General features: G+C 36.5%; 7 protein-coding genes and 2 non-coding genes across 17 annotated transcripts; 4 read left to right on the top strand and 5 right to left on the bottom strand.

Moving 5' to 3' along the window:
- Positions 1-5385: 5385 nt before the first annotated feature.
- Positions 5386-6920, top strand: LOC147543502 (uncharacterized). Its single transcript, XM_086638341.1, has 2 exons — positions 5386-5646; positions 6288-6920. The coding sequence occupies exons 1-2, from the start codon at positions 5437-5439 to the stop codon at positions 6696-6698; spliced, it is 621 nt and encodes a 206-aa protein (XP_086494467.1). The 5' UTR covers positions 5386-5436; the 3' UTR covers positions 6699-6920.
- A 6562-nt stretch (positions 6921-13482) lies between these two features.
- On the top strand, positions 13483-16283 carry LOC147543501 (uncharacterized). Its single transcript, XM_086635455.1, has 4 exons — positions 13483-13878; positions 14203-14325; positions 14479-14824; positions 14926-16283. Exons 1-4 carry the CDS (start codon positions 13483-13485, stop codon positions 16281-16283), a joined length of 2223 nt encoding a protein of 740 aa, XP_086491581.1.
- Positions 16284-20309: 4026 nt separating this feature from the next.
- On the top strand, positions 20310-32141 carry LOC147543500 (1-phosphatidylinositol-3-phosphate 5-kinase FAB1B-like). Of its 8 annotated transcripts, none has more exons than XM_086638609.1 (15): positions 20380-20738; positions 21199-21232; positions 21351-22006; positions 23048-23770; positions 24137-24290; positions 24960-25304; positions 25522-26436; positions 26537-26868; positions 27621-27744; positions 27829-27993; positions 28286-28796; positions 28899-29803; positions 30464-30721; positions 31458-31817; positions 31907-32141. In XM_086638609.1, the coding sequence occupies exons 3-14, from the start codon at positions 21402-21404 to the stop codon at positions 31785-31787; spliced, it is 5367 nt and encodes a 1788-aa protein (XP_086494735.1). In that variant the 5' UTR covers positions 20380-20738; positions 21199-21232; positions 21351-21401; the 3' UTR covers positions 31788-31817; positions 31907-32141. The 8 variants fall into 8 exon arrangements, with proteins under 8 accessions (XP_086494729.1, XP_086494735.1, XP_086494731.1 ...); XM_086638610.1 differs by having other exon boundaries at positions 20450-20738; positions 21182-21232; XM_086638605.1 differs by having other exon boundaries at positions 28286-29803.
- A 2816-nt stretch (positions 32142-34957) lies between these two features.
- LOC147543499 (uncharacterized) lies at positions 34958-35960 on the bottom strand. Of its 2 annotated transcripts, none has more exons than XM_086638602.1 (3): positions 35663-35960; positions 35444-35559; positions 34958-35333 (listed from the first exon to the last, which is right to left on the bottom strand). In XM_086638602.1, exons 1-3 carry the CDS (start codon positions 35810-35812, stop codon positions 35201-35203), a joined length of 399 nt encoding a protein of 132 aa, XP_086494728.1. In that variant the 5' UTR covers positions 35813-35960; the 3' UTR covers positions 34958-35200. The 2 variants fall into 2 exon arrangements, with proteins under 2 accessions (XP_086494728.1, XP_086494727.1); XM_086638601.1 differs by having other exon boundaries at positions 34958-35345; positions 35663-35948.
- A 6312-nt stretch (positions 35961-42272) lies between these two features.
- On the top strand, positions 42273-42344 carry TRNAC-GCA (transfer RNA cysteine (anticodon GCA)). The gene has a single exon. It is a non-coding gene; the product is annotated as a tRNA-Cys (tRNA).
- Positions 42345-43929: 1585 nt separating this feature from the next.
- Positions 43930-44001, bottom strand: TRNAH-GUG (transfer RNA histidin (anticodon GUG)). The gene has a single exon. It is a non-coding gene; the product is annotated as a tRNA-His (tRNA).
- A 1499-nt stretch (positions 44002-45500) lies between these two features.
- PME1 (pectin methylesterase 1) lies at positions 45501-49329 on the bottom strand. The gene is made up of 2 exons (XM_086637189.1): positions 48107-49329; positions 45501-46329 (listed from the first exon to the last, which is right to left on the bottom strand). Exons 1-2 carry the CDS (start codon positions 49173-49175, stop codon positions 45650-45652), a joined length of 1749 nt encoding a protein of 582 aa, XP_086493315.1. The 5' UTR covers positions 49176-49329; the 3' UTR covers positions 45501-45649.
- Positions 49330-65175: 15846 nt separating this feature from the next.
- On the bottom strand, positions 65176-65874 carry LOC147543495 (uncharacterized). Its single transcript, XM_086635454.1, has one exon. The coding sequence runs from the start codon at positions 65872-65874 to the stop codon at positions 65176-65178; it is 699 nt and encodes a 232-aa protein (XP_086491580.1).
- A 705-nt stretch (positions 65875-66579) lies between these two features.
- On the bottom strand, positions 66580-68174 carry LOC147543494 (PKS-NRPS hybrid synthetase cheA-like). The gene is made up of 2 exons (XM_086635453.1): positions 68088-68174; positions 66580-67674 (listed from the first exon to the last, which is right to left on the bottom strand). The coding sequence occupies exons 1-2, from the start codon at positions 68172-68174 to the stop codon at positions 66580-66582; spliced, it is 1182 nt and encodes a 393-aa protein (XP_086491579.1).
- Positions 68175-70319: the final 2145 nt, after the last annotated feature.

Here is a 70319-nt window from a genome sequence, read left to right as displayed (position 1 = left end):
ATACACGATAAAAATAGTCGAAATTTATACACAATTTTATCGGTATCTATATGCGATATATAAAAGTTTTAAGTATTTGAAATGTATATTCAAATGGGGGATTAGTTTATGATAAAATGTTAACTCTTACTATTACTACCTTTAAAGATAATTGGCCTCTCCATATAGGTCTAACTATGTTGAGGTCAAGGGGGGCCATTAGAGATGCTTTTAAAGTGTCCAGTAATGTATATTAGAGGAGTTCACATTGTGTTGCATTCTGTTGAGAACTTGAGATGTCACGCCAATGTATTGTGTTGGATCGTTGTGGCATGTGGCATGTGGCCTTGTGAGCTTGCTGGTAGATATATCTTGTCATATGGTTCTAGAAACCTAAATTGTTTCACATTCCACCGCCAGTTAGCACAACTTATTGCTTATTGTGGGTTGTCTTTGTCACTTTGTGTTTGTTTTCATGCACAGGGGTGATCTTTTTCTTGTACACAAGTTATTTTTATTTATTTGAATTGTCAGCGGGTTGAAGGGACCCTACCCTGAACAAAAAACTAAATCAAAAAATAACAAATGCTCTAAACAAAATAGAACAAAAATCGAACTATGACTGTCTAACTCTAATTACACCCCTTTTATCATCGTTTACGATCTTCTTAAGTTCCTCCGGTAATTCGATTTGTAACATTTCCAAATACCCTCCAGTTGGTCGCATCTTTGATAGGAAGTCCGCAGGCTGGTTAATCTCTCTAAACACATGTTTGATCGAGCATTCTTCAAACTGTCCCCATAAAGTCCGAATCTCTTTAACTAACCGTGCAGTCTGCTATGGAGGTGATTTCACGCTATTGGTCAGGATAGAAACAGTCAGTGCCGAGTCAGTTGCCAACTGGACTCGTTTCCTGCCAAATTTATGGGCTAGCTGGAGACCTAATCGGAAACCTTGAAGTTCATGAGTTAGCACCGATACCATGTTCGTCGTAAAGGCAGCAGCAGCAACTATTACGTCGCCTTGGGCATCTCTGATGATAACTCCAAACCCAGCAAAGGAGGAATCATAAGCTCCATCGGTGTTAATAATAATTTCATTGGCTTCTGGTCCCTGCCATTTACATGCTAGTAATTTCTTTTGAGCCAATGAAATTACTAGGTTAAACCGATCTAATATTTGTGTAGCATCACTCGTTGCGTCTAATTTGCGTTTCCAGGCCATGACCTTCATTTGCACATTTCTGATCACCTCTCTCAATAATACTGTTGTTGGTCTGTTCTCGCTTCTGAAAACTCGATTATTTCGTTTCTGCCAATTATGATAGACATAAGTTGTGAAGGTTAGACTCCCCAACAGACCAAGGATCAAGTTTCCTCGAAATTTATTCACACACCATTTGATTTCTTCGGCCCAAACTCCTGTGATTTCGGTTAATGCCCAACAATGATAGCCATTCAGTCCAGATTGTTATCGAATAAGTACACTGGAACAGTATGTGTTCATCGGTTTCTATACCCGACTGGCAAAGTGGACAGACCTCATCCACTTTGAGGTTCCATGTGCATAGTTTGGCCTTCGTTTTTAGTCCCCGTTAGAGTGCAGTCCATGTTACAAAAGAGTATTTAGGGACTCCCTTTGTACACCCTACCAATCTGGACCATGAAGTTTGAACCCTTTTCCGTGTTATTGAGTTATAAGTATCTTTAACTGTGTAGTCTCCCGATGGTGAAACTTTCAAGACTACCTTGTCCTTGTCTAAACCCCCCACTTCTACCTCTTGCAGCCCATAAGAATTTCATTTAGGTTATGTCTTAGGTAGTCAGGGAGTCCCATTACCCATTAATAAGGAAATCTGAAACTTTAGCGTTCTCGTTCAGTTGCATCAGAAATCTTCCGTTAAATCGAAAATACTCAGCTAAGGACCCTCTTGGGTGCCATATATCCTTCCAAAAGAGGGTATCTTGACCATCATGAATCTGATAGAGGATTAGTTGTTGTGCTGATTTCCTGCTGCCCAAAATTTGTCGCCAACACCAAGAACAATCTTTCGGAGCTTCCATAGACCAGAAATTCTTACCTCTGATCAAGTAGATCTTCACCCATTGGACCCATAACGTATTCTTCTCACTAATAATATCCCACACATGTCTTAGATTCATTGCCAGATTCATCGTTTCTATATCACGGAGTCCTAGGCCTCCCTCCTCCCTCGGAAGACATACATCAATCCACTTCACTGCCGGTCTATTGCTGCCTTCTTCCAGTCCCTTCCATAAAAAGCGACTGAAGATTTGGTTGATTTCTTTAAACACTCTTTTTGGAAGGACAAACACTGAGCACCAAAAAATAAGCATACTTTCGAGAACTGTCTTTATGAGTACTAGTCTCCCTGCATAAGATAGAAATCTCACCTTCCATGATTGTACTCTAATCTGGATTTGGTTTAAAAATGACAAGCAGTCTGCATACGATAATCGGGACGCTAGTAATGGTACTCCGAGGTATCTGATAGGCAGTTCTCCTATCTGAAACCCCAAAACTGATTTGATATCTTCCCTTTGGCCATTAGTCATACCAGCACAAAAAATAGAGCTCTTTCCCACATTCACTGCCAGTCCCGTACCTTTTGCTAACTTAAATAGAATACCATGTAAGGCTTGTGCCGACCCCACATCACCACGCATGAATACCATAAGGTCATCTGCAAAACAAAGATGGGTAACTATTGGGTTCTTGCACCTAGGGTGAAGTTTAAAATTCCGAGCATGTTGTTCCATCCGAATAAGTGATGAGAAGAGTTCCATGACCATGACAAATAGATACGGAGATAGAGGGCAGCCTTGTCTTAGTCCTTTCTTCCCCTCAAAGTAGCCATGTGCACCACCATTCACCATAATCAAGAACCGAGGAGTGGAGACACACTCTCGAATCCAGCCAATAAACCGACTCGGAAAGCCAAACTTGTGTAAAATTCTGAAAAGGGAAGACCATCGGAAAGTTTCATATGCCTTACGGAGATCTATCTTAACGGTACACCTGTCTAGTCCGGCTGCCCTGCCATAGTCACGAACTAGTTCATGAGCCAGCATTATATTGTCTTGAATTTGGCGTCCTGAGATAAATGCTGATTGGTTCTCACTTACAAGTGAAGAGACATACAATTTTAACCTGTTCGCCAATATTTTTGTGATACATTTATATATCACATTACAGCACGAGATGGGCCTGAAATCACTGAGTGACGCTGGGTTAGTAATTTTTGGGATCAAGGAGATGAGGGTGGAATTTACCTGACGTAGCAAACACCCCAAGCTAAAAAATCTTGTATTGCTTTGGTGAGATTCATCCCCACAATCTGCCAACAGGCTCTGAAAAACATAGATGAGAAACCATCCGGTCCAGGTGCTTTGTCTAAACCAATAGCCGAGAGTGCTTCCAATATTTCATCACCAGTTATCGTCCCTTCTAGAATTAGGGCAGCATCAGTATTCAGAGAATGATGGAAATCGAAACCGGACTGAATTGACTCTTCCTCATCATCAGGTGTGTCTGTACCGAGAAGACCAGTGTAATAATCAACAAATAAGCTAGGGATTACATCTGGATCCGTGAGTGTTGGACTAAGTTTGACTTCCACCAAACGTAACAGACTAAGAGCTCAGGATTCAAAATCGTCAATAGCATATTCAAGGAAAAAAAATAGAACTAGTGTTAAGTGTCAATTGAGATTCTCTTTCCTAAATAACAGAGTAGAGATTCTCTAATCTTTTGTATAGAAATCTTTAAAGCAATTTTACAAAATTAACAAAAAAAACTTTAGTTGGAGAAGAATATTTTCTATTGGTTTAGACTAAGCATTGATGGATAAACAACTAAATATCCTTTAGAAGACTCTTAAATTTGCAAAATGAAAAACAAAAAAGAAGACTCTTAAAATAAAGGGAAATTCTAAAGGGGCCTCCCGTTTTTGTTAAAAGGCCCCTCCTTGTGAATTCGGTGCGAGCCCACCGAATTCGCAAGAGACTATTTTGTGCGAGCACACCGAATTCATAAGAGACTATTCGGTGTGAGCCCACCGAAATTCACTACAGTAGCCTACTTTTATGAATTCGGTGGTCTCGTACCGAATTATGATGGGCCTTTTAACAAAAACGAAGGGCCCTTTAAAACTTCCCAAAATTAATTACATCTATGTCATGGTAAAAATCCAAATCTAGTGTGCCAATGAAGAATTTTTAGCGAAATTCTAGAAATGACATGTACCACTCTAAATTTCAAAGATTGAGTATCCCAACAGGGGTGCTCTAGACTTCTTAAACCTTCATTTCTTCTTCTTGTTGTTGTTTTTGATGTGAGTGAGTGGAGTAGTTTGGATCTACATAAAAGTTTGGGAGGATATCTTTTGTGGGGCCCACAGAATTGGGGGTTCTCCGATTGACATATGGAGGAACGCCTTTAGAATCACTACCCCTAAGGGCAACTCCAATGTAGGAGCTCGGGCTCCGAATTTTGGGAGCCCCGAGGCTTTTCTCAATTCCAACGTTGGGCTCCCAAATTCAAAAAAAAAAAAAAAATCAATTATTATAAATAAAATTCATTAAAATTAATATTAATTAAGATTTAACAAATAACTAAAATTCATACATAATGAAAACAACTAAAATTCATACATAAACAAAACAACTAAAATTCATTTTCCTTTTTCCACTTTGAGATCAATATCCTATAAAAAGCAAGTTGTTCGGGATCCATGTTTGAAGTATCTTTGTCCACCAAGTCTATCCCTATTTGCATCCGTTGCACGTCTAGTTTTTTTTCTTCCAAGACTAATTCTTTATGTTTGACGTCTATTTGTTTCTCTTGAAGGAGTATACTTTCATTGATAAGTTTATCTCTACTATCCCGTTTTTCCATTCTCTCTTTCCAAAAATCAAGCGCCGCAGAACTTTCACTACTTTTGGATTTATCTCTAGCCTCCTTGCTTGCTTTTCTTCCAAGTGGTCTTTGTTGGATTGTTGAGGGAGATCCTTCGTCTTGATCTAAAGAAGTTTTTCTTTTGTGTGACGAAGATTGAGATAAATTAACTTCATCGACATAATTGAAATTGGAGTTCAAATTAACATTTAGATCCATTGAAAAAAAAATGAATGGAGGAAGAGAAATTGATATATAAAGAGAGAGAGGGAAATAATGCAAGAAATTGAGAGAAAGAAGTAGAGTTGTGAGGAATGGAGTATTGGGGTGGATCCCCTTAAATAAAGGGGATCCACCCCAATACTACCGTTGGGAGCTCCCAACGGTAGGAAATCTGGGGATGGGAGCCCGGGAGCCCAGCCCCGGGGCTCCCGGGTTGGACGCTGGGGGCTGGGGCTCCCAGGAGTCGCCCTAAAACTGCACAATACCGCATAAAATGATAAAGACGTTCCTAAACCAGCTTAAACCCTAGGTTAGCTATGGCGATACCAAATAGCGATGTGGAAGATTTCTCTGCATCAGCAACCCTAATTTTGTTCAATCCTCCGATTCCTTTACTAAGAAGACCTCTTCCAGCAGGCTTATCCGATGATCCGTCTAAAGGTCCATTTGTTCTCGCTTTCAAAGACGTTCCAAGTTGGAAATCCGCATTTCAAGCCACCGAATCCAAAATCATTGAACAATGCGAGGTGATTTCAGGTTCAACTCTCTTTTATATTCATAAATCTGTTAAATTTGTGCTAAATTATGCATAAAAACTTATTTTCTTCAAGTAATTTAGTGATTTCTGGTGTTCAAAGATGATCCCATTTTTCTCCATGGAAGTCTCAAATCAAGTCTAGGGTAAATGTTAATTTAGCTCCAATTTACTTATAGAATTGCATCTGGCCGAGCTGGTTGGGTATAGTAGTAGTACCAACACAGTAAGTTATATCAGCTGCAAAATTAATGGGAGCAAAAACCAGCTCTTGACTTCAGAAGTTTTAGCTGTTGAGATTGGTATAGCTCTATATTAACAAATTCGATATTTTCTTGATTCAATGTTTTAATGATTTGAACTGAAAATGGTTGGAGCCTGATAGACAATGTAGATTTTGAACAAACTTAGGATTATAATGTGCATTTGAGTCTAATGTTTATCGGGTCCAAGGTTCAATTTTCGATTACGTAATATATGTGTGAACTTCTGTTTTTTCGACGTTTTTGGGTATCTCGACTGTCTCTTATGTTCTAATAGTAAAATCATTATATAAAATTTGGAAAATAAATATAGTCTTTTCAAGCACGGATTTTCCGAATGCCCTAACTCGTGTCAGATTTTATTTGAAAGGGTGGAGCTCGGATAGGTTGCTCGATTAGTGCTTCTAGCAAGTGTAGACCGTCATGGTGGAGAACTATTTTAGGAGGTGCTCAAATGGATCCTTCAGAGAGGGAACAATGTGAAGAACGTGAAATGTCGGCTTGTCTCGTTGCTTCCAAAGAGTCTTGCCTTAAGTTTGCGAAAGATAAGTGTTTATCCCCATTTAGTGATGCACGAATCGCTTTGATTGATCAGAAGGATATTAGAAAGCTTATTGCGAAATCAGCAGCAGGAGGTATGAGTTCTGAAACCAGTTCTCTTTTGGATAACTCCAAGTTAGAATTAACAAATTGCCGAGGAAGTGATATATTATGTACTAACGAAAACTTAAAAAGTTTTCCGGGTGAAAGAACTTCTGATGAGGAAGTGTTTAAGCCTTAAAGCTGCAATTTTTAATTACTACAAGTTTGATAGTTATCCCTTGGAGCTCACCTTCTGTTGCTTTGTCTTTGTTGTATCGGTAGACATGATTAGTTGGAAGTTAGGGTAATGTCCTAATGTTCATTCTTGTACACTGGATCATTGTAAATTACCATCTTTGTAAGTTTGTAAAGGAAAATGGTAAACAAAAATATATGATTTTGGGCCCTTATTAAGTTTTTAGTTTTTTTTTTTTTTGATGGAAGGTATTAAGTTTTTAGTTGCCGTTGTTTATCCAATCATACAAGTTGGATTTTTTTTTACTAATATTATGAACTATAAAGGACTGGTTTGCAACTTTGCATGCAAGGGAAGTGTCAAAAGCCCCGGATCTCCTTCCATTATCTATCGCACCAGCCCTAAAATCATAAGCCTTATTTCTCTTTCTAAGTTCGATTCAACCATAAGCCTTATTTCTCTTTCTAAGTTCAATTTTCTGCACTCTAAAGCATATGAAGTTGAGATAAACTATGAAACTTCCCTTTCTCTCACTTAACTCATCAAGGCAAATCAGAATTAGGTAATCTCAGTGGTTTTTATTTGGGTTCAATGTACTGCTGAGGCTTACGCTTCTGAAGCGCGCATTGAGTAAGGCTGTCACGAGGCGCCTAGAGGCATAAATAATTCAGAACATTATACAATTGAGAAGAACTCTTTAGAAGTTTTGGTTTTTCTTTTCACTATTAAATTTGAGTTATTTTGGCGGCATTAAAAACTTTATACAATGTTATTAAAGTAGAAAAACTTGTTATGCTACGTTTTTACATAATTATTGTTATTTTATTATCATATTTTTCGTATGTTACGCCCGAGACCAAACCGCCTCGAGGCGTAAAAATGTATTTTTAAACCTTGTTTAGGTTACGGTTAAAATCAATTTTTTGGTTAGGGCTAAATTCATTTTGGTGTTTTATTTGATTGATTCTTATTTGGAGTTGGAACTAAATTTGGTAACAAAACTTAACAGCCAGTTCAACAAAAAAAACAAAACTTAACAGCCAATAATTTCTTCCTTGGGTTTGCCCCTTGTTTTAAACTATTTCTCTTATGGCATCTCTCCATGTTCAGTCAGAATTAGCTATGGGAAGGGTCGTTGGCGAAGACTGACCTTTCATAGTTGCAGATCTTCGATAAAAAATATTTATATCTCTTCTTGTTCCTCTCCATCCCACCACCATCATCGTCCTCTTTGTTTCTCCCACTCATTCACTCACAATCTCTCCCTCTATCTATCTAGGAAATCCAGATTGGTGTCAAACCTCCCATTTACAACTGGATTTTTTTTCTTCGAAACTTCGAATTTAAGCATGGTTTTTTCAAAATATGGATTTCTTAGAGAGAGAGGGAAAGAGAAAAAAAAATTGGAGTGATGTGATGGTGGTTACGAGAGAAAGAAGAAAGGAAAATACAAAAATTGTTGAAAGGTCGTTGACGGTGGCCTGTCGATGATCGTCGGGCAACCAATTCCGACGAGTACGGAGAGAGAAATTAAGTGAGCAAAATAATTGAAAATGCTATGAGAGAAATAAATTAAAATAAAGGGTAAAAAGGAAAGAAATTATTGACTGTTAAGTATGACCTATAGATTCGAGGTGTTTTTTTTTTGTTGAAAGTTATAGATTCAAGGTGTTGGGGAGCTAAATTGAAACATTTAACAAACAAGGGAGTCATTTGGCTACTAAATACTCCCAAATTGGAAACAACTCTATAATTTATTTTAATTTGACTCATAATGTGTGACCAAATACAAATTTTGACCTTCGTATTTGTCCAACGTTCTAAAGTTGTACCCTCAAAACCATGATCCCAATAACCAAACTTTATTGTCATTAGTTTCTTCTCTTTGTAGCCCTTTAATATTAACCGCATTTCTTGGATGTACTTACATTGTCCATACTCAGTCCCCATAGGTCCTGAGGAAGGTTTTTGACAACAGGTGGCGTGCTATCGTCGACCACCTTAATGGATTTTTTTCCTCTCTTCTCCTTCATCCCGCCACCACCACCGCCACCATCACCAACTATTACAACCACTATCATCATTATCATTTATATCTTTCTTTTTTTTCTGTAGCTTTGATGAGAAACTCTGATGAATTAAATGATAAAAATATTGAAGAGATTTATGGGAACTCGAGGTAACCTTAGAATCAAACTTTTTAAGTTTAAATAGTCTTAATATTGTTCCTCTTTTAATATTGGAGTCTTTTTTTTAAAAAAAAATTGGCCTACCATATTATGTCCTTTACGTAATGAACCGAATGAATTATGGAGACGTTTTTTCTGTCGTTCCCTTTTACTAGAGTGTCATTTTTCTTTGAAAGGATGATTCAAAAAACTGGGAATGATAAATAGTGATGTTCAAGTAGATGATATATCTCTCACATCGAAAATTATGACCGCACTTCGGTTTTGTTGGAAGTAAAAATGCTCAAAGATCTTTTAAAACACCATCCCCTCTCGTCAAAAGAATCCTAAGCCAAGCTAAATGGTTGATTATACATATGATCAAGAATAAATCTCGAGATTATCCAAAAATGAATGAAATCCCACTGGCATAGATGTATGATATGTGTATGAGTATGAAGTTTGATGCTTCTTTTACACAGATCGCTGAAGATGCTAGACTAGTGGGGAAGCCAGAAACTTTTCTTTGTGGGGGCACTGTTAAACAGTAAAAACGGAATACCGTCATTTATGACGAATTGCAGGACTTCGTTACTAACCTCTATCGAAATTGGTTACAAGTCTAAATTGCTAAAAAAAAAAAAAATCATATGTTTTTCAAACCAATGACTTCTATATGTCATAGCAATACTATCAACTAATTAGGCTACAACTAACTGTAACTTGTTTTGACTAAAATCTAAACATAAATAAATAATATTTGCAGTTAAATTAAATAATGTTTGAATATATACATAAGACTGAAGAATTAATATGACCTAATGGTAATATGGGGATGCAAATAATTTTATCTGAAGTTGGATGAATTTACAAAGGAATAGGAACAAAAGAAATTTGATAAAAAAAAGTAGGAGTTAAAAAGAAAATTTGAGGAACCAATTAGATAGGCAAAAATAAATTGAAATTTTTAGAAAACCCCCTTAAAAGTATTAATGGCGTCTCCCTCAAGACAAACTTGAGAGAGGCGCCTTAAACACTAAAAATAGGCACCTTTAAAAGGTCTCACAATAAAACACCCAAAAACTTAAAAATAATTTGGCAATTACATGTATTTTACCTAAATCTGACCCTGGGATTTTCACACTTAAACACATTTTATCTCGGAGCTGTGGGGTCCCGCGCCCCCACGGGCCGCTACGTCGCTTCGCCCTTGCTAGACTTGCTTTTGTTGTATTTGACAATACATATAAAAGTCTCGCTGGATAATCAAGGTCCGTCTCACGCCAGCCAATAGATATAGGAGAAGCAATGACACTTTTGTGGGCAGTTAGATGTGCCATGGATAAAGGACAACATAACGTGCTATTTTGCGGAGACTCCAACAATGTTATAAATACGATCAACCTAAAAGACCGAAAAAATACCACCCACACTAGACAACATTTCATGTTTTAGAAAAGGGTCAGTGGGTATATAAACCAAAATAATATTCAAAAAAGGTTTATGATCCAATCTTTCCAAAACATGGATATTTAGTCCTTTTACATTATGGACATAATAACCCATTCTTTAGGAGAGAATTACCGTCCATGTCCCTCCTACAAAAATCACGGGATTTTTAATTTTTCAGGGTGAATTTGGAATGTTTCTAATGTGGGCGTGATTTAGGGGATTTAAAGCAACTAACGTATAAATCCGAAATTGATTTTTCTCTATCTTCTAACCGTTTTGGAAAGCAAATCTATTTCCAAATCAATTCAAAACAAAAATCGTAACCAAATCAATTTTCTCTCTCTTTACAGATTTGGAAACCAAATCAATTTTCTCTCTCTTACTATGTAATTTTTTTTCGATTCAAATCAATTTTTTCTCACTTAACTTTCAGATTTGGAAATAGTATATTTTCTAGGATCAATTTAGCGTGATTTGAGGGTTAATATACAAAACATATATATCACTTTCTCTCACTTAACTTTCAGTTTTGGAAATAGTATATTTTTCTGGGAACATTAAAGCAACATATGTTTTTGTTTTTACTCATACATAAATACACATAGAATACAAATTATGAAACAAATACGTAAATTATGTATTATTTATGACGAGGAAACCATCATTTGTCAAGTATACAACATAATTTATCAAATGTATGTGGGTCTTGTTCAATAAATTACACATAATTTCTTTTACATTACACATCCTTTACATTCTGTTACAAAAAAAAGTACAAAATCTTCTTTGGTTCAAAAATGGTGCCCATCCATGGACTCTCCATTAGTTTTGTTGACTCACTTTGATTTGATGATTCTCTTTGAAATTTCATCTGGTATATCAAATCTACACACATAAATACACATACATTAAAGAAAAGAAAAAAAATCATATATTGTACTATTATAAACTAAATGTACAGTTTCGTAAATTATATACAATTTGACAACATTTAAAGGTTTTGAGTAGTTTGGTAAACTTATCAAGGCTACTGTTTTGGGTGAAAAGTACACGTAATTGTAAATAAATAATACATAATTTATGTGCACTTATACGTAAATTATATACATAATGGTAAGAACATGAAGATATACGTAAATTATATATACTTTATTGCAAAGTACACGAGATTTGATAGTAAAGCGAAGTATTTCTACTAATGAAATGAGTACTGTTTTGGTGTTAAAGCACGGGTAATGTTCTATTAATTACCCATAATTTACTATAAGTTGTGGTAATTTACGATACAGTACATGTACTGTGAATTCTGTTATGAGTAACCGTACGAAAGAACAAATGTTTCATAAATCCGTACGGATTGAAAACCAGATCTGAAGAAAAAAAATGAGAATATCATTAAGCTTAAACTACAAATCTAAAGATATCTGCTATGATGATTGATTGCAATAATGTCAAACTCGAGTTGAAGGATTAAACATCAAGATCAAAAACATAAATGAAATTTTAAGAGAGAGAAAGAAAATAAACATCAAACATTCGATTGATGATTGATAATCTGATCTCACGAAATATCAGAAACAACATAAGATTAAACATAGATCTAAAGAAATATGATATTATCACTGGATGCAAACATAACATACTAACTTTGAAGGAATCATTGAATAAGGAATAAACATAAAGATCTTAAACAGTTATGAAAATTTTAGGGTTTTAGTTATGAATCACTGAATAAGGAATAAACATAAAGATCTTAGATAGCTATGAAAATTTTAGAGAGAGAAAATAACATCATACATTCGAAGTTAATGAATTAGTAAACATATCTTATAAATATGTATCATAAATCTGATACGTTTTATAATAGAGCAAAATAATTAGAGTTTTAGTTATAAGAAGAACTATTAGATATTAACAATGGTGTTTATAAAGATTTCGAAAGTATTAAACCTGATAAATGATGAATTTGGACAACAATATAATGTAGAAGAAAAAGATTTTCTGAGTTTAAGAGCATCTCCAATGCAAAACTCAAAAAAATCTCCATTCATCATATGTGTCAAGTTCCAATTGAGATTCTCACTCCTACATGGCGTTAATAGAGATCTTCAATTTTTTGTTGTCTCCAATGCAAAACTCTAAACTTATCTTATTTACTTATTTGGCATAGTTATTTTCGTAAATAAATAATTAGTTATTTTAGAAAATATAGAATACTTGATTTCTATTGGCTGAAAATCAAATATTGATGAGTTGGACAACTAGAGATATCTCAAGAGGACACTCTATTTCTAGAGTGTCCTCTTGAGATATCTCTATTCCACTCTCGACACGTCATCTTAGAGATCCAAATAGAGTGTTGCATTGGAGATGATTTTTAAGAAAAAACTCTAAAAGTCCTACATGGCACTCGGAGTTTCTAAGATTGAGTGTTGCATTGGAGATGCTCTAATGGAGGTTTGTCAACTAAATCGGTTTTAGAGAGATCAAATAAAGAGTTTCCGTTACTGAAAATAATGAAGATATCCTTACTTTGAATAGAAACATGATTTGAGAGAAATATGGGAGATAATAATGAAGATATCCTTACTTTGAATAGAAACATGATTGGAGAGAAATATGGGAGATAAATATGGAAAAAGATACGCATAGATTTCGAAGATAAATCAGTTATAAAATATGGAAAGGTTAGATTAGGGATTATGAAATAATATTTATTCTAGAGATTTGTGTTTTCTCTCTAGATGAGACCAAATGGACTGGATATCCATTTATATTATTTTTTTGGTTTTAAAACCCTTTATAGGATTAGAGAGGATTATATCTACTATTAAAACCCGTTTTTTGGACTATAAACTCAAAAATTCTTTAGAAAATATTAGGAATCTAATCAATACTTTTGTTAATGTAAAGTTTAAGTATGTAATTTTGTTAGTGGTCTATAACGAATAAAACATCTAGATGATGGTCTTTGAAACAAGACAACTCCAATTGCAACTGCAACAATGTAATTTTACCAATACTTAATGTTAATACAACTTTCCTTGAGAAAATATATATGGATAAGTAAGCAAAAATGACATTGATTGAATTGAGGCTGTTCAAAACAAGGATGATTTAGATGCTATTTTCGAAACAAGGATGATTTAGATGCTATTTTCGAAAGTATGGGGAAGATCATTCAGATTAGGCCTAGAAATCTCGGTTATATTAACAATCTAGTGATTAGAGTCCATTTCTTATACGATGTTCGATCCCCTTTGCTAGCAGTGATCAACCCTATTTTTCAAGATACTGTAACCGAGATTAAGCTCAGTTATAAAAAGTTTCCTGGTGCTATCTGTCAGCACTGTCGTATTATCGAGCACCCGTTAAATCGTTGTCCATCCCCTCTTCAATATTATTATTCAGGTGAAGATGAACAAACAGATTCAGATCCCATGGATGACACCCTGGATGCTACTATTATTCTCTCCCCAGATCCAGTGGAACCTTTATTGTTAGCCCCACCATCCTCGCCGGTTCATCAACCAATACCCCCCATCTCCTTTTTAATCCTTCTGGTAAGAGGATTAGAGATCAGTCTAGCCATCAATCAATTAGCTCATCGGAGTTTTCAGAGGAAGATAACCAACCACAGGGTTTGTTTTCAGATAACCAGGAGACCCAATTACTTCTTGAAGAATCTATGTCACTATCTCGTAGTTTGAATATCCTTGTACAAGGGGAAGAAAGGGAAGGGGTTCACCCACCAGACCAGTCTTCTTAGGTCCTGGTTCCTATTGTTGTGTGTTTGTTTATTTCTTTTTCTAGTCTTTGTTTAGTCTGGTTTAGTGTTGCAGGTCAGTCTCTTCGTTTTGCTGGCTATTTCTTTTTGTTTTGATCAGGTACCAGTTGCCAAAGTGCTCAGCCTTGGGCTACTGTTTGATTCCACTATCTTTTGGGCTTTGGCCAGTTTTAGTGGAATCCCTTTTGGTTCGGTGGCAACTAGTACCAGACAGTGGGTTCTGGTTTTACTGTTTGGTTTAGTTTTTTGATGTACTGTATCTTCTTATGGTAGTAATCTAATGGTAGATGTTTAGTTAATTTAGTTTTCTGTTATCCTAGATTGTTTTCTTCTCTGGTTAGTAGTTTTCCTGTAGCTCTTAGTCCTGTTCTTGCAGTTGTGTGTGGTGCTCTTAGTTTTTGGTCCTGTGGTGCCTTTAGAGGCTAGTATGGACAAACCGAGACCTGATTTGTCCATCTTGGCTTGGAATATTAGAGGTTGTGGGCAATTTTTAAATCGAAAACACCTTTACAGGCTTATCACTGCGCATAAGCCTGAATTCATTCTCCTGACTGAAACCAAAAGTACCAATACCCAGCTCAATAAACTTCTTCCATTGCATGCCGATTACAACCATTTTAGTGTGGAACCAAAAAATAAAGCTGGTGGGATCGTTCTGTACTGGACTAATGAGTATACGGTGGAGATTTTATATGAGGACGATCATATAATTCACTCTAAGTGTACTCATAATAGTAATAGTAGCAGCTTTCTTCTTACGGGCTTCTACGGAAGCCCATATAGCAAGAATAGAATGGTCCCTTGGGATACTCTCACTAGTCAGACCACGGAGACGTCGGACCGTTGGGTGCTCATAGGCGACCTGAACACCATCCTTCACCCTTCGGAGAAGGAAGGGGCAAAGAGGAAATGCCTGCTTATGTTAATAAAATTAAAATGGTTATTAATCAACTTGGGCTTAGAGATGCGGGCTTTCGTGGTAATACTTTCACTTGGACCAATAAACAGTTTAGGGGCACCCTCATTAAGGAAAGATTGGACAGAGCTCTCACAAATCATAATTGGCTCATGGATTTCCCTTCAACCCTTGTTACTCACCTGCCAGGTGTAGGATCTGACCACATTCCCATCATCCTGACTACTGATACCACTTCTAATTTGGGTAAGCGACCTATTAAATTTATTCGGACTTGGATGTCTCACCCAGATTGTGGTAATTTCATTCGTGATCATTGGCCCTGCACTTCCATTCCTATCCAACCTAACCTCAACCAACTGGCGGTTAATCTGGCTAAGTGGAACAAAACTGTATTTGGTCATTTGGATCACAGGATTCGTCTTCTCACTGAGGCTCTCCAGAATATGGAAAATCCGGACTGTTACCATGATATTAATAATCAATTGGAGGAGGCTTATAATCAACAGGAAAGCCTCTGGAAAGAGAAATCCCGTAATGAGAACATCCAATTAGGTGACCGAAATACAAAATTTTTCCATGCTAAAGCCATTCATCGTAATCGGAAAAACAGAATCACTACCATTAAAGACAACCAAGGATCCTGGTTGCAAGAAGCCTCTGATATTGCTAATCTCTTCACTCTTAATCTTCAATCTATTTCCACATCCAATGGGTCTAACATCTCGGAGGAATTACTTGAGATCTTTGTTGGTCAAATTACCAATGAGCAGAATACTATTCTTATTAACAAACCTTCTGATATTGAGATCCACAATTCTGTCACGTCGCTCAAATCTGATTCGGCTCCGGGTCCTGATGGTTTCCCGCCTCACTTCTATAAGACTAATTGGGATACGGTCAAAGCTGATCTTTTTGCTTTAGTGTCTGATTTCTTTCTTCATGCTACGCTTCCTGAGCAGGTTAATCATACCCATATTTGCCTCATTCCCAAAACCAAATCTCCCCAGTCTACGTCGGATTATAGACCTATCAGCCTTATGAACACTACTTATAAAATCATTACTAAAATTCTGGCTAAGCGTCTCAAAACTATTCTTCCAGATATCATTTCTCCTTTTCAGTCGGCCTATGTTCCAGGTAGGCAGATTACTGATAATGTTATTATCAGTCAGGAAATTACTCACTCTTTTAAGCGTATTAAGGGATCTAAAAGTTATTTTTCTCTTAAACTCGATATGTCCAAAAGCCTTCGATCGCATTGAGTGGCATTTTCTTGATTCTATTATGAGTCGGCTGGGTTTTTCAACTCACTGGATCAATCATATTCACACCTGTATTTCTACCTCCACCATGGCGGTTCTCATAAACGGTCGTCCTGGTCCGACTTTCAACGTCAGCAGAGGCATTAGACAAGGTGATCCTCTTTCTCCCTTCTTGTTTACCCTAGTTATGGAAGGCCTTAGTCGCCTTCTAGAAACTCAGGATTTGTCTATTCCTTTCAAAGGCTTTCCTATACCGCGAACCAACATTAACCTTAAGCATCTTCTGTTTGCCGACGATTGCATCATCATTGGGCAAAATTCTCTGGAGAACATTTCTGCGCTTCAGCACATCCTGGATATTTTCTGTTCTTCTTCTGGCCAAATGATTAACTTTGAAAAATCTACTATATTCTTTTCGAAAAACACTCATCCGAAATTCAAGCGTATTATTATTCGGAATTTGAAAGTTCGTCAGTCCTCGAATCTTGATAAATATCTGGGTACTCATCTTTTCATAGGAGCTAATAAACAGAAAGTTTTTTCTTCCCTGGTTAACCAAATCCAGAATAAGTTGTCTAAATGGCAAACTTCTCTTCTCTCTCAGGCGGGTCGCTCTATTGTCATCAACACAATAGCAGCGGCTGTTCCCCGATACCCAGGGCCGTGCCTGACAAATTAGGGGCCCAGTGCCAAATTTCAATAAGGGCCCTTTTGTGAGAAAAACATTAGATTTAAATTTATTTTGAAGTAGAGCAATTAACTAAACATTGAAAAACTTCAATTATAAAAAATATATTAAATTTCGTATGGATGCAGCGATGTTGCTATATGCTTGACCTAACGTTTTTCAAAGTATAAAACACTTTTTATTGTAGATTTTCCTCGGAAGATATAATTTTTAGAATTTAAGAGAAGTAAAAATCTCGAAATAAAGAATGAAACTATTAAGTTATCTTGATCGCACTAAAAAAATGGATAGAAAAATCAATTTTCCATGAAAACAAAATTAAGTTTTGATGAGAAATCAAGTATCAACATATGAGAAAATACTGGAAAACTTAAACTCCCCTATGTAACAACAATTAAAATGTTAAGATGTTGACGTTTGTCCTTTCACACAATTCAAAGATAAAGTTTACCGATTTACATTTGGTATACACATATATAATGAAGAAAAATGAAGATATTAAAGAGACATGAAAAGGGGAAAAACACAAGACACGAGATTTACCATAATAACTTTTTTTTTTTTGTCGTAAACGTAATAACTAAGTTATTAGACGCTACCTTTCAACAATAACAAGACACGAGATTTACCATAATAACTATTTTTTTGTTGTAAACGTAATAACTAAGTTATTAGACGTTACCTTTCAACAATTTTTTTTTTTATTAGACAGTAAGAAGCTATTTCCAATTGAATGTAAAAGTAAAAAAAGGAGAATTAAAACGAATCCTAGGGGAAAGGTGAGTAATTTGCCCTCAATACAAAAAAATGCAAACAAGAGGAATTGAACCCACTACCTTAGGATTATAATGTATATACTTTTTCCACCAAGCTACTATGGATTTCCGATATTATTCCAACTTTTATAAATTAATAGTAAACATGGCTGAAGAGCTTATACAAAAAATGGGCCCTTTGTGGTGGGGGGCCCAGTGCGGGCGCACGGGCCGCACCCCCCACCACACGGGCCTGCCGATACCAAATGCAATGCTTTGCCATTCCTAAAGGTATAAGTAATCGCATTGAAGCTCTTCAAAGAGCCTTCTGGTGGGGAAAACCCAAATCTATCCACACTATTAACTGGTCTGCCATATGTCTTCCAAAAAAGTTGGGAGGTCATGGTTTCCGGTACCAAATTCTTGATAATCAAGCTTTTCTGTGTAAGCTTGTCTGGCGTCTCAATAAGAATCCTAGTTCTCCTTGGGCTTCGATTCTCACAGCCAAGTATTTCAACAAAGATCATAAACCTAAGTTGGCTAAAAACCATCACTCTTGGCTTTGGAAATCCATATCTAAGTATGTTGAGAGAGTGTCCAATTTGACCTTTTGGGATATTAATAAAGGTACGAATATTAATATTTGGCAGGACTATTGGATTCCTAATCACCCTCCCCCTCTGACCAACAGTCTTAATAGTAATCTTACGAAAGTTCATCAACTTATCAAGAATAATCAATGGGATACGAATACTTTATACCAATGCTTTAATCGTAATATTTGCAATGCAATTTTAAGCATTAATATACAGGATCAGCAGGATGACATTGCGAGATGGTCTCTTACGAAATCGGGTAAGTTCACAATTAAATCCATGTACTACTATTTACGTACAGAGCACTATCCTTATGAGATGAAAGAATGGGCTTTTATTTGGCATTTGCCAATTTTACCTAAAATCAAATTATTCCTCTGGAAATGTTGTACCAACAGTTTACCTGTGAGAGATAAAATTGGCAAATATATTGGGCATATTTATAATTGTGAATTCTGTCAAAATCAAGAAATTATGATTCATGTTCTTCTACATTGCGATTTAGCTAAGGTTATTTGGCTACACTTCAATGTTATTACGAGTAATATCAGTAACCTTGTAGACTGGATCATCTCATGGAAAGATATAGAAGACCACATTAGTAGTCGTTTTGCGATCATACTATGGAATATATGGAAAGCACGATGCGATAAATGTTTTGAGAATAAAGATCCGGTACCGATGATAATCATTGATGCTATCAAAAGTAGAACTTATCTTCAGCAAACACATAATACTCATGAGCAAATTGAAAAGGTGAATGGTTGGTCGCCACCTATCTATCCTTTTATTAAAATTAATGTAGATGCTTCCTTTATAGCAGTACAGGATGAGGCAGGGATAGGGTGCATTATGCACGATGACCAGGCAACTTTCCTTGCAGCAGCAGCTTTCACTTTTCGGGGACAAAACGCTGAAGAGTGTGAATGCGGAGCGATCTTCAAAGCTCTTCAATGGGCACTTAAAAAGAAGATAGATTACATACATATTGAAAGTGATAACCTTAATATAGTTCAAAAACTCAACAAGGAAAAAGTAGAAACATCTTGGCAGTCGGAAAAGATTATAGAGAAAGTGCAACAGCTGGAGGTCAATTTTACAAAGGTGATTTATACTCATACCCCCAGAGAAGGCAACCATAAGGCAGATCAGTTGGCTAAAAGGAGTAGAAGAAACAAAGGAACATGGATGTGGCTTTCTTTATTAGATCTTCTGCAGGATTTGTATGAGTTGTTTTAGTTTCTCTTTTGTTTCTCAACAAAAAAAAAAAAAAAAAAAGTAGATGGTATCAAACCAGTGATCAAAATTGAGCAATAAACTTTTTTTTTATTTTTTTTATTTTTTTTTTTTTCCGATGAGATATGAGCAATAAACTTAACTATCCCATGTTGGACAAGAGAGATAAATCCAAATGCTAGAATTAAAAAAATGTTGGAAAGTTTTAAAGGACTTTTCTTCTTTTTCTCACAACACTTATATCCATTTGGACCCTTTGTCCATGTGCATTACAATTAACCTTCAAATAGTATTTTATTTAATTCTGATAAATTATGATAATGTTAATTATGGTAATAATAATCATATTTCATTTTACTTTTATCTATTTTCTATTTTATATTTCAAAAGAGTGTGACTTTATATTATACCCCATGTATAATTTAACCCTGACCCACTACTTATATAGTAATATAATAATTATTTGGGTACCTAACTTTGTCTTTAATTTTGTTTTTCCTCATTATGTGTGGGCAATATGTAATTTTATAATACATGAGTTCTCAATATAAGTAATTAAAAAAAAATACTAATTAACCATGTGGATCATATATATATCTAGTAGAAGTGTAAATGAAGTGTACTTATACTTAAAGTTAGTGCCATATAAGAAAATGAAGTAATATAATAATACTATATGAATCATTAAAGATGAGTATTAGACGACTTTGAACTCTTGTTTAAGTTATCCTTTTCCAACAAACTTTCAATTAGGTTAAGTTTTTCTTTAATTAATTATGATTAATTATTTTATTATCTATTATAAGCATTCTTGGTTTAGGTATAGGAAAGGTGTGAGCAAGGTGTAAGGATAAGATAGTGACAAAAAGTGGTGGTGGTTTTGCTTCAGCTATAGTATATGGTTGAAGAATCCAGAATGGGATTCTCTAAACCATAACTTTTCCTAGAGATTTGTATTGATGGATTGATGATCAAAGTGTTTAGCAAATTAGCACTAGTTTCAGAACTTGTTACTGTGAACAAAAAGACTCTCTCTCTCTCTCTATATCTCTCTATCTATTGTTTTTCTCTCTCTAGATTGCCAGTCATAAATTTGCTGGAACGAAAACAAACAAATTCTCAGAAAGATTGAAACAGAAGAAGAAAGAAGGGGAAAAAACAAGAGCAAACCGATAAACAAGTAGGTTTTCAATTCTCTTTGTTTGTCTATGGTTCTATTTGAAAATCTCACTTATTTTGATTGAATTACGTTAATGACGCCAAATTATATCTCTCGTTTCATCAGAACAATTAGAATTTCGTAACGATAGCGTTTAATGAGTTCGGTTTCTCATTTAATCACAAGAAAAAATCTTTTTATCTTCTCATGGTGAGAAATGGTAATCGATTTTGATTTTTGGGGATATCATATTCATGAAAGATGTTAGGGTTTAGGTTTCTATTCATAAACGGTAACAAGAGAGCTTAGACATTTTTAATTTTGATGTGTTTATAGTTTCATGAGGTTGTTGGTTTGAGTTTGTGGTTTAGGTTGAAGGAATTTGAGTTTCATGATCTTTGTTTTTGGCAAGCAACTGATGTTTTTTTGGATTGAAGGAGTTTCGAGTAATTGATACTACTTAGTTTCTATATTGATCCAGGAAACTGAATTGGAATCTTGATTAAGGAACCAAGGTATGTGATTTGAGAGTCTTTAAAGTTCAAAACCTAGCTGAGGTTTAAGTTTGGGTTGGTATTCCAATCAATTGGAATTTGATCTTGGCTGGGGTTGTGATTGGTATTTGTGATCTAGCTTTACAGTGGCAAATGCACCACTCAGAATGAATTGTTTAAGGATCGATAAATGGACTCCCCCACCAAGAGCTTCTCTGAGGTACTTGATATTGTGAAGTCTTGGATCCCTCGAAAAACCAAGGCGGCTAATGTTTCGAGGGACTTCTGGATGCCTGATCAGAGTTGTAGAGTATGCTATGAATGTGACTCTCAGTTTTCGACCTTTAACCGTAGGCACCATTGTCGCCTTTGTGGAAGAGTTTTCTGTGCGAAATGTACTTCAAAATCAATACCTGCTCCATCCAATGAGCCAAAAACTGATGAGGAAGAGTGGGAGAGAATCCGAGTATGTAACTATTGCTACAACCAACAGCAAGATGACAAACCGACCGTTGATCATGGAGCTCAACTCTCAAGTCCAGGTCTTAGTCCTTCACCCTCAACAACAAGTTTGATCAGCACCAAGTCTAATGGCACTGGAAATAGTAGCAGTACTGCTGGTTCAAGTTCAACAACGTTCTCAACTGAGAACTATGAGCATGTATCACATGGTTGTGGCCTCAGCCCTGGTAGATATCCGAAGGTGGAACAGGGTACAAATATAGAAGATACGGTATATGGGAAGATGGATTTAGAGGATCCATATCCTAAAAGATTTGGGTGTGGCATGAACAGGTATTCCTTATGTCTTCTTGCTAATACCTTTTCTCGAATTCACACCATAATATTGTTGTTTAGAAAAACGAATGTCATGAAAGTATGTATTTTCTACAAGTGAAATGATTTCATAGGCTGTGAGAAATGGAATACAAACAAGATGTAGAAAGCTCATAGTTGGAGCTTTTTCTTATCAATTCATATACCTGACAGGCTGACAGAGTTCCCGACTCTAGCCTTTTTTCCTTCGAGAAATAAGAGCATTAGTTTTACCATACAGGTAGTCCAAATGTTGAAGTAGTTTACTTTATTTTTGTTCTGTTCAACAATAGATGTTCTGGTCATACTATTTCCGGATGAGTTTGAAAGACCATCTCATATCCCCTCTGGCCCTCTTCCAAGTACAGAGTAAGATACTGGTCGCAAAGAAATAAGCATGCTAATATTTGTTTTCTTTTTGAACAAGAGAGAAAATGGTTATACCCAATGCTAGTGAAATATATTGATTTGAAATATTTCTATATCCTAATTCACCATTAAAATTTATAACACAATCAAATAATTCAAAGCATTGGATATTGTATCTTCTTCTTTGGTGCTTTGGCTGTTCTTTAAGGTTAAAACTTTGTACTATTAAGATTTAAGATCAAATATCTCCACTCAACTATTCATACGAATTTAATGCGTCTTAGATTGCAACTATAAAAAAAAACACTTTTTACAGAGCTAAATAACTTAATTATTGAAAGAATATGTCTCAACATGTAGACTTATTAAATAAGATTTTGGTTGACTTCAGTTTATCTGAATAGTTATTTATGCATCCAGTACTAAATGAAAGAAGGATCTCACACATAAGAATAATTAGAATTCGTATGCCAGTATCATGAACACTTTGTTGCAGCCAATGACTATATAAAAGATGACATCCTTATCTTTTATATTACGTATTATAAACAATTGATGCCATGTTTGCTATGGATGATTTGTTCTTTCGGGATGTCAATTGGTCCTTTCCATTTACCAATATTTGGTGCTTAGTCATTCCTTTGTTTTCAGAAGTAATGATGACAATGATGAATATGGTGTCTATCAATCAGATTTCACACACTTCCCGCAAACTGAGGACTACTATAATTCAGTTGATTTTGATGAATTAGATCGTACATATGTCTCCCATAAAGAGCATTCTGATGAAGAAAATGTCATCAGCAGAGACTTGTCAACCCCCCCAATAGCTGAGAGCTTATATTCACAGAGCTTGGATGGGGTTGAGAAACTTAACCAATTAGCGAACCGACATGAAAGTGGTAACAAGGTTGACATCACCTCGTCACTAGGTAAGGATGCTGAGCCGGTGGATTTTGAGAATAATGGCCTTCTCTGGATTCCTCCAGAACCAGAAGATGAAGAGGATGATAGGGAAATTGCTCTATTTGATGATGACGATGATGATGCCACTGGAGAGTGGAAGTACCTGCGTTCTTCAAGCAGCTTCGGTAGTGGGGAGTGCCGTAGTAAGGACAGAGCAAGTGAAGAACATAAGAAGGTCATGAAAAATGTTGTAGATGGACATTTCAGGGCTTTAGTTGCTCAGCTGATGCAGGTTGAAAACCTGCCTGTAGGTGAGGAAGATGACAGTGAGAGTTGGTTGGAGATAATTACGTATTTGTCCTGGGAAGCTGCTACACTTCTTAAGCCAGACACGAGCAAGGGTGGTGGAATGGACCCTGGTGGATATGTGAAGGTCAAATGTCTAGCTTGCGGTCACCGCAGTCAAAGGTAATTTTGGTCATATACTCATATTTCAAAGGTGAAACTAAAAGGAAATTTTGAACTTTCTAATTATATCTTTAGCGAACTGTTAACTTGAGCTTTTACACTGCACTGCTTAAGTTGGGGATCACTGAGCCTCTCCTATTGGTGTTAATACTCAAGAGTAGATATTCATTATTCCAATTACTTAAGAAAATGAATATACCTTAATCATTTCACATCAGTCAGCAATCCTATGTTCAGAATATTTTGAGATATAAGATTTTTACCTTCATTCTGATGTTCTAATATTGGTTACTGAGCAGTTTCGTTTTTTCGCTAGAGTCTTTTGACTTTACCCTCTCTGATGTTTTTCCTTTCTCGTTCTTTTAGTATGGTGGTGAAAGGAGTTGTTTGTAAGAAAAACGTGGCTCATCGGCGAATGACATCTAAAATAGAGAAACCACGGTTCCTAATCCTTGGAGGAGCGCTTGAGTATCAGCGGGTTTCTAATTCCCTATCAAGTATTGACACTTTGTTACAGCAGGTTTTTGTCGTTGAACTTGTACTTCTAATTTCTGACCCTTATAACCCACATAAGGTGTATAAAGGGTTGCTTTTTGGTTAGGATGTTCTCCTCACGATGGAGGTCATCCTTGTTAAAAATCGACCCACTCTTTTACTTCCATCCCCATGAAAATCGGGTTGGAAATTAATTATGATTGAGCACTTCGTTATACACAGCCATTTAGAGCCAACATAGAGATGACCCAAAGAATTGTTTCATTATGAAGATGATCTAGTCAGCATTTGAGTCACCCTCACTCCAGATTGCGTCATTCCGATTCCGCTTAGCTCCCTTGTCGCCCTTTTAAACTTTCAGCAGGTAGATGAGAAGTTTTTCTAATGAAGATGATATACATGATTAACAAATTATCCTCAAGTAGATAGTGGTCATCCTTTTCAGACTGCTTTGTCCGAGTTGGTTTATTTCTTTGTAAGATTAGTCTTTGTTTGATCTTTGTAACTTTCATCATTTTTCATGAATAAAATAATTCATTCGCTGTATCAAAAAAAAAAAAAGTACTTGGGGTCATCTCTATGTGTGTCCTACGTTAATATGTATAATGAGGCTCTTTTTTATTTGATAACATCTGTGATCACCATATAAATTAATTATTTGTTGGTTCTTTTTTTCTATGGATCTTACATTTAGGAAAAGGACCATTTGAAGATGGCAGTAGCAAAGATAGACGCTCAGCATCCCAATGTACTTTTGGTAGAAAAAACAGTTTCACGATTTGCCCAAGAATATCTCCACGCAAAAGACATAGCACTTGTTTTGAATCTTAAGATGCCACTTTTAGAGCGTATTTCCCGTTGCACAGGTGCCCAAATTGTTCCTTCGATTGATCATCTTTCATCTCGGAAACTGGGATACTGTGATACGTTCCATGTGGAAAAGTTTCTTGAAGAGCATGGAAGTGCTGGACAGAGTGGGAAAAAATTGGTTAAGACATTGATGTTCTTTGAAGGCTGCCCAAAACCATTTGGCTGTACTGTAAGTCTTGCAAAATATTTCTGCTTGGCAAGTTTACTCTACGTTGAGTTAAAGTTGATGTCTCAGTCGTATAGACTTCATGTTTACTAGTATTTTTCGTTTTTAACATATTCACTTAATGTCTCAAGAGAAAACAAGAAGGATGGCTAGTCTTCTCCCCCTTATGTATATAGGGAGATAAACAAAATATTTTGTGACTATTTATTCTGTTTTCCAGATTTTGCTCAAGGGTGCTAATGGGGATGAATTGAAGAAAGTGAAAAATGTGGTTCATTATGGAGTCTTTGCAGCATACCACTTAGCTCTGGAGACATCTTTTCTGGCTGATGAGGGTGCTTCTCTCCCAGAACTGCCTCTGAAATCTCCAATTACAGTTGCATTGCCAGATAAGCCGTCCAACATCGGGAGGTCCATTTCTATGATACCTGGTTTCAATGTCTCTACAACTGTCAAGTCACAAGGATGTGAATTCAGTTGCGAACCAGAAGGACCGAACAAAGTCGAAAAAGGAAATTTACCTTCTTTGAGCCAGAACTCCACCATTAGAGAACGGGATCCGACTTCTCCACCTTCTTTGTCTAAGAGTTCTTGCTCTCAATATGCAGGACCAGCATCCACCCCGAATTTATCTGCATCTTTGTGTTCCTCCTATCGTCCAGAGCAGTTCGTTTCAGGGCCTCATTGTGAGGAGCTCTCTCCATACTGTGCGAAGGAGGAAAGTGATGTGGCTTTTGGTACATCTCTCGAGGCCCAATCTGCATCCAACAGCAGTCAAGATATTGCTGCTGATGAACTTGTTGTGGATAATATTGGAGCATTGGAAGCTGCAAGTCAAGGTGGAGTCCTAATTGGCAATCCTCCCAGTGATAGAAAGGAGGTTTCTGTGAGTGAAGAGAGAACTTCAGTGTTTGGAACCTTACAGCAAGATAGCAAATCCCATGAGGAGCCAGATTCTTGCAAGGAAAAATTTCCTCAATGTACAACTGACCACCAGAGCATTGTGGTTTCTCTATCAACTCGCTGTATTTGGAAGGGAACTGTATGTGAACGGGCCCATCTCTGTCGGATCAAATACTATGGGAGCTCTGATAAGCCCTTGGGGCGGTTTTTACGGGACCATTTATTTGATATGGTAATTGTTCCTTTTGGTGTTCATGACTTCATGTATTGTCTTTCAGGAGTTGGCTCACCATTATAATTCTGACACTGAATAATCTGATTCTCCTTGTCAGAGTCATGGATGCCATTTGTGTCAGATGCCATCAGAAGCACATATCCGTTCTTATACTCATCGACAAGGAACTCTTACTATCTCCGTTAAAAAGCTCCCAGAGTTTCTCTTGCCAGGTGAACGAGAGGGCAAGATCTGGATGTGGCACAGGTGCCTACGATGTCCCCGTAAAAATGGATTCCCTCTTGCAACGCGGAGAGTAGTTATGTCCGATGCTGCTTGGGGTTTATCATTTGGGAAATTCTTAGAGCTTAGCTTTTCGAACCACGCTGCTGCTAGCAGAGTTGCTAACTGTGGTCATTCCCTACACAGAGATTGTTTACGGTTCTATGGGTATGTTCATGCTGAAACAGTTTTTCTTTTCTCTGGTTAACATGCAATCTGAATTCTTTTATGGGCTTCAAACTGAATGTTAGAGGGGCCTCTCATGGAGATTTAATTAGTCAAAAGACTCAAAACCAACTTAACTGATTGGATCTATTGAACAAGAGCATAAAAGTATACCTGATATCTGATAGGGCAAAATTATACTAAAAGGAGTATACATGTCCACTAGGTTTATCTTGATCTATGTTGTCAAGGTCGCACAAGTACTCTGTTGCGGCGTGCCTTTCCAATTTAATGCGTTTTGTAGTGACCGTAGTAAAAATTTTGATGTTTTTTCATATATATTAATACATTGCTTATCTTTGGACTTAATTGACTAGTTATTATGTATCATTATATCAAGTTTCCTTGTATAATTTGGGTTCTAATGCAACCCTAGATATTGATATAGTGTCTGCCGAAGTCCCAACCGTAATTCTCTTCTCCCTGCCTTGCCGTGCCCCACTAACTTTGGACTTCGCCTGCTCCATTTTTTAACCCGACACCCTTAGGTCGGAGTGTTTGTCTTGTAAGATGAGATGTCTTAGTATCTCCAAATAGAGACTGGCAGTTATGTCACATAGCTCTTAATTGAACGGTTGCATCATCATTCGTATACAATTGTTGATGTCAGTCCTTTCTATGTTCTCCTGTCATGACGACATGATGTTTGAATTGCATACATTTTTCCAGTTACTTAATATTTCTTAGACCTTCAGGTTTGGTAGAATGGTTGCTTGCTTTCGCTATGCATCAATTACTGTTCACGCAGTTTACCTGCCACCTGCAAAGCTTGATTTTGACTATAGTAATCAAGAGTGGATACAGAGAGAAACTAATGAGGTTTGATACCACTCTCAGGTCCCATCTTTTCTACTAAACTCTCATTGGACGCGTCTTAATTGTTTCATCGCTTACATGTAACAGGTGGTAAACTGGGCAGAAAATCTATTTAGTGAAGTATTAAATGTTCTCAGAGAAATTGCTGATGGAAAAAATGGATCTGTAAATAGTGGTACAAAATCAGCTGAATCAAGGGATATTGTTGCAGAACTGGAGGGAATTCTACAAAAAGAAAAGGCAGAATTCGAGGTGAGACCTACGTTTTATAGTTTTCGGTTTCATTTCCAAGCTACGCTTTTATGATGAACAAAGTTTCATGTCTTGTCAAGTTGTCACTATAGTAACTTACCTTTTAAACATCAACAATAACTCACTTTGGGTATTGAACTGCACTGCAACGGAAGTGCAAAAGACGAACCCGCCCATAAGACTCGGTTTGATTTTCCCATGTTTTCTCAAACTGGAAATATTTGTATTTACCTATATCGAGTTAGTACATTTGCTGTTTCTTATCTTTGTTGTTATTTTATGTATACCATAGGAATCTCTCCAGAAAGCCTTGCAGAAGAAGGCAAAGAAAGGACAGCCCATCATCGATATTCTTGAGATTAATCGGTTACGGAGGCAGTTAGTTTTCAATTCCTATGTGTGGGACCAGCTTCTAGTATATGCAGCGACTGCAGCTAGGAAGAGTATTCAAGAAAAACTGAGTAGCTCTGAGCCAAAGCATCTGGATAAACCCCTCAATTCTATGACCGATGAGGCGAGATCAACCTTGCAGCAGGCAAGAAGCCGTGGTCCACTTCATATGGGTGCGAAGGCCTGTGAGAATTGTAGTTCAGTAGGAGAACCCCAGGAGACTGAACAAGAAAGATACTCTAATCAGGACTCCAATCAAAATAGGGAGGAGCAGCCAAACCTCTATACTAGTGTGAGTCTTGATAATAAATTTGATCCTGTGGAATCTGGAATAGTTGTACACAGGTGCCACTCAGAAGGACATTTTCCTAGTGCAACAAATTTGTCGGACACTCTGGATGCTGCATGGACGGGTAAAATTCATCCAGGAAACATAACTATCAAAAATGATGGTTCTATAGCTCAAGGTGCTGTATTAGAAGATTCATCACTCATGGTTCAATGTGTGTTAACAGGGCCAGAAGTGAGAGATAATTCAGATGAGGACCGAGAAGCATCAGGGGTAACCAAGTCTGCTTTATCCACAAAACACATGAAGGTTGACGACAACATTGAGCAGTCTACAACCCGGCTAAGGATACCTTTTATGGGCTTCTACAATATGGATAACAAGCATTTGCTGGGAAGCACTTTAATTGATAACCTTGGTGATTATAGCCCTGTACATCTCTTATCACTTCGTGAGTTGGAACGTCTAGATGGAGCAAGGTTTTTCCTCCCCATTGGTGTTGATGACACTGTTGTACCAGTTTATGATAACGAACTTACGAGTATAATATCGTATGCATTAGTCTCCCCGGATTATCATGCTCAGATATCTAGTGACAGGGAGAGACAAAAAGATGGCTGGGGTTCATCTGTTTCTTTGTTGTCTTATGACTCGGTCGATTCTCACATGTCTCACTCTCGCACTGAAACTACATCTGAATCTCTTAAAACTCTTGCTTCTATGGATGAAAGCATATTATCAATGTCTGCTTCCCTGGGTTTGGACCCTCTCTTATACCCAAAGTCTCTGCATGCAAGTGTTTCTTTCACAGGTGATGGTCCACTGGGGAAAGTGAAGTATTCTGCGACTTGTTACTATACAAGGAGGTTTGAGGCCTTGAGGAGGATTTGTTGCCCATCTGAGCTAGATTATGTAACGTCTCTTAGTCGCTGTAAGAATTGGGGGGCACAGGGTGGTAAGAGCAACGCCTTCTTCGCAAAAACCTTGGACGATCGGTTTATCATCAAACAGGTTACAAAGACAGAATTGGATTCTTTCATCAAGTTTGCTCCAGAGTACTTTAAGTATCTATCTGAATCGATAGCAACAGGAAGCCCAACATGCCTCGCAAAGATTCTGGGGATCTATCAGGTACACATTGCTAATTACAATATTTTTTATCTGGATATCCATCGACCTTGAACTTATCCAAGTTTAGAGAAGCCTAAATGTTAAGCGACATGAATCTTTTTCGGTTAAAACTAGAAGATGGAGCATTTACTCCTAACATTAGAGACCCATCCTTGTGAATTCAATCTAGGCCAGAATACCAGATGCAAAAGAGAAAAGGAGAAAAAGAGAGAAGCTCACAGAAATTCAGATGTTATTTCATCACTTTGACCCGGATGCCCTGTTTATGTTTATCGGTCGCATAGATACCACCATTCGTACATAATTCATTGATAAAAAACGATGTTATTTATCCTTTACTTCCTCCCTAGATAAGTTATCAATATTATGAGTTAAAAATGTGACAAAACGGATGTTTGCAACCATAATCAGCTCAGATTCTTCTCATAGGCCACCTGGGATTTTTCTGAACTTGATTAATACAGAGTATGTGTAAATATTTATGAAAGCCAAATTCAATTTTGCATCTCAAGATTACCAACCGAGTCTTAAAAACCATGGAGAAGGTGAATCTTTTGTGCTCCAAGTATTAGATAAGAGCAAGATCTATTGTACTTTTATAGTTTATTATCCTCTTATGGACTTTGGAAGTTTATTGTTTTGTTTTTGGTTTCATGGAAGGTTACATCAAAACACCTTAAAGGAAGTAAGGAGTCAAAGATGGATGTTCTGGTTATGGAGAATCTTCTGTTTGGTCGGAATGTTACGAGGGTTTATGACCTCAAAGGCTCTTCTCGGTCTCGGTATAATCCAGATTCAAGTGGTACCCTGCTTGATCAAAATCTAATTGAAGCAATGCCTACGTCTCCCATTTTTGTCGGAAATAAAGCGAAAAGGTTGCTGGAAAGAGCTGTCTGGAATGACACTTCCTTCCTCGCTGTAAGTTAACAACTAATTTGGTTATCATTTTCACTGATTTGATCATAGCTTAAATAATTGATGAGCCTTAGGTGGTGGTTGTTTCCTAATAATCTAAAATCTGAAATTTTACTGTAACTTGTGTCCTTTTTGTTGTTGTCTATGCTTTTATTGTTCTAATGAGCTATAAAGTGCATGTGTCTTGAGCTATAAAAACAAGTCTGATTTGGTAAGAAGACTTGTTTAAAGATCTGATTTTAGTACAGAAGTAAATGCGTACAAGAAGTCAAGTTATACAAGTATATTACACGTAAATAAACCTCAGATTCAGACCTTAATAAAAAAAATAAACACACCTTTAGTGCGTATGATTTTAATTTTTCTGGAATTTCAGATCTTAAATTGGGCTGTATGTCTGAATCGCCTTAAGTCAAATTTCAGAATGTTTCTCTCTAAATTACTTGGGTTTTACTGGCTCAGGCTGATTTTTGCTCCATTTGAGTCAGATATAAGTCTGATACAACACATGGTCGGAAATCACCTATATGATTATTGTGCCCCTGACTAAACAATTCAGACTCAGGCTACTTAGAATCAGGCATGTTAGACTCCAACGAGTCAGATTCAGACAATAAAAAAACAAAACCAGCTTAGTGCATAAGGTGCCTAATTGCAACCATACCCTCACGCTTGGTGAATAGGATATTTGTGGTGCATATAATTATGTTTCTTAAGCCGTCTTGTTTATGTTCGGCAGTCAATTGATGTAATGGACTACTCTTTACTGGTTGGAGTGGACGATGAGAAACAGGAGCTTGTTGTAGGAATCATCGATTTCATGAGACAGTATACATGGGACAAGCATCTGGAAACATGGGTGAAGGCCACAGGCATCTTAGGAGGGTCAAAGAACTCCACTCCAACTGTTGTCTCACCCATGCAATACAAGAAGAGGTTCAGAAAAGCCATGACCGAGTATTTTTCTATGGTGCCGGATCAGTGGTCATCTCCTCAAACCATTATCCCAAGTGGGTCTCAGTCAGACCTCTGTGAAGAGAACGGCGAAGTGGGTTCGTTTTTAGAGTGATACTACGAAAGAGTTTGCCTGTATTATCCGGTATGTAAGTTGGCATGACAATCTCCTTTGTTACTGAATTCCTTATTTTCTTCTTTCAGCTGTTATAATCTTTTCTCTTGTTGTTTCAGTTTGAGTTTGTCAAATATATCAATCAGTTGGTGGAAGATTCAGAACGGGGAATTTTCTAGTGAGAGAAAACTTTCGTCGCAGGTACGATTTTTAGATGACCTGTTCCTGAATGATCTTGTACCTCTTTATTTATGTATAAATTACTATAAAAAGTCAAAAGAAACTATACTGAGTGTAATTTTGTCCATCATATACTTTTTCCCCATCTAAAAAAGATATCATTGATAAGCAAAATTACATCATATTGTCCATATTAAAACAGTCCCAATAAATAGGATTATTGAAGCCAGAATCCACATGAGTGGTCTCACAATGCTATTTGAAAAGGCTCTAGTGAAGTTTCCTTTATTTTTTTTTTCTTCTTTCGTGTTTTGTTTGATTTTTTTTTTGTTGAAAGTGTTTTGTTTGATTCAATATTTTATATGTTTTCATATTAGTTAGGATAACTTTGTTTTCATATTATTGCAACAAAAAAAGAAAAAGATATTATCTTTTATTTTTATATTTTTAATCTTTAGACAGAAATTAGAATTCCCCCAGCAGAGGGTTATTGTTCTACTGTAAATAAAGGCTTAAATTTTAGTATAACCTTCTGAACTTTTAAGTTTGGTTTGAGATATAGTATTGGATTTGGATAGATGAGAGTGGGAGAGAGAATCTTGAAAGGGATGGAATGTTAAGCAATATCTAAGGGTGCATTCTCTATGTTGGATTATTGTTCTACTATAAATAAAAGCTTAAATTTTAGTATTAGCTTTTTTAACTTTAAGTTTGGCATGTGATCTATTGGGTAGATGAGAGTGAGAGAGAACCTTTAACATGGATTGAATGTCAAACAATCTCTTCACCTGGCGTCTCTATATTGACATCTTCTCTATATTTTTCTTTAAAATATGAAAATTTACTTCAAATGCATTTCACTATTTAAGTCTTTGTATTGATATCTTTAGTTTTTTTTATGATATTTAATTAGTTTTAACCCTACTACTTATTATATTTATTTATTTACTTCTAAAATTTGACAATGTAAATTTAACATAAATATATCATACATAATATAAATAAATAAATAAATAAATAAATAAATAAACAAATGTGTATATTAAAACATAAATATATTATATTAAAGATATTATAATATGTTATAACAATATAAGAAAATTAAAAGTATCTGTATGGTACTATTATTAGTAAAATTATTTAGTACTCATGTATGTCTTCTTTTGAGACCCACCTTCTTCACATTTAGACCACCCCCATCTTTACCTATGTACCTACTTTCGTATCAAATTAGAGAAGAGGTGAAATTTCGTCTAGAAAAATGATTAAATTTGGAAGAGACGATATGGTCTTATTTATCATTTAATTTTGTACGTTGCTATATTTATTAATGAAATTTAATTTATGTTCATTTAAATTTATCAATATTATTGTTAAATAATTATCATTAATTAATTATGACACAAATATGATACAACAACCAATTTATGAATATACTGCACACCAAAATATGAACTATATGAGAACCAAAGACTAAAAACATACTAGGGTTAATTCTGTTTTGGTCTCAATTTGTGACCAACTCACTGTTTTGGTCTCCATCGGTGTTCAGCCGTTCTTCTATTTGTCCACCTCACCTCAACAATTTCTTCATGGCCTTCTTCCACATAAGAGGTCGACGGAAAATGCCACCGGCCAGATACTTTTCCAGCGGTCTCAATTTTTTTTATCTTCTTCTTCCCTAACCTCTACCTCCTTTCTCTCTCTATCTTCTCTTTCCCTCTCTTCTCCTATTTTTTCCCCAACCTCTACCTCATTCTCTCTCTTCTCCTCCTTTTTCCTCAACCTCCACCTCCTTTCTCTCTCTATCTTCTCGTTCTCTCTCTTCTCCTCCATCTCCCTCCTTCCTCTTCTCTCCCCCTCCCTTCCCATCCCTCTTACTTCACAGTTTCAACAAAGGTTTGCTTCGCCGGAACTATGAAGTAAGAGGGAGGAGAAGAGAGAGAAGAGAGAGAAGAGAGAGAAGAGAGAGAGAGAGAGGTGGAGGTTGGGGAAGAAGGTGAAGATAAAAAAAAATTGAGGTCGCCGGAAAAGTCTGGTCGGTTGCTTTCTCTGATCGGTGACCTTCTCCGGCGACCTCTTATGTAGAAGAAGATGATGTGGAAATTATTGAGGTGGGGTGGACAAAGAGAAAAAAACAGGAATTAAATTACAGAATTGCCTTGAAGGTATAATTGGAACGTTTAGTAAAAGTTTGGGGGCCAAACAGGAAGTTGGAGTCAGATCAAACTGCCAGACACTTATGAGAGGCAAAATGATGACTTGGTCACAAACTGGGTGTCAAAATACAAAATTAACCCAACATACTATTTATCTAAACCTCTATCCTGAAGACTCGTTATTCATAAAGCTCTAAGTTATAGATAGAGATGCATTTGGAGCTGAAAAATCTCCAAACATGAAATATAGCACCTCTGGAGATGCTCTTAGGTGGTTTTGAGTCACTCTGACTCAAAAGCTAGGTTAAGAGGTAAGCGTCTCTTCCCTAACTAAATACTTGCAATTTTCATAACCATTGTAGGACTATGCCAACAGAACTAGGATTTTTTAGGGGAAAGTCCAAAATATGTCCCTTAATAACACCACAAGTCTAATATTAACACAAAATAGGTCAAACGTCCAAAAGAATACAAATTTTGATATTCACCACCAAGCAAATCATTTTTGCATACACAATTTTTTGGAATTCACCAAACCAATCATTTTTGCATGATATCGTTATCTTATGACATTATACAAAACTCAAATAACCCTATACATTTTCTGTTTAACTTCACGCAATTTGATTTGTGCTGCGTTTAAAACAAACTGATTGCGGCACATGTCTACACATTCACTAAACAATTAACAAATTATTTGTGTATTTGTAGGAGGAAAAACAAATATTCAAATAAATATAGTTTTTACTTTCGACCATCGCTCACCCACTCAGGTGCTATACTTCAAAGTCTTGTTTACTCCCATGTATCAGAAGTGTATCAACAAAAACATATACAAGTTAGGAGTTTATTATTCTTTTTCAATTCATATTAGATCTGATTCATCTTCAACTACTGAAAGAAGATTACATAGAAACATTTTTCTACACTAGCACTGTCAAATTACCAACATAAGAAACTTTCAATCTAGATCATAATAAGAAAAAAATAGAAGCTTTTGCTTTATTACTTCACTAATTACATTTATGACCAAAGTAGATCAATCATATAGCATCAAATTTACCTAAATCATAATCAACAATATCTTCTAAACCCATTCCAATCAAAATTCTCCATTGATGCAATTCCCTTCTCTGTATAACTTACTTCATCTACTTCTGCAGTTTGAAGCAAGCTTCTTTCAAGAATTTCAACAATCCCAAGTTCTCTGTTTTCATTCATAATGGAGACCAGAAAAAGAACATTTTTAGTTAGTAGGTGTGATTAATATAGTTGTAAAATATAAGGAATATTGTGTTTCTTGAGATGAAAATTTACTTTTGATGGAAAGCTTTTCGTTGATGAAAACGAGGACCCTCGTCGATTCCTTCACATATTATTTCCCCATTTTCATCTTTGTAACACACTATTCCTCTCAACTTGTCTTCAAAAACCTGCAAGAAACAAAAAAGTACGAACGGAATGACATGATCAAACAACTCGAGTTTTATACTTCATAATATTGGTTTAACTTGAATCAAAATCTTAAAAACAAACCTTGTTGTTTATGGGTGATTTGATCTGAAGTGTAGTTGGCTTCTTGGACGTGGGAAGTTGACTTTCATGAAACATAGAAACTTTGTTGATGGACTTCCTTATTGAACCTCCTTGAGCTAGAATTTGAGGGTATGAACATGAAACTGCCATGAATTCTGTTTTTCTCTTTAGACTAAGAAGAAGAAATGGGGAAGAAAAGAAAGAAGAAATGGGGAGAAGAATAAGCAAGAAATGGGGTTAAGAAGAGTTATAATTATTGAAATGGAGAATTGAGTATGTAGGAAAATGGTAATTGGTTGTCTTATTATAATGGTGGTGAGATGTTTATATTAGGTATAATAGAGGTAAGTAGGTCCCATTAAGCTTATCTTGTGACTGTTTGATGTGTTATGAAAACTTTTTTATTTCCTATGATTTGTTTTTGCTGCGACTTTTTTTTTCCATTGGTGGGTGAGTGGATCTACCACATATTATTTGTTGATTAGTTTTTGTTATTTAGGTTATCAACAACCAAGGGAATTGACAACTAATTTTAATCTAAATGATAATCTAATCTTTTTTTCTTAATCCATTCTTCTTTGGATGTTTATACACTATACAATATCTATATAATGAAATAGAAGGAAAAAAAACTGACTGGGCCAAACATTCTTTTATAATAAAGTATATTGTCTAGCAGTCTTTCTCAAAACTAATAATATTTTCCTATCCCAATGTCCTATTTCTTGAACAGAGTAAGGGTAGTTCGGGTATTTTACACATGAGGAAAATCATAGGACAAACATGCAATCGATTTTTAGGGAAATATCAACTCACTGAATCTCCACTTTCAATTTTAGAGAAATATCAATGGGAGAGAAGAAAGGGGGTTGGGAACTTTCGTGTTATTTTTAGGATCTTTTTTTCAACCCTAAATCTTACTTTCTCTCTCAGCTCTCATGAATTTATGGTGACCGCAGAGTTTTAGGGTTTTAATATACAGATCTTAATTCTTCACTATCTCTCTCAAGGATTCGGTTGAACTTACAATTTTTTAATACTCCAACATTAGGGATATTAATTTTTCTAATAAAGGATATTGTCTAGAGACCCATATCTATTTTCTATTTGAATTATTTAGTAATGGACCCCAAGTTATTTAGCCATATTAGGACTACACCCCCGAAATGAAAATATGTATGCCGTTGACCCCCATTCTTGATTTCTCTATTAAATATCAGTTAAGTGGTTTGCGTCCCAACCACATGTGTGACTTATGACAAAAATACCCTTCATGAAATATTTAGGTTATTTAGACAACGACCCCTAGTTATTTAACAAATTTAGGAGTACACCCCAAAATGAAAATATGTCTAGGATTGACTTCCATTCTAGGTTGTTCCATCAAAAATCAATAAAGTGAGTCGCTTGCCAACCACATGCATAACTTTTTTTATATTATAAGTAATAGTCTAAGGCGAACTAAGGACTAGACTTTGTATCCAACAATTATATGTTTGAGACATTTTCTAATCTCTCTAATCAACCGGACTTAGTACGTGGACGACCAGCTACTAGGTTAACCATTTTTTATATGTTTTCCATCTGTAGTCTATCTAATATATCTAGCCAGATGGGTCGAACCCGTCTCGGACTCTAGATAACATATTTTCCTTACTATTTCTGGTTTATTTGGATCGAGCTCTAAGACTAACTTTGAGTTCATGGACCAATCATAAAAACTATCTCTGGAAAACCTATAGAAATAAGAAGAATATGAAACTGCACGCAAACTATTTAATTGGTATTTGACGAAAAAATCTGGAAATGAGAGTTAACATTAAGCATTTTTATTTTGGGGGTGTAGTCCTACTATCAGTAAATAGTTGGGGTCAATGTCTAAACAAACTAAATATTTCATGAAGGGTATTTTTGTCATAAGTCACACATGTGATTGGCACGTGGACCACTTAATTGATATTTAACGGAAAAATCGAGAATGGGAGTTAACGTCATACATATTCTCATTTTGCGGGTGTAGTCCTAATAGCGCTAAATAATTGGGGTCCAATGTCTTGATTACCCTTCTACTTTGCCTCAAAAAATGATCTTTATTATGTTTACATCCCTAAATGCGCCCCTTTCCATAAATCACCCAAATTTCGGTGAATCTTGGCCCTTGAATCTTGGCCCGTTCTAGACTTAGACGATCCAAATTAATTTCGCTAGACTTTTTTTCTTTCTGCAGCCGACCACGTCTCCTCTCTCTCCCCAAAACCCTAAATTATGTTTCTCCCTTCCTTCTACGTACATATTCAATCTTCATATTTACTTTTAGTACCTGATTCATGTTATGGTTCAACCTAGGTAATTGCCTGAAAGGTAATTTATTAATTTACTTTCAGTATTTGATTCATGTTGTGGTTCAATCTAGATAATTGCTTGAAAGAATGATAATTTATTGATTTACCTCCCTGTCTCTCTCTAAAAGTTGTCGCAAATACTAGAATCAAAGTTATTCTTATGAAAATATATCGATTTTATGAATGATATTTTGTATCAATATTTCACTTCTGGTTATTTTTAGGTGTTGATATATATTATGGAATATATCAATTAATCATATAATAGTCTATGTACATTAACTATTTGTTAAAATGGCTATATGAACATTTTGTTTTGTTTTGGCTCCCAATTTGTGACTAACTGGCAGTGCTGACTCACAATTGTGTTTGACAGTTCGTTTTGGCCCTCATATGTGTTCGACAGTTCGTTCGACCCTTTTTTTCCTCTGTTGTTCCTATTTTATTCTTGTGGCATTTCTGTGAATTTTTTTTTTTTTTTTTTTTAATATTGACTGCAATGGTCATTACAAACGCATTGATATATCGATACGATGTAATAAGCACGATAACTGTCAAATTACTAATTACCTAAAGCCCTCCGAAATTAATGGCCTTAAAAACTAAATCACAAGCTTCTGATAAAAAACATTAAGTCCACAAAAACTACTTTATTTATACTAAAGTTCAATATTCCTGGATTTGCACTTCAACAGAATCGAACCTGGGACCTCCGCATTGCGTAGTAGTCAGTAGATGTAATTACCAACTGGTCTACCAGTAGTTGCCCCTATGAATTCTTTTATCTAATACTTTTTAGTTTATATTTTTTATTTTCTCTATCTTTAGTTTGCATACTCTTTTTGTCTCTACCTTTTCTCTTCAATTTAGGAATAATTTCCTATAGGATAACAAATCCGAGAAGAAAAACAAATCTAAAGAACACATCTGAAGAAATCCAATCTCTGTCTTCACTCCTCTATTTTAATGTTCGTTCACCATGAACACGAACAATACTAGAGAAAGAAGAAAGTGACAGTAATACCTAATGTCTTTTCCATCGAATTAAATTCAAAAATAAAATTTCAAAAGGGGGAAATAAATCTCTCAAAACACCGACCATCCAAACACATGAAATCACTAAACCACTGGAAGAAGAAAGTAGAAGTGGTTTGGGTTCGATCGCGTCTGACCTAAATAGGCGTAAAAATGGGTAAGGAAGTAGACTTGAGCGGCAACTGATAGCCTTGGTGAGAAACACCTTCACCCGGGTTAGGTAGTAAATAGACTAAAATTAGTCATTTGTACCAAGTAAGATCTTGTATCGTGTGAACCAAATAAGTAGGGAAGTAAGCCGGGGACTTTCTCTTCCTCGCATTTGAAGTATTTAAAACATAAATTTAAGGAAAGCTAGAGATAGATACAAATAAGAGAGGGTCTTGTGGGAAAAAAATGAAGATTTTAAGGGTAATCTCTATACAGGCAAACCTCCATTTTTCTAGATTTCATCGTTTGAGAATTGATGCTATAAATCTATGATTCTCCCTAATGTATCTTCTCTGATTACTGATTTGGTTATTAGGTTCCTAATTGCTTTCGTCTTTGATGAATCTAAGATTACCCTAGATTTCTAACGGGAGTTTTTTCTTAGAGAAGAATTGATTTTTCTGCTTGATTGTCCCTCTTTGATGAATCTAACATTTTTTTTGAAATGATTACGTTCAACGTTAGTCATTTTAGTATTGATACATCATCAAGATGTGATAAACACAATAACCGCCGAAGTTAAACTATAAACGAAAGAGGCCTAAAATCCAACAACATATTAAAGAGGCCTAAAGCCCAACAAACTAATTATTTACACCTTTAGTAACCCAAGTTCAATAACCATGGACTCCACCTCTTGTGGGTATTGAACCTGGGACCTCTAGGTTTATAGAGTTTATGTCAACACTTTCAAACACTTGGGCAACCAAGTGTTGACTGATGAATCTAATATTTCATTGAATGAAAAGAAAGGGAAATAGATGAACAAGGTGATGGTGGTAATAAAGCCCGCGGGACCGAACCCGCCCGCGGGCACTCCTGGCCCCGTTGTCTGATTTGGGCATTACAGACCTATCCCGGAAGAACAAAATGGGCGGCTTCGAGTTTCATAGCGCGATCGACAGTCTGCCCGAGTCCGATCTGACTTGTGTCCCGGTAAAGGCCGATTACGAGACCTGCTTTCTAATGCCTGCTTAACTTCAAGTGAGAGATATTATAATGCAGAAAAGTCCCCTCGTTTCTTTCATCTTTCTGTATGGAACTAACTTATTAAATTCAAAACTCATATTTGAAAGCTATTATAATGTTCAAAACTCCTCTTTTTTCTATCATCCTTCCGTCTCGGATTAAGAAGAAAGAATAAAAAAACTCATATTTACAAGTGCAGTAAAGTCCCACATACAAAATAGGAAATCTTTAATGAACAAAAGAGGCTTGACTTTCTATATAAACTTCCTTGTACATCCTTCATGCAAATTCAGATTCATGACCTTTTCCTATGTTATTTGGGATTCCAATACGAAGCAAGAAATGATTTACTGACTTTATTCTTTTGGGACACTCTCGGGTGGGTCGACCTTTAACCGCTTGACATTTCATGTGCCCGCTACATTAAGCGGGCACGAACGGGCAACAATGGAGTTACTGAAATAATTCACTTGTCTGACCCGCTCGAATATTTAGCAGTCATCGTATTTGATTGCCCATACCGCTCGACACGACACTTGTATTGCGCCCAAGCCCGTGCCTATTCCCATCTCTAGATGGTGGTGGAGGAGAAAGAGGGGAGAGATGAGTACTTACTGTTAAGTTTGTGGTCATCCAACTCAAAACTAATTGGCAATGAGTGGAGAGGACCTATACTTTATATTCTTGGTTGCTGGTTACCCATTCCATGTGGGACTATTCTCACACGCCCCCTCACGTGTGGCGTTCTTTGAGCCTAACACGTGTGCTTTTTTTTTCTTTACGGGTGACCACAAACTTAACATGGTATCAGAGCTAGGCCCACACGTGATAGGCTTAAAAGCCACATGTGCTCCACGTCACCCGTAAAGAAAAAAAACACACGTGTTAGGCTCAAATAATGCCACACGTGAGGGGGCGTGTGAGAATAGTCCCACATGGGAGAATGGGTATCTAGCAACCAATAATATATTGTCTAGGTCCTCTCCACTCATTGCCAATTGGTTTTGAGTTGGATGGCCACAAACTTAACACTTACAAATTAAAGAAACTCAAAAAAGTTAAAAGAAAAAAAGAATCCGAATTTTTTTTTTTTACAGAAACGTCATAAGAGCAAAACTGAGACATTTGACAAAAATTTGGGACCAAATCAAATTGCCAAAAATATATGGAAGCCAAGACGAACTGTCTGACGCAATTAGAAATCAAAACAACTAGTTAATCAGAAATTGGACCAAAGCGAAATTAACTAATATATAGTATTTTAAGAATATTTCTAATATAATGTCACCATCTGGAATGCCTTCTCACTACCACCCAGCAGTGTGATTATTTCCACACAGATATTATTATATTAAGGATTGTGGTAGTATTTCAACAAAAAAAAAAAAAAAGGACTGTGGTAGTAAAATTGTCTAAAAGGAACAAGGACCATGAATCAATTGGTGGCTCCATTATTATTATTATAAGTACCATTTTTAGAGCCAATAATTTAAAGTGTGTATTATTCTGGAAACTGAATGTATTATGTGATATTATCACCACATGCATGATTACCTAGTTACACATTATTTGTTGGTAGGGTGGGTGATCCCCTGAGGTGTATTATTTCCTTTGTCAAATCCAACATTTCCAAAATATTATGAATGCATTCCAAACCGTTAAACCAAATAACTTAGATATGACATGAGGTCGTAACTAATGCGGTCTCGTAAGATTTAGCAAGTAGTGCGTTTTCATGTTTGATATTGTATTAAGACTTATCTTTTGGTTAATTGATAGACATTCTTAAAGATTAAATTGCCGATAAATAGTATAAATTAGCTTAATAAGATCATGCAAAACGGATTTGTTTATCATAAAGAATTCATTGTTCTCTCTCAACTTGAACATGAACATAGCCAAGGCTATAAAATACAGCCTAGATAGAGAGAAAAGATCCTAGAGCTAAGACCAAAGAAAAAGTCTGTTATTTCTTCTTCATTTCCGTGTTAAATTGAATTTTATTTGATATAGAGTCGGTTTAACTGAGTACAGGTTGGCTATCAAAACAAGTTGGGTCCATAGCTCAGTGGTAGAGCATTTGACTGCAGATCAAGAGGTCACCGGTTCGAACCCGGTTGGGCCCTCTTATTTTTAATTTTTCATATTGTATTGATTTTTTTTCTCTTTTTAGTTGCTCTCCTTATATTATATTTACTAGGTTTTCGAAGGATCAATTTTTATTCTGATTTACACCAAAAGAAGGAAGTAAGAAATGAAAAGCGATGATGGTTACTTGTTTTTATAGGGAAGAGAAAACATAACAACAAAGTAAATAGTCTGTTCTCTCAAAAAAAAAAAAAAAAAGTAAATAGTCTGTTATATACGTTTGAAAATAGTCTGTTATATATGTTTGAGAAGATTCCAAAAAATTGTGGAAGTAGTTATTTTACGGAGATCAAAACCAATTATTGAAACTAATACCCTTTTGTTTTGAGTCGATTTACATGATAAAATTTTTATGTAATAGATAACCAGCTAAGCTATTTTATTATAATAGATATATTTAGTAATCTTCGCTTTAACTTATAGATTACCCTTCAATATACTCGAAAATCTTGAAACCAGAGTGAAAATAAAGTGGAAAATCGCAAGTGTTGTGATCTGGGCCACAAATTATTATTACAAAAAATATACTCAACCCGTCTTCTGGGACTCCCACTAGAACCACCTGTGAGAGAAACAAGAGTTTCTCTCTCCTGTCACATGTTCAGTCACGTGGAGAGAGAAATTCTTGTTTCTCTCGCAGGCGGTTCAAGTGAGAGTCCAAGGAGGCGGGTCATGTAGACTTGTTGTTATAATTATTGTAGTAAAGAAATTCTACATCCATGGAATGTTGAAGTATGATGTCTCTTGTAAAGGACTACATATCCTATTTCAGTGACACTGTTTTTAAGCCGTGAAACTCAAAAATGTTAAAACAGACAACATAATCTACAATAATTAAAATTTTATTAGAACAAAGTTCCTAGCTTTCAAGCGAAAGCAATCACACTATTAAACCACTAAATGGAACGATAGTCAAGTGTCTCTACTTAGACAAGTTCAAGAGTTATATAGCTCACGTACTACCATTGTCTACTGATAGTGACATAGCCAAATAGAAAGCCTTTTCTCTAATTAAATAACATTAACCATTTCTTTTTGTTAATTGTCAAATGGTTCAGAGTTGAGAATCCACAAACTTAATAACATGTGCTACAAATATCTTTTAACTATTTTAAAGCATTGCAATCTACTATGATTGTAGGTATAAGAAAACAATGATTAACATAATTAATATAGAACTCTCATCAAAAAAAAAAAACCTAATATTAGGTTTCTAAACAAAAGAACAATACATAGTAGGATTGTGATAGATGTATTCATATACATTTGGTAGCATCAAGGAGCCGCTACGAAATGTGAAGTCAGCCTTTTTATCACGAACTGAACACGCATATTGTGTCTTTTTGTTTCGAATCAATACTTATGTAGTTTCAGAAGAGTATAATTTCGCGAGAGTTTCAAATTGACTAGGTTGTTTGAAGGAGCGGAGTCTTTCAGTCGGAAAGACAAATAAATCAGTTCATAATGGTTGTATTAATACTGTCATCTTACAGAAATTGACCCAGATATTGGGTTGGTAAAAAGGAAAACAGTTGCAGTTAGTGCTGAAAAGAAAAAAAGAATTGTGGCTGCTGGGATTCGAGCCCAGGTCTCCACGGCCACAACGTGGAATTCTCACCACTAAACTACAGCCACTTTGGTGTCTCTGAACCGGAGAAACCTTAAGTATCCGTTTATAATTTGACTACTTATTTCAATCCCTTATTACTACTTTTTTGGTAAATTTGATCTAGGAAGCGAGTCAGCTTCAGATAACGAGTGTCGTTTTCGACGATCTATCTGATTGGATCTACTAGCCCTTCGTAGACGTGACATACTTTTAGTTTTTGTATTTGACGTGCCTCTATGCTACATAACATATGTAGACCCTCTACAAGAAGACTTGAAGAAATAAGAATTGAGCAGGTTTCAAGAGAAATAAATGATTCAGTGTTCTACTCAAATAACTAGACTTTGAGGGGAAGTAACAGTATCATCTACTTCGATGCTACATTATAAGGGTGTTGAATTAAGAGCATATAGTAACGCCTTTCGATTATTTAACTGAAAACTCTTCTAAGAGATTTACAACTTAATCGCAAAAAGCTCAGAGTTATAGTCGGAATTCGTAGGTTTGACATTAAGTTATAGAAGATGAATAGCTAAAACCTGCTCTTGCTTATCTTTTCCCTCTCTCTCTCTTCATCATCATCATTACGAAGTAGGAACCATCAATGCTTCTAACAATCCGCAATGTCTATCCAACTCTGGCTTCCCACTCTTTCTTCTCTGGTTCAACCTAATCGATTTTCAGAGAGAGAGAGAGAGAGAATAATGAAGGGGTGGGAGAGTTTGAGAAAGTCTAAAGAGATAAAGTTATGGGATGAAAGATTTACGACATGAGAGAGGACATAGGGCGCATTGGTGTGTGAAAATCACTTTTACCATGTAAAAGATGGTAAACTATTTGGGTCGATTTTCCTCCTTTTTTTTCATTTAGAAATCAATTTTCACATTCAAACTGACCAATCTTTTTTTTTTTTGGAAGTCGACTACGATCTACGTATGTCGTTACATTTGGCACTTGATACATCATAGATGTGATAAGCACGATAACCTCCCACTCAAACACTAATAAGACCGGGCCTATAGCCCAACTAGACAAGGCCTAAAGCCCAACTAGACAAGGCCTAAAGCCCAACAACATTATTTTCATCCTAACAATCCCAATTCAAATAACCAAAGATTCCACCTTCTCTGGGATTCGAACCTGGGACCTCCAGGGATTTCTGGAGTTTATGTCAACACCTGAGAACCACTTGGGCTACCAACCGTTGACCAAACTGACCAATCAAACAATGAAAATTTGATTTTCGGTTGAAAATCAATTTTTCCCTTTATTTTCCTACCTAACAAACAAACCCTATATGTCCCTTTTATTTGTTGACATGGAACACCATGTAGATTTTGATTCTATCATTTGTGGACGTAACTCCTAATGACAAGTTAAATTTGTGATTATCGAACTCAACCGATGTAATTGGCTAAGCGGGGAAGACTTATGGTTATAAAAACTTCAAATTTTCATCAACCTGTGACATAATTCATAAAACAAGTATACAGTTGAACAAAAAAAAACCTAAAACAATTCTATATTGTAAATAAAAGTTTCTTCTATATAAAATAAGTATTTGGAAACCTAATTATTAACTTCTTTAGGAGAAAATATATCTAAACCAAAAGAAAAGGGGAAACACCATCATTACACTCTCACTAATTTTCTTTCCCTAAGGGCCCTTGAATTTCATAATGAGGAATCAAATTTAACATTTGCCTGGTTCAACCATTCTCTACCCTGAATAAAAGATTCCACAGTAAATTTTGCAGCTTCTTCAGGAGAGATATTGGGCTTGTACCCGGCCCATTTAACTCTTTTATCAAGTCCAGCCCCAAGCCCAGTATTTGAGTACTCAGCATAGTAGATTGTGGATGGTGGGTCTGTGTTTGGTTCCCATGAAAGCCATCCAACTGGGTGAACAACCTCTCCTATATCTGTTTGCATGATCACAGTCGTCGAGAACTCTTTCCATGGACGGCCTAGATAAGTTGGAGTTGTCACGTTTCCGAAAGGAAGGATTGAGCAACGTTGGATTGAAATACCACTATTTTGATCTTCAATCTTTTTTCCTTGTGCTGTGATTGTGTTGACTTGATTAGGTAGAGGTTGCCTAGGTTGGATTTTACAGTTTTGAAAAACAACAGCTGCATTACCGAAGATGAAATCGATGGTACCAATGATATCACAATCACGATAGAACTGACGGTTAGAATGTGCGTAGAGAGTATCTTGATAAGCATCGAAAGAACATTCGTGGAAGATTGAACGGTCAGATCCAGAGCGTAGAGCCACGGCTTGGTGTTTCTCTGGTCCAGCAGTGTTCTCAAAACGTATGCCTTTAGCGATGAATCCCCTCCCAGTAACAACTGCAGAGAAATATCAATTTTTTATAATCTAATTTAAATGGACTACAATGTACAAACAAATCGTGTGCATAGTAAATCTAATTGATTTTGACACGCGTTGCGACCTACACACAGGGTTGTCAATACGTACAAATTGATTACCCGTTTGTCTAACTGGAAACCTAAGAGGGTTGTGTTGTCGGCTAAGTAGATGGAGTGGAATCAATTTGGAATCGGCTATCCACGAGTACCCCTAGGAAAGGACCTAAGTTGAATTAGTTTGGAATTGTCACCTTTGGAAACTATCTGGCGTGTGTATACGAAAAATGACACTATGCCCACTCTCCTTGGTGAATCCAGGTCTGGTGACGTGACCAGGCGAGATTTAGAGAGAGAAGTGACAAGATAAGGAAAGTTGGCTCCTATTGTATCAACATTGTGTGTATAATCTAATATCTATCAACACCAGGAAAAAAAAGGTGGAAACTTGGGTGGGATTCCATGTTGAGGGCTGGATTTAGCCTAAGCCATCCATAGATGAGGAGTCGGTTACCGACAACCCAATAATTAAGGGGTGGGGACGTGACAGTGTACTTGAGTGATCTTATACCCACACCATGCATGACTTTTTATGTTGCATGTCATGTGACCCTGCTTTTCATGTCTTCTCACTGTAATCATTAACAAACTCATCATCATCTTTTGACCTAATCTCTCCCTCTCTCTCAACAAAAAAAAAAAAAAAAGAAAATCTCTCTCTCTCTCTAACAAAACTACACTGTCAACCACTACAACAATCCATCTATTTGATGTGTGAGACTATGAGGTGGGTTTGTTTTTCCTCTTTCAACTAGAACCCAATTCTCTCTATCTAAAATGTGGCACAGTCATGGGCCTACCCTATTCATATTTTCACATGTATTTTCACATGTATGCTGCTCTATTCATATTTCATTTGTTTCATACGGATTAAGACTAGTTTTAGATCTCCATGCATTGAAATTGAGGTCCCAATACAAAAAGATTTGTTCTTAAAATGATGATAGACAACCATAAGTCAAACTCGAAGAGCAATGATAGAAAATAATAAGAGTGAAAAGACGCGCTACACCTGAATGAAATCAACTGTTCTTATTTTTGGATCAACTCTTATTTTTTCTTAATAAATTGTTCATTCCTACTCAGATCTGGAGTATGACTTAGAGCATCTCCAATGCAACACTCAACAAAAACTCAATTAATCCAATGTGTCAAGTATGAGTTGAGTTTCTCTTTCTTAGGTTGCACTATTGAGATACTCAATTCAAAATTCATCTCCAATGCAACACTAAAAAAAACTCAACATTTACTTTAAATTTACTTTTGGTTCTTATTTTAATATATAAAATGTTGATGTGGACCAATTGAGATACAACAATAAATGTTGAGATACTCAAAAGAAAACTCAATTGTTGAGTTTTCTTTTGAGTATCTCAATATTTATTGTTGCCACATCATATTGAGACACTAGTTGAGTGTTGCATTGGAGAGTGTTATTTGTCAAAAACTCAAGTAGTCCTATGTGTCAAATTGAGTTTTGTAAGTTGAGTGTTGCATTGGAGATGCTCTTACTTTTATATTATCTACTATAACCTTATCAATTCTTATACGCCTCCAAGCAGGGATAGTTAAATTTTTATGAATATTAGCTTAAAAAATAAGTGATATCTTACTTGATATAACAAAATACTTCACAAAAATAGTCTAATTTCCTCTTATACAACATGGGAAATAAAAGATAGAGAGAGAAAATACATACCAAAAGTGGCAGAGGAAAAAGTTGGAATCCCATCACGATTATTCAAGCTACCAGATATGATAGTCTTATCTTTCCCATCACCATACATCATTATATTCCAATGCCCCTTATCTATTATAACATTTTCCATATACTTTCCTTCTTTCACATATATTATTACCCTTGTTTCATTCTTCTTCTTCACTACCTCTATTGCTTCTTTTATTGTCTTAAAATCACCACTACCATCACTAGCCACCGTTAGATCTGGTCTTGGTTTTACTTCATCAAGTAATCTCCTATCTCTAGGATTTACCCACTCTGGAAATTCCGAGTCAACTCGTCCTAGTAATTTCCTATGAATCGGTATATTGAAATTCCCTAGAATTGTCAAGATCTTTGAAACAATTGACAAACTATTACTAGTTAACTCGGTTGAGTTCTTCATAGCGATCTTGACTTGGTCAACGAATGTTGACTTCATCTCAATTAGACCATCTAAACATGTCTCTTGATTTGTTATAACACTACTTAACCAAGTCTTGATGTTATTGATCTTGATTGTTGATAGTAAATCCTGATCTGGGTGAACTTCCATTGATGAGATTGATGAGTTTAATTGATCAATTGAATCATCAATGAGGGTTTTGCAGTCAATTAATGCATTGTTGACTCCGTCAACGACCTTTGACTTTTGATTCATGAACTTATCTGGTAATGAAGTGAGCTTTGAGACTTCATTAATGGCTGCCTTTAATGAAAGCTTGAAAATTTCTTCAGGGTCGGTTTTGCCTGATGGGTTATCGAGTGAAGAAATGCTAGAGAAACAAGATTCTGGGTATTGGGTAACACTACAAACGGCCTTGATCGATTCTACGGGTGTTATTCGAGGAGAAGAAGATGATGATGATGATGATTCAGTGTTGTTCTTGTGTACCATAATCCCGACAACAGCAGCGGTGATAACCGTTACTAAGACAATGACAGAAACTGATATGATAATCAGACGGCGTCTAGTCTTTTGCCGGAACGCTCTTTCTTCGGCCTCGTCGACTTTACCATAGCCTTTGAATGACTTGATAGAATCCATAACAGATGAAAATGGTTTTGATCTTTTTAGGGTGAGAATGTGAGACTGGTAGGAGTGATGGTTTTTTTGTAGAGAGAGAAATTATAAAGTAGAAAGAGAGAGAGAAAGGGGGAGTAGAATGGAATGCTTCTTATGGAAGATTGAAAATACTAATAATAGGTTTATGGCAGGAAGGATTATATAAGACAAGAATTGGGATAATTACACTAATTACTATTACTGAGTAGTAATAGGTCCAATTTACTTTACTAATAATAGATTTTTGCCAGTAATAAAAGTGGACGCGTCTATTTTTTCCCTTTCTTTTTTTTTGATGAAGGATTTTTTTTTTTTTCCCTTTCTTAGTTTTACAAATTTCTTTGTCTTTATTTCTTGTTTTTTTGCCTCAATGAGGTTTTGGTTGTGGCAAGAGGCTTTTTTCAGACCCATACTGTATATTCCTCTTTTATTTCTTAACAATAGTGTGTTTTATACCAGAGTTACTTTCACATGTGACACATATTTCCCAATAAAAATATAATGAGATTTCTGTTGAGAAAAGAAAGGAGAAGGAGGAGGAGGAGGAGTGGTTTCAATATGTCAAAGATGAATTACAAAACTCTATTATAGAGGAGAATTATGGTGTGTTTGGATGAAGGAATCATAAATCCGTGGATTCATGAGTCCTTGGGATTCATGATTCCACGGATTCATGAATCTAAGTAATATTTTTTTGTTTGTTTGACAACTAATAAGAATCCTATAATTTATTATTATTTAAGTATCTTTTCACGAAAATCTTTTTTTTTTTTTTTCCGGAAACCTTTTTTTCCGGCACCTTTTTTTCTTTTGGAAAAAACACGGTCTCTATCAAGCAAAATTTTTTTATAAAATTTCAGTCTTCGGATAAATATTTTTCGAGAGAAAAACAATTTTTCGGTAAAAAAACGGATTTGGAGGAAAAAAGTTTTTAAGGGAAAATCTGTTTTCTGAAAAAAAAATTAGATATTCGAAAAAAAACTTATTTGTGGAAGAATCGATTTTCGACGGAAAAAATGGTTGTCGGAAAAATCAGATTTTCCGAAAAAAAAATTTTTTGAAGAAAAAGATGATTTTTGGGGGAAAAAATCATTTTCGGAAAAAAAATACAATTTTTGAAAACTAAAAATATTTTGAAATTTAAAATAATTATTTTGTAGAAGGAAATATTTTTTCGTTGATTTTAAGTTTGAAATTTAGATTTATTAATCCAAAATACTAGCAAATTCTAGGGAGTAGGGTGAGAATTTGGTCAAATACAAATTTTGGAATCAGGTCCTAAGATTCTTGGTAGCCAAACAGAAAGGATTCATGATTCCTACCAAATCCCACTTTTGATAGGAATCCTACTTAGGAATCCTGCAACCAAACGCATCATAGTTTTCCAACAAAAACACAGAAAGTGGGGAATTAGTTAAGTATGTTGGAAAGAACGTTCGAACCCGTACCTAATTCTTAACACTTATACTCTAGTTTAACTTCCTTCTAACACCTCTCCCGGGCCGACCCTGGCTACTAACAGACCCAAAACACATTATAAAATCGAGGCAACGTCTTGTTTACTATGGTTAGATGGTTGAATTACATTTATGAAAAGGTTAATTTAATTAAGATGTATTTACAGAAATAAATTAATCTTTTTCTATAATAATAAGAGTTATTTCTCAAATAGCCCCTAACTTTGTGACCAGCTTCCTGCCTAGCCCCTAACTTTATCTAATATTCTCATATGACCTCTTTTTTCAGTTACCGCGAGCACACTGTTAACTAGTCATCACCTTCTCTCCTTCATCTCATCTTCTTCGGCGAAGGTCGCCGGCCGGCGACCTTCAACAATAAAAAAAAAATTTCTATTCTCTCTCTAAATTTTTTTTTTTTTTTTAAAATCTCTTTCTCTCTAAAACTCCAGCGAAGGGACCCCTTCGCCGGAGTTTTAGAGAGAGAGAGGAGAGAGATTTAAGTTTTTTTTTTAGAGAGAGAGATAATTTTTTTTTTATTGTTGAAGGTCGCCGACCGGAAAATTGGCCGGCCGGCAACCTTCGCCGGGGAAGATGGTGTGGCAGAGAGAGAAGATGAGATGGAGGAGAAAAGGTGATGACTAGTTACCGGTGTGCGAAGGGTAACTGAAAAAAGGGGCTATATGGGAATATTTCATAAAGTTAGGGGCTAGACAGGAACCTGGTCACAAAGTTAGGGGCTATTTGGGAAATAACCCTAATGATAAGCAGGAGAAGGCTAGAAGCCCCAACCTTTTACGAGGCAAAAAGACAAAAAATAACTAGGAAAGCAAAGAAAGAACTAATCTTAATCTAAATTTTGGAGTTAAAGAACCTTTTGATTTTGTTGCTAGACTTTTTTCTTAATTTTTTGCCTTGAACTTTAGATTTTTACAAAGAAAGATCTCACTATGTTGTATCGAATGAATTGTACTTATTTTTTTTTTATTATTTGTATATGTTTGACTTCGACCATAAAAAGGAAAAGCAGGAAAAAAAAACAAAAAAATATTGAAGTCATTTTGTATAAAGATTTTTGGTTCATACTAATCAGTTCTAGAAGTTCCGACGTGCAAAATAAAATAAAAATATATAAAATTGAGAACAAAAACTCATATTAATAAACCTAATTCATAGAATGTAAACAAATTGAAGATGAAAGTCAGAAGGTGGCCTCAATCATGGGTCACTTACATGACGCAGGACAAGCAAGAAGTCACTCCACCCTCGTGTCTTTTTTTTTTTTTGTTGAGAACTCCACCCTCATGTCTTGGTTGTTCATTTCACAACTATAATATTATCCTATTGTTTTTTTTTTTTTTTTTTGAAATAAACATAACATAAAACCAAGCGTTTGACCCCATTACACGAACAGACCAAACGGAAATAGCCACATAAAGGGTTACTAGAACAACCCATTACAAATCCAGGACCAGAATGGAAGAAGCAAGAGAGTGAGCGTCACTGTTGCATGAGCGGTGACAGTAACCCACTTCAATCTGTCTGTCCATCACTACATCTCTTAAAGCCTTTATTTCATGCGTGTATCTCCATGGGACATCCATATCAACGGTGGACACTAGGTTAATCAAAACCCTAGCATCACCTTCCATTATAAAAGACTGGATTTCCATTTCAGCCGCTACCTCCACCGCACAAAACCCTCCCTGTATTTCACTAAACATTGGTGATTTAGCTTCTATTTCTTTAACCCTCGACTGGATCACCTCTCCTTTCCAGTTTCTAGCAATGGCCGCACAGGAAGCTCTGGTGCCAGTATATGCTCCGTCAAAGTTGATTTTGATTTTACCTTGAGGGGGATGACACCATCTGTTAACCTGCAACATGTTATTGGGTGAGTGATCTATAGAAAAGGCAGGGATGTACCTGAGTGATTCTGTCGTTTCCCACCAGCACCGATTCAGATCTGGATCCTTTTGATTGAACAACTTGTCGTTGCGAGTTTTCCACCAATTCCACCAAAGATAAGTAATATTATACCACTCCTTCTCATCAATAGGTTTTCTAGTAAGAATTCTTGCTAAAACATGAATGGGATCTGTATCTATGTGATGAAGGTATAAAAGATTGGAGACATTGAGCAACTCTCTGTATTTAGGGCACTCCCCAAAGAGATGGTAAGTATTTTCTTCAACTCCTGTCTCACATAGTTTACATAACATATCTGTTGGAATTCTTCTTCCTATGTTGCTAAGGGTTGGTATACCATTGTGGACCATCTTCCAAATGAAGTTCTGTATCTTTGGTTCAATCGATTTCATTTTACAGAATTCCTTCCAAGGGAAATTAGTGGCCTGAGGAGACATTATAGGTAAAACTTTAATTTCTTTATAGAAGGATTTGGTGTTAAATTTACCATTCTCGGTTTTCTGCCAAACAAGCTGATCCCTTTGAATATAAGGAGAAAGTTGAATTTGTGTGATGGCATTTACTGTAGTAGGATGAAAGTGGTATTGTATTAGTGGTAAGTTCCATTGATGATGATTTGGGATAATCAAATCAGACACCCAAAATATGTTAGTAGGTAGTTGGTGGATCACACTAGGGATTTTAGTATCTGAATTAGGGATCCAAGGGTCGGAAGCAATCTTAACTCTTGATCCATCGCCTATTATCCATAGTACATTATCAAACAGAGTCCCTTTTATATCATTGATGGCCTTCCATAGTTCCGAGGATGTAGTTGGTCCATTTTCATGCCAGAAGTCGTCAACTTTTAAATACTTTGATTTTAAGAGTCTAACCCACACTGCATTGTCCTCTGTAATAAACCTCCATGTCAATTTGGCTATTAATGATCTGTTAACCTCTTCAATGGTTCTAACACCCAGTCCTCCCGACTGTTTAGGACTAGTGATAATGTCCCATTTTATAAAATGCATCTTTTTCTCCTCATTAGTATGATCCCACCAGAAGTTCCTTTCTATTTTTTCGAGGTCATGAATTACTGTCTTTGGCAAGAGATGAAAACTGCAAGGGTAAGTAATATAAGAGGATAATACTGATTTTAATAGAACAGTTCTGCCTGCCTGTGTAGTATATTTTTGCTTCCACCCACTAAGTGCATTACTGAATTTCTCCTTCAACCAATTGTAACTTTGAATTTTGTTCCCTTTTTTGAGAATAAGTGAACCCAGATATTTCTCTTGATCTGTCATCAATGGTGCCGAAAGGTGTTCGACAAAGTGATCTTTCATCTCTTGTGGGACTCCCCTGCTAAAGATAATGGAGGACTTATCAAAATTTACCTGCTGGCCCGAGAACGCCGAGTATTGATTCATTAGATGTGTGATGGCCTGAAGATTGTCTTTATTTGCTTTTCCAAAAATGATTAGATCATCTGCGAACAGCAAATGTGTGATGCTGGGGCTAGATGTTCTTACTTTGTAACCTGTAAATAAACTCTGAGACTCATAATAATCAAATAATAGAGAGAGTGACTGGGAGGATATAATAAACAGGTAGGGAGATAAAGGGCATCCTTGCCTGAGGCCCCTAGAGGCCTTGAAATCTCCAATCATCGTCCCATTAAGTTGAATATTAAAACTAGCAGAGTTGATGCAGGACATAATAAGGGCTAGGAGAGAGCCCTTAAGGCCTATGGCCTTTAAAATTATGTTGAGATAGTCCCAATTGACCCTATCATATGCTTTCGACATGTCCATTTTTAAAGAAAAAACACCATTTTTCGAAGTGTTATTGTTCATAGAATGGAGAAGCTCTTTAGTGATGGTAATGTTATCCATGATCTGCCGATTTGGCACAAAAGCATTTTGCGCCCAAGAAATACAATTTTCCAAGAAAGGTCGAAGTCTGTTGGCAATAATTTTAGTGATGAACTTGTAGACCGTATTGCACAGGGATATCGGTCTAAAGTCCGAGGCCTTACTCGGATTCCTAATTTTGGGTATAAGGGCGATGATGGTCTGGTTAATAGTGGGATCGATTGAACCTGTCGTAAAAGCCTGCTGGATATAGAGAGTCAAATCCTTTCCGATTAAGTCCCAATTGTGCTGATAAAAGAAGCATGGTAGCCCGTCCGGACCCGGACTCTTAATCGATCCCATTGTCAAGACTACCCCCTTTATTTCCTCAAAAGAAGGGATTCTGGAGATATGGGTCAGGTCTTCAGCCGAGATCACCTTAAAAGCTGCAAGGATTTCGGTCGGAGGCAGAGAAACATTCTCGGCCGTAAACAAATTCTGAAAAAAGCCAATAAATTCATTTGATATTTCGCCAATTTCTTGAGTTACCTGACCTGTCCCTAGGGTAAGTTGTTGAATAGTATTCTTCTGTCGACGTGTGGACATGGCAAGATGGAATGCTTTAGTGTTCCTGTCGCCGTTATGAACCCATCTCGATTTGGCCCTTTGTTCTGCCTGACAACGTTGAAGATTCTCAAAATACAAAATTTCTTCCTGAATTTTACTTTCTGTATCCAGTATATCTGCATTAGACGTAACTGTCTGTATGTCCAATAATCTTTTTCTAAGGATAGACAACCGATTTTTGACAACTCCAAAAGTTCTTCTGCTCCAATGTTTAATCGAGTGTTTGACTAGTTGTGTTTTTTCCGTGAATGAGCCTTCAATGTTTTGCCATTGTTCTTCAAAGACCGATCGATAAGCCTCATGTTTAGTCCAGAATACTTCGAATCTGGATATAGTTTTAGCTGGGCTGCCTTGAACTTGAAGCTTAAGCAAATTTGGGCAATGATCGCTGTTATATCTTGGTAAATGGAATACTCCTGCCTCCGGATATTTCAGCAACCAATCATCATTGCAAAGTACTCTGTCTAGTCTCTCCTTTGTTAGGTGATGTATAGCTTTGCTATTAGTCCAGGTATAGGCCGGACCATTGAACCCCAGATCTATTAATTTTGCTTCTTGAATGAATCTCTGAAAATTATTCAAAAACGGTATATTAGTATTGGCACCCCATTTTTCAGACCTATTAGCCAAGGCATTAAGATCTCCTAGACAACAGAAAGGGTTAGAGATAGTCCGAATCCTATTCAGGACATTATTCCAAAATGGTTGTCTATTGTGGACCTGCGGGGGTCCATATATAAACAAGATATCCCAATTAGACAACAGATTGGGATTAGACACAGTAGCATGAATAATATTAGGTGAAGAATAATGGATAGTAAGATTAATGTCTGCCTTCCAATGAAGGAGAAGACCTCCACTTCTGCCTACAGAAGGGACAGAAAAATATTTAACTAAATTACATTTATTAAATTGAACAAGCGGAATATAATTAGAAAGTCTCGTTTCGGAGAGGAACACAATAGAGGGATTAGTCGAACCAAGGAACTGAAATAGAGTATCCTTTGTCGGGGTGTTCCCAAGTCCCCGACAATTCCAAGCGAATAGATTCATTTTGAAGACGGCATTTGGGTTGCCGGCACCCGTTCTGAAACATCAACGTTTTGCTGAACTTTATTAGTCTTTTTGAAATGTCTTTTGAGGCAGACTTCAGCCAACGGCATTTCCTCGTCCATGTCCACCAAATTGGTAGAATCCTGTCCGGGTTGACGATGAGTACTTTCATTATCATTGGAGAACAAGTCGTTGGAGTAAGTAGATGTAGATGTGACTCCTTTTGTAGTTTGGATCTTACATCGCTTAACCTGGCATAAACTAGAGATCAGATTTCCACAATTAGATCTGATATCAGGATATTTCTCACACACATTTTCAACCCCAATATTATTGTCATTATGTAATTTAATATTGCCAAATTGGGGGAGAATATCCAGGCCGAAAGAGCCCAGTTCTTTGATAGGATTTTTGGTCGAAAAAGGCACTTTAAAAGATTCTGAAAATTTTGGAGTCATGGCCACCATAATCTTATTTCTTTGTTCATCTGTAAGATTCTGTTTAAGGAAATCATTATATGCTAACATGGTGTTACAGAATTTAATGGAGTGGCCCATAATACCACAAAAAAGGCAAAACCTAGGAAGCTTTTCTACTCTGATTTCAATAGAAACAAGTTTATGATTTGAGAGTTTTAAATTAACTCTCGGAATTAATGGCGAAATGACACTTAGTTCAACGCGAACCCGACCAAAGAAGCTCCATTTCATGGCCTCTTCCGCAGTTGTGGGAATGTAATTTCCCAAGGTAGAGGCAAGCCTATTTACTATGGTACTGGTTAGGTGGCTAATCGGAATTCCATGAAATTGGACCCAAAACCAGGCTGACTCAAAAACATGGTCTCCCAGAAGTTTGTCCGGCTGACATTGTTGAAGGATGATAAGTTCATCCTGTAGAACCCAAGGCGAACTGTCAATCGCTATCTCCAACTCCGTCGCAGTGCAAAACTTAATGAGGAAGTGATTGTCCTTGATCTCAGTCATGGTAAACTTGTTTGGTCCGTGTATAACCCTGGATAGCCGAGACATAGCCTGTCCAATCTCTATCTTCTTAGAACTTTGCATCCATATAACACCATATTTAGTAACATCCGATTCTCCTGTCGGAAGGTCATCTCCCTCGACTGTAATAGGAGTTTGTTCATTTGTAGTTAAAGCTTCGAATTGATTCAAGAATTGAGTGTTCGTAGGATCCATGATAATGTAGAACTAGCGAAACAACTTGGAACAAATACTGAAAACAACAAGGGGAGACTAAATCTCACTCGGGATCTCCTAAAGAGCGACAAAGGGTGGATTCACTGCTTTATTTAAGCATGAATCGAGAAAAAACCCTAGAAAAGGGCTGAGAACCGCTCGATAACCGTAAGTAAAGTAGAAAGTAACTGAAAAAGGAGAAGTTAAAACACTTTAATTTAAAAATCGCCACCAAAAGAGGAGGCTCCGGCAGAATACACCAAACTGTAACTGAAAACTCCGCTGCAGAGAAAAAAAAACTTTGAAATTCAATATTATCCTATTGTTATAACTAGGATATCTTTTAGTTTTCTCAAGAACACCCCCCCCACCCCCCCCCCCCCCCCCCACCCACCAAAATCTCTCTTTCTAGAAATCGTTTCTACAGGAAAAACTCTCTGTTTCTTCGTGTTCTTCGATGGAGGGAGGGGTTTTTCCGCCGGATCCTCTTTCTTTTGGAAGGGGATGTTACCCGTTTAGTGTTTCTATTCCTTCATCCATCTATTTAAGGTATTTGAAGTATAACAAAGAGGAAAAGAAGAAAGAAGATGAATTCATTGTTTCTTTAAGATTGATCGGATTGGAGTTGATTAATTCAAATTCTCTTTTATGGGATGTGACATCAATTTTAACCATCAGGGTCTGGGCATCTTCTTTGATTTTGATATTTTCTCTCTAATTGATTAGTAAGATGGTGAAGGGATAACTCCGATTTCCATCAATTTACATCTTCGACAAGGAGTCAGTCATACGAGATATGTACAGTTGTTTTCCAGAAGAAATCGCCGATGATTCAGTATTTCAATGTAATTAGTATACTGATTTTGGCGGCTCTTTATTGGTGGCGGCGGTGATTCTCTCGGCTGGGGGCACTTTTAGTCTTAGTTCATTAATATTGTCGACCTTTAGGGTCGTTTCTTTGAGTCTGTGTCTTGCTTAATTTCTTTCCCTTCATGAGACACTTTACATTCGAAGGTTCCGTGTAGAACTTTACGTTGTAACTCTCATGTAGTTCTCAGAGGAATAAAAATTCTTATACCATGTAATGATGTGATCGATTTCACTATGAATTTTATTGTGGTTTTACTAAAAAAAACTAGGATATCTTTAAGACTTGAAAGAGTTGGGGTCAAATCGACTGATTTGGTCGCTTTGGGTGGGGGTGGGGCCTGCACCTCTCTTACACTAAAGAGAAAAAGGAAATTGCACAACCGTTACCCCTTTAACAATGAGTTTTTTTTTCTTTTTTGAAAATTGACTACGATCTACGATAGTCATTACATTGGCATTGACACATCAAAGATGTGTTAAGCACGAAATCGCTGAATTCAAACTCTTACAAAGAACGGGCCTATAGGCCAACTAAACTATGACCTAAAACCCAACAACATTATTTATACCTTAATAGCCCAAGTTCAATAAACCATGGAAACCACCTCTTCTGGGAATCGAACCCGGGACCTCTTGGATTTTGGAGTTTATGTCAACACATTAGACCAGTTGAGCAACCAAGTTCAATAAACATGAGGTTATCTTCTTATACTCCTCCCACCCCACCCAAATTGAATCATTTATAAAGAACAAAGTTACAAAAGTTTGGAATTCAGACTAACTAACAAGGGAATATGCTATCATTTTATGAACACATTTGACAATTGAGCAGAAATAGAAACAAATTGAATCAGTCACACCATAACACACAAGATCGTGGACGAAATGGGTTAAATTATATGGTGCTACCAATGTCCATGCGTGGCACATTGAGAGTCTTCTCAAATTTTAAGGGGGTTGTTCATCATACCCCTTCCTTTTTTATGCTTTCATTCAGTGTAGTTTGATTGTCTATTCAACGATTTACTTTTTGGACTTTCAATTTTCTCCCATTTCTTGTCGCACGACGCTTGCATGTTTATAAGAGCATCTCCAATGCAAAACTCAAAAAAATCTCTATTCGTCCTATTTGTCAAGTTCCAATTGAGATTCTCACTCCTAGGTGTCGAAAATAGAGATCCTCATTTCTTGTATGTCTCCAATGCAACACTCTAAACTCTTTTATTTTACTTACGTGTCATGGTTATTTTTGTAAAAAAAATAATTAGTTATTTTGGAAATATACGAAGACTTGATTTCTATTGGTTGAAATTTAAATATTGATGAGTTGGACAATCAGAGATATCTCAAGAGGACACTCTGAAAATAGAGTGTCCTCTTGAGATATCTCTATTCCACTCTCGACACATCATCTTTGAGATCTTAGTTGAGTTTTGCATTGGAGATGATTTTTTAAGAAAAACTCAGAAAATCCTATGTGGCACTCCGAATTTCTAAGATTGAGTTTTGCATTGGAGATGCTCTAATTGTCCCACTTATTAGTGCGGGTCCCACATTTATAGTCTCTTCTGGGACCACAATTTCTTCCATGACTACGTATTCGCCCATGGCCTATATTTTATTTTTTTGTTGAAAGCCCATGGCCTATATGATATCGGCGCATGTGATTCAGGTACTTGTGCGAAATCAACTGGACCTGTTTCGTGGGTTTTCAATAAAATTTTGTTATTTTATTCAGCCACAAGGAACACATGTTCTAAAGTCGGAATATTTGCTGAAACGACACTCTCGATATGTCATCTGTATGGCCATATCGGAGGCCTTGAAAGTGGTTCATGTTTTAGCAATCATTTGTTCATGTGAGACAGGTTCCCCATATAATTTTAACTGTGAGGTAATCCTTTGAAGAATAGAAATATATTATAATATTGAAGAAAAATCCTGAAGACACCAGTTCAAAATGTCAATAGATCTTCTATAGTTAAATATTTCAACTTCATACCTTTATATATGTTGTGGCGTTGGAAAATAATGGAGAACGCACGATACAAATTAATTGATGATATGACTTCTCATACATGATGTAGGTTAACATGCACTTAGGTGTCGTTTGACAACCAAAAGTAGAAGTACTTTTGCTTGTAGTAGAATTTCTTTTGCTTTAAAAAAGTAAAAAAGTTTCAAAAGTATATTTGGCAAAAATGTTACTTATAAGTAAAAAAGTCAAAAAGTTAATTTGGTAACTCAATTTACTTTTGATAATTTTATTTTTCTTTCTCATAGAGATACTTGATTTTAATCGAATTTGTTTATGATTTCCACGATTACTCTCGTATACGAAGTAGTGGTGATATTGGTGGTAGTGGTGGTGCGATGAAGGTATGGTTACGGGGTGCGGTCAGGGTCGGCTCAAGTAGTTGGGAGGCCTAAAGCGAAAAAAAAATTGGGGCCCTTTTAAAAAAAATCAATTTTTTGCCATAACAAATAAATTAGTATGAAAAAACATAATTAAAAAAAAAACTTGATTGATGTGTATAATTCATTCTCACACTACTTTCAGTTGAATAATTGAAGTGCAGTACAAGAATTTGGACATAAAATAGAAAATTAATTATAAACCGAACACTTATAATCTAATCGAATATTAGAACCTATAAATTACAATTGTAACAAAAGAATGTTTAGTTCAAAATCAAATATAACATTTACCAGCTAACTATTGCATTATGATATATGACTATGAATGCTTATTTATTGATTCGAAGAAAATAAGATTTACATGAATAGATTTAAAAACATACCTTATAAAAGAGTAAAGAAAATCCTATGAAGAAAACATATAATAATTATTATTTGTTAAAACCTAATATTAATAATAATAAAATCAATACTTGTTCTTCAATGATAAGATATAAATTGATTATTTTTGAAGATATAACATAATACAGTACTCAAATAATAGAAAAAAAAATAAAAAAAAGATAAAAAAGATAATTATAAAAGCAAGATTGAAAAAGAAAAAATCATTACCTATTGGTAAAGTTGAGAGATAATTGTTAGAGATTTTCTTTTTGTTGCAAGAAATTATTAGAAATTTAGATTGACACAATGGATGGGAGATAACATACTTTTTTTCATAAAGAAATAGAGCAAAAATTTAGAGGGTGCTTCTAAAGGCACCTGACCAAACAGCTGTTAGCATCCATCTCTGTTAGCACCAGGCCCAACCGCTCTATTCTCTGTTAGCACCAATCAAGTATGTAGGCACCGGTCCTTTATCTGTTGACCCTAACCCCTCCATCCATCTCTCACAAAATCCATCCAAAATTGGGAATTTGAAACTTTCTCTCTCTAAGCTCTTAAAAAACCGAATTTTACCCTCATCAAATCGCTCATAATCTCACGAATCTCCCTCAAATTTTGCTGAGAATAAGTCATTCGACTCTCTAAGTCTTAGAATCAAGCATCATTTGGTGGAGACGAAGTTGAAATCAAGCTACAATTGCTCCTTCAAGGTTGGTTCAAAAACCCTAACTTTTTTAATTTTTTTGAATAAATTTGTTGTTTGATTGATTGGGGATGTTAATAGTGTGTTGTAACATGTTTAGATTGTTGTATTATATCATTTCGAACATATTTAGAGCCATTTGTGTGAGTGTTTGATGTCCAAACAAACTGCCCTAGATCTATCAAGCTGCTGGAACGACTCGGACGGACTGGTCCAGTCCGTCCATGTCTTCCTAGTTACGGATCAGCTAATCTGTGGGTTAGTACAAAGAAACGGACTCCCTTTCCAGTCCGTGACGGACTGGGTAATCCGTTTCGGACTGAAAGGGCCCGGATTACCTGATCCGGGACCTGGGGTTTTTTTTTTTTTTTTAAATCTTTCATATTTTTCTTTCTTTATTTTTCTCATCATTTTTCCTTCATTATTTGAATGACTTTTTTTGTAGCGATACGTGCCTATAAAAAGTTATATTTGAATGACCTTTTTTGTAGCGATACGTCTAATTTTTCCTTCATTAATTTAGAGTAGGAAAACATATTTTGATTATTTATTGTTTGTGCATCACATATCCGCGTATTATTCAAAAGTTATTATGGCACCACGTAAGCAACGACGAACGCAAGGAGATGAGAACGAAACAGAGCCTCCTATTTCGACAGCAGAAACAGAAGTAGGGGGGTCATCTTCATTTTCAGCCCCGTACTCTGGAGGTCCGATAAATCGTGCGCTTCTACCTTGTTTCAAGAATCATGTTGCTTATACGATTTGGAACAAACCGGTAAGCAAATATTATTTTTTAATTTTAGTAGTTATGATAAAATTTTGTTAATCATCAATCTAAAACAATATCTTTTTTATTTTCAGGAGAGGCCGGTGCTGAAGTTACACAACCATGCGTCTGCCGTAGTTGTGGGTACTGTTTTGAAGAAGACGAATGGGTGGGACCTGGAAACTGAGTGTCAAAGTGTTCGAGAGAGAGTCCGGAACACAGGATGGACCCACATCGCCAAATATTCATACACCAAGCAAGATCGTGTTCTACTCTCGGCATTTACAGAGCGGTGGTACGAGGACACAAATACTTTCCACATGTCGTTCGGGGAGATGACGATCACGTTAGAGGATGTGCATCGCATATGTGGTCTTCCAATTGAAGGTAAACCCGTTGTTCTGTCCAAGACGGATGATGAAGATTTGAACGATGACGATGACGATGACGATGACGATGACGATGATACAAAAGATCCAGATGCATTACTAGTCTCTCATTATTTACAATTAGATTACGAAGGTGTAAAAATGCACTTAGGTAAATCTAAGTCTATGGAGCTTAAGTGGTTGAGGGAGCAATGCAGTGGGTCGAAAGAGGATGACACCGACCTTGTCAAAGATGTTGTTGCACGGGCATACCTCTTGCATCTTTTTTGTTGTACTCTTTTTGCTGATAAGAGTGCAACTAAGGTTCCTATTGTCTATCTATGTTATCTGAAGAACTTGGATGATATTTCGACTTACTCGCGGGGAACAGCGGCGCTTGCCTATCTTTATCGGCAGATTGGTTTTGCTTCGAGGGCAGGAAATCAATTGGCTGGTTATCTTACTTTATTTCAGGTAATTTCATATTTATTTTTGTCTCTCAATTATTTCTTTATTATGTTAGAGTAGCGAATAATAAATGTGTATTTAACATTACATTTGTAGGCGTGGATCGATGAACACTTCAAACTTGGGGTGTCTGTTCCCAACCCAAAATATGATCCTACATCTAACGTGCCCCGGATGTATAGATGGGAGCAACACATTTTGAAAGGCAACAAGGCATGTGCTCTAGGAAGCACTCGTGAGCAATTGGACGGTCTGACCGAGAGAGATGTATGTATTTTATTTATTAATTTCTTCCTGTGTTCTATAATACCTGACGTATGCTATAGGAATCACTCGTTAAACGTCTGTATCATGTAGGTCATTTGGGACCCATATCGTCCCTTATTGTCTGGTGATGCACTACCACTTCCTGAATACTCTTTTTACAGTGGTTGCATCGCGGTTAACGATATTGTCGAGCCCTATCACCCTGATAGGGTGTTAAGGCAACTTGGGTTGGTTCAAGTCATCCCTAAAGAACCGATTCGACCAAAAAAGGTGTCGAAGGATGGAAATTCTAAAAACTTTGGTAATGTGGCTTCTTATTGGGGGCGTTGGGAAGATCACCTACTAAACATGAGTGATAGACCAAAGGAGGTATCTTTAGCTCCGTGGGAGGCAAGCGCTCAGTATAACAATTGGTTCAAGAGAGTATCTCACCCGTTTGTACAAAACCCAGCTTTGTACAAATCCAATAGACCAGGACAGTACATAGGTTCGGTATCGTACTACGTGAGTATTCGATTTATCATTCTTTTGTTTTTTTTTACTTTTGAATTTGTAGCTATAATTTGTTACCTAATTTGTTATTAATCAATTGTTGCTTTTTTAGAGAGATGGAATTGATCGTGCCATTGTAGCGATTCAAGCGTCTGACGTTCCGTTAGGGCTTGAAATCCTAACTAATGCGAGGGCTGAAATGCCGCTTCCCGAATGTCCTCATCCACCTCAACCAGAACCCGAACCAAGAAGATCGTCTAGAAAAACTACGGTGAAGAAATCGAGGAAATCACAAAGGGAATGAAGTAATATATTATCCCATATATTATGGTTTAGAATCTCAAGGGTAGTCTCGTTATTTTGAATTGCTTTTGTGAACAACGGTTACTTTTTTTTAACTTCTTTTGTGAACGATGTGTATCGTACATTTTGATCTATGTTTGAACATCGTTACTCTTGTTTTAACAAGTTTTAATATCTACCGTACATTTTGATCGATGTAAGAACATCGTTATTCTTGTTTTTTTAACAAGTTTTAATATCTATCAAACTGTAACGACTCTAAGATCTACCGAACGGAAGGTTTAGAAAACGCCACCTTAAGTACCATTGTTTGGAAAAAAAAACCCGTACCGATTGGATCCGTGCCTTCCCTTCTCAGGTCCCGGATCTATGGATCCGTTCCCTTCAACAAAGTGACGGATCTCTGAATCCGTGACATTGTTATAAGAAACGGATCCACAGATCCGTTTCTTTCTAACAGGAAAACAGTAACCCCTGTTAGAAAGTAACGGATCTCTGGATCCGTGACATTGTTACAAAAAACGGATCCATAGATCCGTTTCTTTCTAACAGGGGTTCCTGTTAGAGATTGACGGATCTCTAGATCCGTCTCTTTGTGAACAGAAACGAATTCAAGGATCCGTGACCTGTATGAAATTCCTGTTTTTCTGTTTCTCTTCGATTATAAACCCAAAGAAAAAAAAGTTAAATAACGAAGACAATTAATCATCTAAATTTATTCAAATATTAAATCAAAAAGTTTGTAACTCGGTATTTCAGTACACCTTAATCATCACTTAAATTTATCACATTACTACTTGGCTCATTCGAATTATCATGAGAATAAATTTTTTTTCCATCCTAGATTCTATCTCTAACAAGTTCAAGCCAACCCGTTGCCTCTAGCGATGCATACCTAGACCATTGCGGTGCAATGGGAGGGAGTATAGAATCTTTTTTGAGTTTAACGTTCATAAAGTGACCACCACTATATGTAATGCATGCAATTTTATAACCCTCAGAAGGTGGACCACTAAGTAAGGGTAAGAAAGTTGTCGAACAACCGTAAGACAAATGAACTAATATGCAATTGAAGCTACTCGCCACAACTATACTAGTGTACGGGTGAATGTAGAACCAATCTTCCGGACATGTAAAATTGAAGTTGTTCGCTGCATTTAATGTTTGAGTGTATTCTCTTATTCCAAACATCTCTTTATAGAGTGTGTACTGATCCTCAAGTTCTTTTATGACATTTTCGCGAACTTGTTTCCAACCATCTTCTAGTGAAAACCCAAGTCCTTTACCAACGGCATGAAACCCACAATGACCATCGCCTGACACATATATAATGTCATCCAAGAATGGATCCATAACTGACAGAATCTGTCCTTTGTATCTTTTAAAATTGGGTATGGTTGCTTTCGGTGCTTTGGTTACTTTGTTAACTTTACGTACTGTCTTAGTGGAGGGAACACATTCATCAACACACTTTGCATATTCGAAAGCAGATGGGTTCCTCTTAGTAGATTTTGCAGCTTCTTTTTCTTTTTTTCTCATTCTTCTTTGTTTCGGAGCCCTTTTTGTCTTTGTTTGTTGCAATGGCTCACACAAGTTTGTGATGACCGGAAAAGAAATTTCCCTCAACTTCTCAGGTATTGCGGCCCTCTCAGCATCACTGGATTTATCCCACATTAAATAAAGGTGCTCCATCTCATGTGATGCGTCAAGATCACTATGAATCGGCGGAGTCGGGTTAATGGATAGCTTGGTCCACTAAGGGTAAATGATGTCCTTTGGACATACCTTATCTTGATTCATCAAAGATACCATCTCATGAGCACAAGGGAGGCCATAGACATACCTTAGAACACATCCGCAATTTTGAACGTTAATATCAATCCCATTTGCACGGTCGATCTCATCTACCATAAGATCTAATGCCGCGTGCGAGACATAACCACGTAGCTCTTTAAAAAACTTGATTTGATGCCCTTCCTTCACCTTAATACGACTGTGCTCAAAAGATGTTATAATTTCACATGTCTCGGTTTCCGTCATGATATGCATAAATTCCCTTCACGTAACATAGTTACCTTCGGAGCTACATAGATATCTCTTCAATTTGGAATGAGCACCTTCCACACGATTTGTTGTAGTATTTCCCATGTGAATAACCCCGTTAGTCCATGCAGTCACAAATCTCTCTTTCAATCCCAACCAGGTATCTTGAACATAACTAACATCTTTATGATGTGTGTTTGATCAAAACTTCACAAAAGTTTCCACCGCCTCATTATAACCACTTTCAGTCTCAGCATACATGATAGCTCGAAACATTGTCATAAACACATTGAATTTTTCTTGTTTGAAATGACCTTTGACTTTGGCTACCACACACTTGTCGATGTGGAAAGTACATAGCAACCTTTGAGCATTTGGAAAGACTTCACCAATGGCGTTAATCAGTGCAAGTTCACGATCGGTAATAAACACGATTGGCATTGAGTTGGGAGGAAACAACGTCCGCAAACGATTAAGGGCCCATGTGTACTGATTAGTTGTCTCCCCGTCCATAAATGTAAAGGCCGCGGTGAAGGATTTCAACGTAGAAGTTACCCCGACAATCTCAAGCAATGGCTTGTTAAATCGGTTGGTTTTATACGTACAATCGAGCAATAACACGGTATGGAAACTCTGTAATAATCGAATACAATTAGGATGTGCCCAAAATAGATTTGTTACCTCATCAGTGTCTTCGTTCTTTGAAAAATGGTAGACGTAATGGTGTTCCACCAACAACTTAATGAGTTGTTGCATCGGACTCCTTCCTTCTTGGTTTTCCATACGTATGTTCGCACGTGCATTGTAAATGGTTTTCAACGTTGATGTGTTATCCTTGAATTGTTCATGAATTTGAGAAAGAATTTGAGCTGGCTTCGAACCAATTTTTAATAGATGTTTCACAACAGCTTTTTCATCGGGTTTCAACCTATTCACATATGCGTGACCTAGAAGACTTTCAGCTAACTCGTGGTTATGGATTCCAGACACAACTGACACTTTCCACGTGTCATTAACCCCCGGTATTCCTTTGAGCTTGAACGGACATTGACATTTTTTGGTGCTCGATTTCCTTTTCTTTATAGGTGGTTGATGGGATTTTGGAACTAAATCCTTCTTCTCATGTGAACGAAATACTCCACTTCTTTCGCAACATAATTCTAACCGGGGTTTCTGTCCACCTCTTCTATTACCTGACCTGGAGGTCAATACTACAAACTTATGTTTTCTCTCAATTTCTTTAGCCCAACCGATTAACTCCTCTTTAGTTTGAAAAACATCTTCAGTCACAAAATACTGACCAACATCAATACTAATAAATTGACACCCATCATTTGAAGGTCGATTTTCTTCTCAAGCATGGTATTCCTCTTCAATAGGAACAATATTAAGGTCCGGAATCTGTCAAAAGGTGAAAAAAAACATAAAAATCACTTAAAGAAAAAAATATCTTCGGGATGGAACGGACTGAACGAGTCCGGGATTTATCAGATAAGGACGGGTCAGTCTGTCCGTCCAAATCTACAAGAGCACGGACTGCCCAGTCCGTGACATGTCATTTCTAAACGGATAGTCCGATCCGTTAAGGACTAAAAAGTACCGGACTGGTTCAGTCCGTCCACGTCACCGAAGTTTCACTTTTTTTTTTTCAAAAACTCACACAACACGTATAAAAACATATAAAATAAGGTCGGGGAATGGTTGTATACCTCATGAGAAACTTCTCCTTGCCCGGAAATAGGTGAAAGAGTTGGAATCGATGTAGTTGTTAAATTTTTAGAACTCTCTTCTTCCATGGTTAACTTCCTAATTTCTTTTCAAAAGATGATATAAGGAAGCTATAAATTAGATGTAACACAGTTTAATGATGAATAAATCACCCGGATTGATTGTTTCGAATAAAAGAATAGTCGCCGGTAGGTGTCGGAGACGTTGCCGTCGCCGTCGCCGGAGAATGTTGCACTCTTTTCTAGGGTTTTGTTTTGGAAGAAGAATTGATTAGGATTCCTTTTTTGTTGGAAGAAGAAGATGGAAGAAGTAAACGAAGGTGAGCGTCACCCACATTAAAAACCGGTGCTTATAGAGACCTCGGGTAAAAAACCATTGACTTGAGTCAACAATATTTTTGGATGCTAACAGCTGTTTGGCCAGGTGCCTTTAGAAGCACCCAAATTTAGAAAGACACGAGGAGAAAGAATTAAGGTTAGAAACCTCTACTGCCGTAGATATTGAATTAGATTAGGTTAGTTTCTTATTATGGGCCCACCATGTATTGGTTCTTATTAATCCCTTCCAAGAAGGTACAGCAAGAAGAGTGGCCACGACTTTCGAGGGGAGGTCTTAGTGAGTTTTTTATTGACTGGGTTTGGGTTTCATATTTTTACAAGGAGGTGCTTTTAGTTTATTAAACTTTTGGGGCCCTTTCACAAATTGAGGCCCAAAGCAGCCGCTTTGGATGGTTTGGGCCTGGGTCGCCCCTGGGTGCGGTGGTGGTTGAGGTTTGATGGTGGTGGTGGTAGAAGTATGATGGTGGCGGCGGTGGTAGTTGTGGTGGAGGTATGGGTGGTGGTGGAGGTATGGTGGTGGCAATGATGGTGGTGGAAGTATGGTGATGGTGGAAGTGCGGTGGTGGTGGTGGTGATGGTGGAAATACGGTGGTGGTGGTGGTGGTGGATAAGGTACGTAAGTGATAGTGACGGAGTTATGGTGATGGTGATAAAGGTGGTGAATAAGATATGTAGGTGGTAATGATGGAGGTATGGTGGTGGTGGTGATGAAGGTACCGTAGTGGTGAAGGTATGGTGGTGGTGGTGGTGGAGCTACGAAGTGGTTGTTGTCGAGGTGTGGTGGTGTGTGGTGGTGTGTGGTGGTGGTGGTGGTACGAAGGTGGTGGTTAAGGTGTGGTAGTGGTGGTAGTTGAGGTAGGGTGGTGGTAGTTGAGGTAGGGTGGTGGGGGAGGTGCAATGCTTGTGGTGGTAGTGGGGGTAGAAAGGTATGGTAGAAGTTTAGTTGTGGTAGTGGAGTGGAGATAGACAAAAAAAAAATTCCTCAAGTAAAATTCATGCATGCCTCAAAAAAAAATTACTTTACTTTGAAGTCAAAAGCTAAAAATTTTAACTTGAAAAGAAAGTCAAATTTTAACTTAATTGAAGTCGGTAATTTTTGCGTATCAAACTAACTTTTTGACTTTGCTACTTAAATAAGTAAAAGAAGTAACTTATTTTAGTGTTGCCAAACAACACCTTAATCTCTTTGTGCATCATAAACGTAATTAATTGTTATAATCTAATACAACATGCTAAGATCATCTACAATGGAACAGTCTAAAGTGCAGTTGCCAAGTGTCAAGGAAGATTCTCTTTCGTAAAAACATCTCCAACGGGACGCCTAACAAATATTTTAAAAGTTTTAGTTGTCAAGTGTCAATGAAAATTTTCTTTCTTAAGTGTCAATATAAAGACTATCTAATTTTTGTTTGTCTTCGATGGAGATCTCTAGAATACCTCTACTTAATGCACATGTCACTCTTCAGTTTAATAGATAAAAAGTAGTTAAAAATCAAGGATTCTCATTAGTTAGATTTTTAAAGTGACACTTAGAGTCTCAAAGAGACACTCTATTTTTAAAGTGTTTCTCTTGAGAGAATCTCTATTAATAAATATTCCAAATCAACGTAGAGTGTCTAGTAGAGTGTTTAATTAGAAAAAAATTTTAATAAAATTTTTAAAAATGTTAAATGACACTCTAAATTTTAGAGTTTGAATGCCCTATTCGAAATGGAGTAAGGCACTGGTTAGAAGGACATTAATTTGAACTCACATTCCGAACAACATTACAACAACCGTCCTCGCTGGACAGGTTTTGAAGTTCGAACCCATCCAAGCATGTTGTGCTGTCCCTGTCTTCTGCTAATCACAGAGATGTGTTGTTGGACATGCAAA

This window comes from Eschscholzia californica, unplaced genomic scaffold (assembly GCF_041429995.1).
Source record: "Eschscholzia californica isolate CP2 unplaced genomic scaffold, dmEscCali1.0.p SCAF_4, whole genome shotgun sequence".
NCBI classification, from domain to species: Eukaryota; Viridiplantae; Streptophyta; class Magnoliopsida; order Ranunculales; family Papaveraceae; genus Eschscholzia; species Eschscholzia californica.
This window is presented reverse-complemented; position numbering and strand designations above follow the sequence as displayed.

Excerpts from the sequence above, each read along its gene's own strand:
- LOC147543502 (XM_086638341.1), top strand. The coding sequence starts at position 5,437 with ATGGCGATACCAAATAGCGATGTGGAAGATTTCTCTGCATCAGCAACC. Across the intron at positions 5,647-6,287 it reads AAATCATTGAACAATGCGAG|GGTGGAGCTCGGATAGGTTG; the intron begins GTGATTTCAGGT and ends TTTATTTGAAAG.
- LOC147543501 (XM_086635455.1), top strand. The coding sequence starts at position 13,483 with ATGGGGAAGATCATTCAGATTAGGCCTAGAAATCTCGGTTATATTAAC. Across the intron at positions 13,879-14,202 it reads TCTCCTTTTTAATCCTTCTG|GTACCAGTTGCCAAAGTGCT; the intron begins GTAAGAGGATTA and ends TGTTTTGATCAG. Across the intron at positions 14,326-14,478 it reads GTACCAGACAGTGGGTTCTG|TTGTGTGTGGTGCTCTTAGT; the intron begins GTTTTACTGTTT and ends CTGTTCTTGCAG.
- LOC147543500 (XM_086638603.1), top strand. The coding sequence starts at position 21,402 with ATGGACTCCCCCACCAAGAGCTTCTCTGAGGTACTTGATATTGTGAAG. Across the intron at positions 25,305-25,521 it reads CAAAACCATTTGGCTGTACT|ATTTTGCTCAAGGGTGCTAA; the intron begins GTAAGTCTTGCA and ends TCTGTTTTCCAG. Across the intron at positions 30,722-31,457 it reads ATGACACTTCCTTCCTCGCT|TCAATTGATGTAATGGACTA; the intron begins GTAAGTTAACAA and ends TATGTTCGGCAG.
- LOC147543499 (XM_086638601.1), bottom strand. The coding sequence starts at position 35,812 with ATGGCAGTTTCATGTTCATACCCTCAAATTCTAGCTCAAGGAGGTTCA. Across the intron at positions 35,560-35,662 it reads AATCACCCATAAACAACAAG|GTTTTTGAAGACAAGTTGAG; the intron begins GTTTGTTTTTAA and ends TGTTTCTTGCAG. Across the intron at positions 35,346-35,443 it reads CGAAAAGCTTTCCATCAAAA|GAATGAAAACAGAGAACTTG; the intron begins GTAAATTTTCAT and ends GGTCTCCATTAT.
- PME1 (XM_086637189.1), bottom strand. The coding sequence starts at position 49,175 with ATGGATTCTATCAAGTCATTCAAAGGCTATGGTAAAGTCGACGAGGCC. Across the intron at positions 46,330-48,106 it reads TTTTTCCTCTGCCACTTTTG|TTGTTACTGGGAGGGGATTC; the intron begins GTATGTATTTTC and ends ATTTCTCTGCAG.
- LOC147543495 (XM_086635454.1), bottom strand. The coding sequence starts at position 65,874 with ATGAGAAAAAAAGAAAAAGAAGCTGCAAAATCTACTAAGAGGAACCCA.
- LOC147543494 (XM_086635453.1), bottom strand. The coding sequence starts at position 68,174 with ATGGAAGAAGAGAGTTCTAAAAATTTAACAACTACATCGATTCCAACT. Across the intron at positions 67,675-68,087 it reads AAGGAGAAGTTTCTCATGAG|TATTTTGTGACTGAAGATGT; the intron begins GTATACAACCAT and ends GATGTTGGTCAG.